Here is a 72,089-nt window from a genome sequence, read left to right as displayed (position 1 = left end):
CTTACCTTCATAGCCATGAACACATTTTTAAAATCCTATACAATTTTAAAGCCTTTATTTCTCAACTCTGTACAGTAAAATTCACTTTATTAAATGCTCACTTTTCATTCATGAGGACGACATGAAGAAATGTGCCAAAAACGTGTCTTAGGGAAAAATAAAGACTTTAAGATGAACTGGAATTACCATTATAACCAGCAGAGGATCACGCACTGGCTGAAGCTGCCATTTAAACTCCCTGGGTTTTTCACGTCTTGCTTTTTGATTTATTATAAACTAAATATTATTACAAATTTAGTACTTTATCACACTGAAGTATAAAGAATAGCAAGTGCAGGAAGTCACAAAGTCACTTAAATAAGGCCAGACAACAGCCTATAATGCTGAATTATTTAAATACCTATATAGTCAAATACAAATTAAATAAGTAGGTATAACAATTAAATAATGCATTCAATATTTTGAAATGTTTAGATTTAAATTAATAACTACATCGTTGAAGTTTTATCCTGTTGTAGTTTTGTTACTCTGAATTTAGTCTGAATCACTTCAAGGTGCAATAGGTGATTGTCTTCAGAAATATTTCTTGTTATGCTGGTTGCAAGTCTCTTCACATCCCGATAGCAATCATTAAGTGAAGTGGTCTAAATGCATTTATCTGTATTTATATATTCTGTGGAAGGCGTAGGATCTTGGTTCAAGTTGCGATCCCGTACGCTGTTACTACTTTAACACTGTTGCTGCGATCGTTGTTTTTCATGTTTGCGGGGGTGACGATAATAACGTGATATTTAGCCCCTGGAATGAACATTTTACCAGGGGAACCCCACCAAAAAAACTGTATTTTTCCCCCTTGAAATGCAATTGGATCTTCCTTCTTGGTACTGTAGTACTTTTACTAACTTTGCTATAGTTTTCTCACCGGTGAATGCACATGATGTATTGTAGTAATGTTGTCTCTGGTCGTCTGGTCTGTGTGTGCATTCATGCGTTCGTGCTTTGGACAGCAATAGAGTGGATCGGATCGGCTGTTAGCATGAAACTGGTTCCTCAACAAAAAGTCAATAGGATTTTTCCATAGGCTTTTGGAATATCGCCAAAAATAAGCTCTGTGTTCAATCATAGTTCATGAAACTTACACGTTTTGCCATCAAGATAATCTTCACAAAATAATGTAACTTTGACAAATTTTGAAGCCTAAATAAAAGCGCCCGAACTGAAAAGATAAACGTAGGCCATAAATGAACTACAGCACCAGGGTCGCTCTCCTTCAGCGTCACCACCACCGCGCTACCGACAATTTATTCAAACTTATTTTTAACGTTGAGTGAAAAGTATTTACTCTGTGTTTGAATTTTAATCCACGCTACATGAAGCTTGTCATATAAACTGGAATAAATACAAAACTAGAGCCAAACTAAAACTGAAATGAGGCATTAGCAATAAATAGTATCGAGAATAAATGAAATAATCTTAACTAAAGGACATTTAAATCCACGTATTTCTGTACATTTCGAAATAAAGTGCATTAAAAGCAGAGGTGTCAAGTAACGAAGTACAAATACTTCGTTACCTTACTTAAGTAGAAATTTTGGTTATCTATACTTTACTGGAGTAATTATTTTTCAGCCGACTTTTTACTTCTACTCCTTACATTTTCACGCAATTATCTGTACTTTCTACTCCTTACATTTTAAAAATAGCCTCGTTACTCCTATTTCATTTCGGCTCGTTTTCATTCCGGCTTGTCATCGTCATGGGCGTTGCTAGGCCATTTTTAGGGGGGCTTTAGCACCCCTACATTTCTGCTCAGCCCCCCTAAAAATCTTGCGATTCTTCCTCCTTTAAATTTCAAACAGCAGCACACTTCGGCTCCTCTCCATCTTTCTGCGCGTTCTTCAATCCACAGACTGCGGTGGCGCAGAGGAGAGGACAAGTGTGTGTTTATCCATAGATTGTTATAACATCTACATCTGTGCAGTTCTTTGTCTTAAATACAGTTTACAGAAAGTCATGGGAGAGCAATCGGTTTCCAATCTTCTGTAAAGTTTTCGCTGCATTCACCACTCATCACACCACAGCTGTTTCCTTCAGCGAAAGCCCTTAACACATTATACGCATACTTTATAAAACCATCACGTTATTGCTATTTTCATTTGAAAATTTAGCTTTCAATATAGAGCTTAATATTACAGTGCATGTGGCATTAACTACCATACAGTTCTGCATAGAAGTGATTAAAGACAGTGACAGACAGCACTCAGTCAGTGCACTCATTTTAATATCAGAGTGATTGACAGATTGAAACATTGTGTGTCCTTCTCACAGACTGCTTCAGTTTTGCTGTTTTTTTATTTTTTATTTTTTTACTTTTAAAAGTTAATCACAGCACCCACATAGTTTAATCCATTGTCCAGCCTTATAGCTGTGTTGTTTATATTGCTAATATGGATAGTCAGTGTAAGTTTAAAGTGATATGATGTTTTATGTTTACAATTTTCTGTTTGTACTTGAGCATAGAAAAAGATTTGTACTAGTAATGCAAACAGTAACATTTTTGGTTTGTACAGTAACCAGGTGTGTGTGTGTGTGTGTGTGTGTGTGTGTGTGTGTGTGTGAGATCAGGTAGACTTGTATTTGGCTTGTACTCGGATGTTATACCCATCTATGCAATACAGTGGAATACTGCAATACGTTTAGTATACCATCCTACCCTATTAATACATTTTTTTGTAAATATTTATTTATTTTTTATTATTATACCATCATTGGGGGCTGAGCCCCCCTAAAATGAAAATCCTAGCATCGCCCTTGGTCATCGCTGAAAAAAAAAATATAAATAATAAAAACCTATCCAGATAAATGGCGCCATCCGGATAGAGAGAATTGTGGTTGGATGAGAATATAAACCTATGCCATTCCGACACCCTATTGGTTTGTACGTGATCCATCGCACCTGCACATGACACAAATCCCGTCACACTCAAAAAAGATTATTTCTTAAGTTATTATTTCTCCACTACTGGCTCATTTATCAAACGGGTGCTTTCTCTTCGTCCGTTGCCCTCACAGATTCCTGCAGCTAAGCTTGGATGTACATTTACATTCCAATAAAGGTTATTGATGACATGCCTCTGAAGTTTGGCTTTTTGCACCATTACAATACTTACAGGCAACTAGTCATCATATCTTCCGCTCCATGAAACACGTTAATGCTCAGTAGTACACATATATGGTTTTTTAATGTATTTGCATTGTACTAAAATGCGTTCATTTTCAGTGGGCACATATCCGGCTGAAACAGGTAGCCTAGTGCATCCCACATTTTTCAACATTAACATTTTAATATAACATTATAGTCATTATGGCCTTTAGAAAAATGTTTTTTTGAGGAGGTGGGGTAGTGCACAATAGGCCCCTGTGCCGCGGCCTAAGCTTTTGTCCTTAATGGCATTTATTTTCCTTCCATTACTTTTACTTTTATACTTTAAGTAGTTTTGAAACCAGTACTTTTACACTTTTACTTGAGTAAAAAACTTGAGTTGATACTTCAACTTCTACAGAAGTCTTTTTAAACCCTAGTATCTATACTTCTACTTGAGTAATGAATGTGAATACTTTTGACACCACTGATTAAAAGTCAATAAATCCTTGATTAAAATGAATATTTTAATTAAAAACGTATCCCCGTGTATTTAATCTATTAAATAACAGCAGAGTGCGCGAGTTTTTGGATATTGTAAGATTAAACTTATTTTAGTGAACAAAGTACCATATTTCAGCTCTCATTTTGTTACACAAAATGTTATTTTATCCTTGCTTCTAGGAAATCCTCAATCTATATGCTTTCTAACAGCTTCATGTGGCCGTAAACATTTAATTTTAACATGGCTTTAAGCACTGTGCATCATTAAAGTTTCACTTTCACCACGTAAAGCCGGTAAATGTGGTGTTTACATGTAATAATCGTAATATGAGTTTACCTTATGAACCCAGAGTCTCCGCATCAGTAGGAAAGTGATAAACTCCAGTGTCTTCCCTCCGAAGACATTTCGGGGCAAAGCAAAAAAACATTGTTGAACAACAATATAAAATTGCCGGAGACTATTCGTTGGTTATTCTACAATTAATTGTATTACAAAGTATACTACAACTGGAAAATACTGTAAATTGATCAACTGTTCGGCGTGATGAGGTTGAATGTCTCTGACAGCACCTGTAGTCCCATTTAGCAACTTGTTAGTGCTGTCTTTTTAAAGAAACGTAACAGTTTAAAAAAATCACGAGTGTAGTGTAACTGGTGTGTTTTATGTCGTAGAATAAAACGTGAAAGTATCTTGAGCTTGTGTGAACCACGGACCTTATTTAAGGGATTTAACCAAAATCCCATTAAAAAATCCCATTGACTCTAAAATGCTAAAATGCTAACTCGCTTCCGGGTTTTGCCTACAAAGTGACATCATAGTTCCACCACTCTATTTGCAGGGAGGGTTCAGTGCTATCAGGCTAAAGTTAGCATTTTCCCAGATCTCCTACTGCACCTTTAATGCACAGCTCTATTTTGACACCAGCTCATCAGACGCTTCGTTCCGTTGCCACTGTCATCGTGTTTGTCATTCCTGAAACTGTATACGTGGACATTTGGTCCTCTTAGACAAACAAAACTTTTCTCCAAATTGAGAATGGATTATGTTGCGAAACCGAGCAAAGGCTCTCTTACAGCACAGTCCAGCTGACCGGAAATGACTGAGCTGGCTTATCTAAAGCCAGGAATTAATCCTGCATATGGTCAATTGTGCATTTTATTTTTTAGGATTCACGGATGAATAAAAAGTTCAAAAGAACAGAATTTATTTAACCCTCTATCGCATGGTGTGCCCACATGGCAACATACACTTTGTGTTCATTTCCTTGCCACTGTCTTTTTAAGAGAACATTCTCATTTTTTTTGTTGGAAAGAGAAGACCTTAGTTAAGCCAATGATGTGCTTTGGTTAAGTCACATGACATTTCTGATAGACTGCAGTTGTTGCTGAAAGCAAACTGAAACGTCAGTAACAAACAAGGACCAACCCGTGCACAAAAAAATCGTAAAGATCACATAAGTTATAGACATATTCACTACTCAGAAAAGTTATGAAATTAGTTTTTGGTAAATCAATCAAATGTATGTGTTGCCAAGCGGCAACACTGTGCAATAGTGGAATGATATCAATGCAATAGTTTAGCTTGCTAGTAAGGTCAGCTGCAATCTGTTAAGCTGTAACAATAACGTCATTAATGCTAGTGATGTTGATTAGTAGTATGTTAATGGCATGTGTATAATGGATAAAATCACATTTAAATGGTAATTTTACTTTTGATTGCATGAATACAGGAAACATTACATCAGTGAGCCACTGGCCTACCATGGCGTCTCAAAAAGGCAGATGCAAGTATCCTGGCTGTAAGGGTATTGTTAGGATGAAGTGCACCAAGTGTGAGGTGTACCTGTGTCTCACCTGTTCAAAACTGTTTTGTGAAGTTTCATACATAAAGCTTCAAGGATTATGGGGGAATCATAAGATGTTGAATTTTCATGAACTGCAGTGTTTTTGGTTTTATGTCAGTGTTTTACGATGCATGATATACAGTATTATATTTGTTTTAACTGTATAAATTTGAAATTTAAATAATATTCATGAAAAATGTAATAAAATTCAAAGAATATAAAGCATTATCCTGCTAAAAAGAATGGAATAAATAAAAGCAGAAGTTGTTGGAAAGTATGTACAAGGTTATAAGTACTGTGTTAAAGCTTATAATAGCACCAATTGAATCACCACAAACATTTCTGAGGAAAAATATGAACTATAAGTAAACTTACACTTATTCTAAGTTAGATCCACTATTGTACTGTGGTGCACACAACGGGGAGGAGCGAGGCACACGAGACGAGGATAAACTCAAAATAACAGTCTTTAATAAATCCAAACAGGGCAAGACAAGGCAGGACACACACACTGGAACACCGGGAGCAGTAGACCAGACGAAAACTAGGGTAAAGGGACACATTAACACTTCCATTTTTGAGATCAGATTATAAAAACAAACAATTATTTATTATCCTGCTTGGTGTCTTAACCAATTGATGTGTTTGATACTATATACCTCCTATAATTTGAAGTCAATCAGATCATTGAACACTGAGATAGGGGAGAGTGGGGTAAAGTGAGACATTTTTTACATTTGCTTCCCTCTAAGCGAGCTAAAATGATATATCAGTAAAATTTACACATTTCCCATTAATTCAGGATGTTTCCTAGCAATGGAAATTATCAGAATGTATTCAGGACGAAGGTCAGTGAAAATATGACTGTTTTTAAAAAAGTCGTCTTGTGTCTCACTTTACCCCAGCTTAGGGGTAAACTGAGGCACACCAGAGAAATCAAGGGGGTAAACTGATCCACTTACAATTTCCACTCTGAAGCTACCATAACAACACATGTTGTAACAGTTAGAATCCTGACAGCAAGCTTGACAACCACACATTCCAGAACTAATGTCGGACTAGTAACAGAATCATGGGGATTGGTCAATTAAGCAATTTTTTTTTTCTTAACACTTGAAAGTAACTCTGAACAAAATCAAATACAACAGAATATCATTCAAAATGTTTTAATTAACATTCAAATGACAGATAGAACCAGTTAGATTAGAACACAGTCTGAGGGTCAGAACACAGGACCCTTAGAGCCAGCTAGTGTCTGGGGGTCAGAGCAAAGGACAATCAGAACCAGCTAGAACAGCCTGGGACTCACTCTCTTAGACCCACCTGGATTAGAACATCAGCCTACTGTCATATTCTGAATGAATGAATGATGCATTTATATAGCACTTTATATTCTTTATATTTATATTCTACAACTAGGCCTACTCTACATGCCAGCCCTGAAGGTTACAGGGAAAGATGAGGAGTTGCTCTCTCCGTGTGGTTCCTCCAGGCCTTTTAGGTTGAGGCAGCGTCTTCACCACATCACTTTTATGAACATGTGCCACATCATTTTCCTTTATAGCAAATGTGGGTCTCTCCCACTCTTTCGTGTTTCCCTGGATTCTTCTGAGAAATTGTGCAAGTATTTCGTCATCCTCAATTTTCTTAACCATGCCAATGTAACGGACGCTCCTGTGTTTGGTTGCAAAGTTAACTATGACAAAGTCACCCATGGACAGATCTGTGTTTCCTTGATCACTTCTCTCATCCTCTTCGTCAGACACATTATCAATTGAGACAGGGACATCACTCTCCTCAGAGCTGCTAACTATGATATTCTTTTTGGTTGCCTTCTTTTCCGGTTTTCCCTTTCCTTTGCTATTTTTTTGCTTTTTCCCTGCCAGTTTCTTTTGTCTTTCTTTATAAGCCTTTTCAATTGCCTGCTTCTCAGGGGTATCAGTTAGGATGGCTGTCTTCACACGCTTTCGTTTGGTTTGTGTTCTGGGGGGACATTTGGGAAGTGGTAGGATTTCACGAAGAGACACATATCCAGGTCGGCTGGGAACACGTGGCACATCTGAGTCAGCTGGCGAGGCACATCCATGTGGACCATGCGCAGTGGATGGATTAGCATCAGCGAGTGCATTATCTGCTGCGGGTGGTTCATCTGCAGTGGGTGGACCATCCGGATCATCTGCAGTGGCAGGCTGCAGCTCAGGGTTTGGCCGGTCAGACACAATGGATGGTGCAAACGCTTCATCAGGGAAAATTTCTCGGTTATATGGGAAAATCCCAGAGGACCTAAATCCAGAAGTGATGTTGCGTGGTGTCATTTTGCTGACATGAAGGCCTCATTCACAAGTCCTGCAATCTGGTAGATCGAGACTCTTTTGCCAGGATTGGATCTCATCCACCCACCAAGAGCTCGGCTGTATTGGGTCTTGAACGGGCCAAACACGGTCACGTCGAGAGGCTGCATATGATGGGATGTGTGGGGTGGGAGGGTGAGCAGAACAATACCGTTGCTGTTCACTATTTCTACTGCCTTGAGTGAGATGTGAGCCTTAAGATTATCCAGAATTAGCAGCATGGGACGGTCAGGGGTGCAGTTAGTGTGCTGTATCAGGTGATCAAGGAACTCAGCCCAGGTGTCTTCATTCATCCATCCCGTTCTGGTGGAGGTACCTTTGGCTCCTGGAGGTGCTCCTATCATGAAGCAGTCCTTAAACTTGGCAGGGACAGGGATATTGTTTTTCTCTGCGTATTCAAATGCCAGTTGACGGCACTTAACTGGAGGAAGGCCATGGAACTGTTCAGCTAGTTGTTTCAAGTGTTTGGCAAGCTCCTCCTCCATCTTGTCTGTGAATATTCTCTTTGCCTCAGCTACTGCACCCCAGGCTACTGATGTTACTGATTTAAAAATAAAACTTATGTAATGTAATATTACATTAAAATATGTTTAAGACTAAACTTAACTTGTGCCTCATGTCTCACTTTACCCCATAGCATTTGTCTCACTTTACCCCACCGCCACATTTTAGAAAAAAACGATCTCTCTTACCAATTTAGGGTAATCTTCAGCTAGCATCATCACATGGTTTTATATGTTGGTAGTTCATCAACATGTATGATATAAGTTTTTCTACCTGAATCAATTTGCTTTGGCACAACAGTTGATTAAGTTGACAGCAAGAACATTTACTTTTACATGAAAAAAAAATATTTGTGTGAAAAAAACATGCTTACCACAGCACCATGAGGTCCACTCCTTCATGGCCAAGGTGAAATGGGAGGGGCTTGAAAACATAATGGTCACATGACCACAAATGTGTTCCGTTGCCTAGATGCAGGGGGTGTCTCACATTACCCCACTCTCCCCTACGGGTCTCCATGGCTGTGTTTAAATTCAGGGTCTGCATCCTCCTTAGGATCCTTCCTACCCGGTTGAAGGAGGAGGGATCCTCCGACGTCCGCAAAACCCGGAAGTCGGTGTTTGTGAATTTGGACAGCCTACCCTTCTTTCAGTTCCCTCCCTTACCCGTTGCTCATATCCTGTCGCCTAGCAACCGTGACAGCGCCAAGCAAGAAGCGGGAAAATGGACAAACAAAGAGTTATTCTCATTTTAATTATTTTGGAAGAAATAAAGCAATTAAATAAATTAAATACTTTCTTTGCTCGTTGTCGGAGAGTTTTTTATATCAGACTACAAGACAGTCACATCCAGGTAAGCCATTATAGCCTATTTTTATTTGTTTTTAAGTATTCTACTAATTTCTCCTACAAATTCATTGAGCCGAAGCATAAACTTTAGCTTGTTTTGTCAGAGAAACTCCTCTCCCACTCCGCTACCGCTCGTTTCGTCCGCCATTACGCTCTGCCGAAAAGAATTATGGGATAGGTAGGACGGGAAAGGATCCACCACACCCATCCTTCCAATTCGGGGAAAAGGAGGACGTATTTGTGGGCCGCATTTGAAGGATCCTACGAATTTGGACAGCCTTCGTCGCGGCGCTGTGACGTAACATCCTTCAAATGAGTACTCCGAAGGATGCAGACCCTGAATTTGGACACAGCCCATGTGTTCACTCTGTCTGGCGGCCATTTTGAAAGCTGTCTAAAAACTTTCACCAAAAGAGGAGACCCTTAAATGTGTGTTTTTTAGATGTTTAAGCCTTTATTTTGGGTAAGTTTCACTACTTGTTGTAAAATTAAGAGATTAATGTTCAGACTTTTGCATATTATAACCTGGAGCTTGGATGAGTGAAATAATTACATTAGATCCAAAAGATAGTTTTAGCAACATAGCGCAGATGCTACAGAACACAGTTAGCTGACTAGTTGGATAAGATTGTGTGCTACGCTAATATATTACTGCACAGGCATTACTGGCTTGTACTTTAACATCCATAATATTATACATTGAGAGTTTATTGCTGATCTCTGGTTTTACAGTGCTGTAATTTTGAAAGATTTCATATTATTTTAAGGTGAGTTTAAAGGACACAACTATGAAAATCACACAGCTTCAGTGTGACATCAGTAAGAAAAAGGATAATTTCATAGATATTGTTAATAATAGTTGTTCATATTAAAATATGTGTGAACTTAATACATGACCTGTTCCTAGGGACCCACTATCCTGAAGAGTTTAGCTACAACCCTAATCAAGCACACCTGAAGCGGCCAATCAGCTCCTCAAGACTGCTTGAAAACTGCAGGCAGATGTGCTGAAGCCGCTTGGAAATGAACTTTCCAGTAGAGTGGGTCCCCAGGAGCAGAGTTGAAGACCTCTGACCTAGACTATTCATTTAGCAAAAATCCTGTAATTTTAATAAATATTACATGGAATTTATTAAATGTTGCTGCTCCCATTAATCTCAGTGCTCTCTTTAAGCTCTACCACATTGAACGTTTATATAAATACTTCATAAACAGACTTTAAATATTAACTGATGGTTGTCACTTTAAGTTAATCGATTTTCTATTTTCAATCAGTCGACTCAAATCTGCAGACTGGCTCTGATCTTTGGTAACTAGCATCATCTTCTCCAGACTGTAAATCTGTGGAAAATCAGGGCAGAATCATGTGTATTCCAGTCTTAAGAGACTATAGATAAGTTTACATCCATTTAATCTGTGTTCATCCCCATGAATTAAATGTTTAATTGGTCTGTTTTATCTGATTTTTGAATGTGTTATTTAGCTGAACGAGGACTAATATAGATGTTGATATGTGCTTAGATGACACTTCATTATGAATATATAACTGATAGACTTGAGTGCCTTGTTGCTTGATTTTAGTGTTCTGTTTTTTTGTGATTGAATTTGTACCTTCAAAACATATATTTTTACAATTATTCTTAAAACATGTTCCTTAAAATAAGCAAGAATTTTTAATAAAACCTGATGTGAGCTTAATGGGAACAGGGGTGTGCTTAAAGAACACAGAAATGTACACATTAAGCATAGCCAGTCTTTTTGAATTTAATTATGTATATCTTAATTGAAATGCTTTTGTCATTTAAAATGAAATATTTTTGTGTGAGAGATTAATATTTTATTTTAAAATAAGTTTTTGTACCGAAACTAAGCTCTTGTGCACTACAAATGTCTCAATGTAGATTTTGGTGCGCTTAATAGGTACATTTACCCTAACTGAACAGACAGGAACTTAAATACACAGGATAATTACAAAACACAGCTGGACAAGAATTAACTAATAATCACACACAACGAGGACCGGAAACAAACCAAATAAAGACACAAGAGGTGGGAACACATGGCACATGACACAGGACTGACATGTATGTTGTTACCGTATGGCAACATATCATAAAATACCTTAAAATAATATTTTTTCCCCTATTTTTTTATTTATGTTTTTATAGCACTTAAAGTTAAGCCATTCCAAGAAAAGAAAAAGAGTCAAGTATTTTTTTTCTATAGGTCTATCATAATGTGTGCGGTAGAGGGTTAAATATTTAGTAACATTACACTTGTCTTTATTGTAATTTTTTTTTACTTACCACAAACTTTTGAATGGCAGTTAATCGCAGTTTCCACAAAAGTGTAAATGTTTTCAACATTTATAATAATCAGAAATCTTTCTCAAGCAGCAAATCAGCATATTAGAATGATTTCTGAAGAATTATGTGACACTGGAGAAATGATGCTGAAAATTCAGCGCTGCGTCACAGAAATAAATTACAGTTTAAAATATATTACAATAGAAAACAGCTGTTTTAAATTGCAATAATATTTAATGATCAAATGAATGCAGTCTTGGTGAGCAGAAGAGACTTCTTTTGAGCAAATTTTTGGTTGTCTTGTATGGATCAGGGTTTTTTAGTATCTTGGTGATGATATTCATAAATATCATAATTGGATATCAAATATGTCGGCCATGTACTGTACTTGTCGCCATCTACGACGCACATATATGTCCTCCTTCTGAAATAAACCGGGGGGTAAAGATGGTTGGGTTTCCAGTAGTAGCAGATGGTTGGGTGTTAGAGGCTCTAGATTGTTGGGATCCGTAGATGATCTAGTTACAGGACGACCATTGATAATTGACTGACACAGAAGCGTATGAAGACCCTCTTCATCTATACTCTGCCCTCTCAAGATTGAATTCATAATCTTCCTCACTGATCGAATCATCCTCTCCCAAACACCTCCATGATGAGATGCCGTAGGAGGATTAAATATCCATTTGATTCTCTTCTGGTTTAGAACATCACTAATCTTATCATGGTTCCAGTTTTTTATGGCTTCTCTCGATTCTCGTTCGGCTCCAACAAAATTGGTTCCATTATCTGAACGTAACTCTAATACTTGACAATGTCTTGCCATGAACCGTCATAAAGCATGAATGAAAGAATCTGTATCTAATGATGCAGCCACTTCGATATGTATGGCTCTTATTGACAAACAGGCAAAAATCACTCCATATCGCTTCACAGTGCCTCGTCCTCGTTTGATCTCAAATGGACCAAAACAATTAACTCCAACTCGAGTAAATGGTGGTTCATCTGGTGAGACTCTACTTGAAGGTAAATTTGCCATGTGCTGGGATCCTGTTGTTCAATGAAATCGTTTGCAAATTACACATCTGGACAGAACTCTACGTATGGCTGGACTTGCTCCTGGTATCCAAAATCGTTGACGCAGCCTAGCCAACATGTAATTTCGTCCACTATGTCCGACCTCATCGTGAATATTCCTGAAGAGTAGCTCATAAATATGCAGATCCTTTGACAGTATTATTGGATGCTTTCATTCTTCAGGCATGACTGCATTATCCAGACGTCCATACATTCTTATTACACCTGCCTCAAGTACTGGATTGAGACGATACAGAGGACTGCTCCGCTTGACTTCTTTACCTCTTTGTAAAGATATCAATTCCTCTGGGAACCTCATCCTTTGGGAAAAACGCACAACCTCCATTTCACTTTCGTCCAGCTCATCCACTGAAAGATAGCCTTCAACCATGCTAGATGGTAGTTTACACATGTTTTCATCAATGATAACCTTCAGTGGTTGATTAGATTCAGTACAATCGAGAGTTTTTAATCGCTTTCTCCTTTTACTTAGATCTAGAAGAATTCTCTTCAGCCTAAGGATCCAAGCCACAGCTTTCCTCAGACGTATCCATGACGAATAACGATTGATAAGCCTCACTACAGCATCATATCTCTCCTCAACTTGAACCATTAGTGTATTAACCACAAATTATTTATTTATTTCTGGCTCTTGTACCAAACTCCTTTCCAAATGAATTGGGTTATTTGGCCACTCTTCCTGTGATCTAATAAGGAAGGGAGGGCCGAACTTCCACATCTGCTCCTTAAGTAAAAGATCCACCTTTAGCCCCCTTGAGGCAAAGTCAGCAGGATTGTTGGCAGAATCTATTTATCTCCACTGAGCTGTGCAGGATGCTTTTAAGAGCTCAGACACTCTGTTAGCAACAAAACACTTAAATCTAGAGGACACATTTTGACTATATTTTAACACAGCAGTGCTATCAGACCAAAACACTGAGTCTTGTAGCTTCATCCTTAGATCCCTTTTCCATAGCCTGACCATTCGGCTGGCAAGAGTGGTGGCTGTAAGTTCCATGCGGGAATGGTGGTAGATTTCACTGGTGCCACTCGAGCCTTACCCATCAAGAAAGCAGGATGTACAGTGCTCTGACTATTACGTAGAAGCAGGTAGGACACAACCCCATAGCCTTCCTCACTAGCATCAGAGAAATTATGTAATTGAGCCGACGTGACTTCTCCCAATTCTACAGGTTTCAGACATCTTTTTGTCTCAAATTTCTCCAAGCCATGAAGATTGTAGCAAACTAGCTCAAAGTGAGATGAACATAATTAATCATAACGGGGAGTCGCGAGGTTTCCACAGTGATGTGTGTCTCTAGGGCACCGAAGGTAAAGAGAAGAACCTTCATTTTGGGTGTGGGAGAAGTTTTATCTGGATCCTGCAAAACCCATTTTTGGTCAGTTTGACCAATAGTAAGGCACATAGTTTCAGCGGGAAAGTGTTTCTTTGTCTCACTTGACACCTCATTTGCATGTTTTATGACTGTTCTGCTCAATCGGTGTAATTCTTCCCACAGTACCGTAAGAATAGTATGATGCATTTCACGAGGTCACAATCTACCCCATTGTTTGAGAAATAAAGAGCAGATCATTTTAGTAAAGTAAAGTAAAGTAAAGTAAAGAGACTTTATTGTCATTGTAGTTATACAACGAAATTTGTTTGGTAGCTCACAGAGGCCAGCAGCAGTAAAACAAGAAAGCAGCACACAGAACATAGTAAATGTAGTAAAAGTATAAAATTACTGTATAAAATAAAAAGGCACTTAGTATAATAATAGACAAGATAAATTTAAGGATAGAAATGTAACAGTATTTACAGTATAGTAGTTGAGTGCAGACATGAATGTCCCATAGAGTGTCTAGATAATAAAATATAACACTATTTACAATGTGGTAATTTAGTGCAAACATTAATGTCCAATAGTGTCTTTGTGCATTAGCAGCAAACATGAGGAAGGGAGAAGAGAGGAAGGGTTAACTATTTGTGTGTTGGGGGGGGGGGGGGGTGGCACAGGCTACAGCTCTGGGGAAAAAGCTGTTCTTTAGTCTGTTTGTGCGGGTTCTGATTGTCCTATATCTTTTCCCTGATGGGAGGGGTACAAAAAGTCTGTGTCCTGGATGAGTTGGGTCCTTGATGATGTTGCTAGCTCGCTTCTGTAGACGGCTAGCATAGATCATGTCAAGGTTCGGGAGTTTGATTCCTATGATCCTCTGAGCAGTTTTGACGGTCCGGGTCAAAGCTCGGCGGTTTTCTGCAGTGCAGCTGGAGTACCACACTGTGATGCAGTGACAGAGGATGCTCTCTATTGTGCTCCTGTAAAAGTTTACTAAGAGCTGGGTTGGCACTTTTGTTTTTTTTAGTTTTCTTAGGAAAAAAAGTCTCTGTTGAGCTTTCTTCACTAAGTGGGATGTGTTAATGGTCCATGTGAGATCTTTTGTTATGTGTAGACCCAGGAATTTGATGTCATTCACCCTCTCAACTTCCTCACCATTTATGTAGAGGGGGTGGTGGTGTTGTTTTCTTGACTCTCCTGTAGTCTACAACGATCTCCTTTGTTTTGGCAGTGTTCAGAACCAGACCGTTGTTCACACACCATTTGATTAGGTGTTGGACGTCCTCTCTGTAGTGAGACTCATTGTTTTCTGATATCCTTCCCACTATAGTGGTGTCATCAGCAAACTTCACTATGGTGTTAGAAGAGGAGTGGATGGGTTTGCAGTCGTGTGTGAATAGGGTGAAGAGAGCTGGACTAAGAACGCATCCCTGCGGTGCTCCTGTGTTAATGGTGATAACAGATGATGTATGGTTGCCCACCCTGACATTCTGTGGTCTGTTAGTGAGGAAATCCAAAATCCATGAACAGAGTGTGGTGGTTAGTCCCAGGTCATTCAGCTTGTTTACAAGTTTGTATGGCACAATGGTATTATATGCCGAGCTGAAATCTACAAATAGCATCCTAACATATGTATTGGGATGCTCCAGATGAGTAAGGGTGGTGTGAAGTGCGATTGAGATTGCATCCTCTGTTGATCTGTTCCTACAGTAAGCAAACTGTAGGCTGTCCAGGTCAGCAGGGATGTTGGCTTTGATGTGTGAAAGAACAAGTCTCTCAAAGCACTTCATGATAATTGGTGTCAGAGCGACTGGGCGATAGTCATTCAGACATTTTACTGACTGTTTTTTGGGCACAGGAATAATGGTAGTTGATTTAAGGCATGTTGGGACTACAGCCTGCTGCAGAGACAGATTGAAGATGCTGGTGAACACCCCCGCCAGTTGGTCAGCACATGACTTCAGCGTGCGACCTGGAACTTTGTCTGGTCCTGCTGCTTTATTGACATTGATCCTCCTTAGCGTGGATCTCACCTGATGGCGTTCGAAGACAGGTACCGGCTCCTCTATGGGTGATGGTGCTGTCTGGATTTCCATGCTGCTGGAGTGACCGTCAAAGCGTGCAAAGAACTGGTTCAGGGTGTCAGGAAGCGTGGCATCATGGCTGGACAACGAGGGGCTGTTCTTATAGTCCGTTAGGGCTTTAATGCCTGTCCACATGCTGCGGGGGTTGTTATCTTTAAAATGGCCCTCGATGCGTTGTTGATACCTGTGTTTTGCTGCTTTAATGCCCTTCTTGAGATCTTTCCGAGCATTACTGTAAGCCAGCCTGTCCCCTGACCTGTAGGCAGCGTTCCTCACTTTCAGTAATGAGCGTACATTCCCATCAAGCCATGGTTTTTGATTTGGGTACACCATGCTGGTCTTGGTCGTTAACACAGTGTCAGTGCAGAAGGCTATGTATCCTAAAACAGATGAGCTATATTCTTCCAGATCTGTGCTCGCAAACAAATCCCAGTCTGTATTTCCAAAACAGTCCTGCAGGCATGAAGTAGATTCCTCATTCCAGACTTGGACCGTTTTGACAGTTGGTCTTGTTCTGCAGATCAGAGGTCTGTAGGATGGAATCAGGTCTATAGAGATGTGATCTGACAAGCCTAGGTGTGGAGATGAGGCTGCTTTATAAGCTCTTGGGATGTTGGTGTATACTTGATCCTATATATTATTGTCTCTGGTCGGAAAGTGTATGCTGGTGTGTAGTTTGGGCATCACCGTTTTTAAATCCACATGATTGAAGTCCCCTGCTACAATCACACCTCCCTCCGGGTATGCATTCAGCTGGCTGTTGATAGCTTCATGCAGCTCTTCTAGCGCTAGCTTAGCATTAGCCCGTGGTGGTATATAAACAGCTGTGATAACAATAGCAGTAACCTCTCTCGGGGTGTAAAAAGGTCTGCATTTTAATGACAAATATTCGATGTCCGAAGAGCAATGTGACTTAATAATGTCCGCCGATGTACACCAGGCATTATTAATGTATATACACACTCCGCCGCCTTTGTTCTTACCAGAGTCGGCCGTTCTGTCTGCTCTGTATACGGAGCGGCCCGCTAGCTCGATAGCCGCATCGGGAACAGCGTTATCCAGCCAAGTCTCTGTGATTACCATAACACAGTTAAGGCGATGTGAAATAATCCTGAGTCTTATTTCGTCCATCTTGTTCACGAGTGACCTGGCGTTTGTAAGAAAGATACTCGGAAGCGCTGGTCTGTGTGGGTTAGCTTGTAGCCTAGCCCGTATTTTGATATCAAGAAAGAGACATCTAAAACATATTAAACCAGAGATACAATCATACACCTGAATATGAGTGTTTAGAGCTTACTAATACAAATAATGAGGGGTCACTAGGCTAATATAATAATGAAACATACAAACAACACATGCCTATACCAGATACCTTTGTAACTGATTAATTATAGTCTAAATAAAGGAAATGTCTCTATGCATGTGTGTTATGTGTGTTGTACTCGTGGAGGTAGTCCACTGGTCAGCCAGGCCGTTGGTGTCTGGTATCAAGGGTCATTTAGTTCTCTGGAATGTGTTTGAAGTCCGATGGAGAGAACAGATAGTCAATTCTGTCTAGCATCTTTTTGACAGTGGGGGGACAACCACTGGCAATTTAGCACCCATATAAAGGTAGAATGCCAGGCTGTGAATTATATGCAAATGTCTTAAGGCTAAAAGGGTCTCTTAAGACATGAAGTCCCAATGACCATCAAGGATCATAAGCAGATGCTACAGAATATCCCCCCTTTTGGCTGAAGTTGTTCACCCGGAGACATCTCCAGGCAACAGTGGATCCTGATGGTCAAATGGCAGGTGGATCATGAAGGTCAGATGGCAGGTGGATCACAAAGGACGGATGACAGGTGGTTTCTAATTTTCCTCAGCCTTTGGATCCTCAGCTTGGATGTTAACAGCTTTGAAAACGGTGCACACAGACGCAGCGGCTTCTCTCTCTCCGTCAGAACGGTGTTTTCGTGTTTTTTGTCTTGTAAGTCGCAATGTTTTTGTACATTTTCGTCACGTCTACCTGTCTTTAAGCGTGCATACATCGTGAGTGTCTGCTCGATGTCGGCAGAATCACATTTTTAGAGTTAAACTCAGCGCACGCCGAAGAGCTGCGGGACCTCGGTCTGCTCCGAAAGCCTACTCCATCACCGACCCCCACTACTGCATCTCGCCCACAGCGGAGGCGCTACAAGTGGCGTGAGAGGAAGCAGAAGAGGGGTAAGCGCAGAGGTATCCGAGCTAGGCTAGCGGCCAACCCACACAAGCCAGCTATCCCCATCATCATACTGGCGAACGTACGCTCTTTGGACAATAAACTGGACTACATCCGACTACTTCGTTCGACTCAGAGGACTGTAAGAAACTGTTGTGTTTTTGTGTTTACGGAAACATGGCTTAACAACAGCGTACCGGACTGCGCCATACAGCTCGACCAGCTAACATGCTATCTGACAGAGCTCTCGTCGAGGGAGGTAAGATCCGTGTCGGCGGGCTTTGGGTTTACAGCAATGATGCATGGTGCCGCTACGCTGTTGTGGTCTGCAAACACTGCTCACCCTTGGTGGAGTTTATGATTATTAAGTGCCAGCCGTTCTATCTACAGAGGGAATATACAGCTATACTGCTCGTTGCTGTATACATCCCTCCCAGCTCCAACAACAACATCAGGAGTGAGGCACTAAATGATCTGTACATCACACCACAGCACACCAGTGAGCAGCAGACAGCCCATCCAGATGCTTTTCTCATCCTGGCTGGGGATTTCAACCACACAGACTTAAAGAGTGTGTTCCCAAAAATACATCAACACATAGACTTTCCAACAAGGGGAAAAAACACTCTGGACTTTGTTTACACCACTCAGAGAGGAGCTTACAAGGCCCTCCCCCTCCCCCACCTCGGAGCCTCAGACCACATCACCATCCCCTCAGCATGTATGTGACAAATAAAAATCTTGAATCTTGAATCTTGAATTTGAACGGCTAGTCATGCACCACATCAAGTCTGCCCCCCCCCCCCCCCCCCCCGGACCCCTTCCAGTTTGCATATAGGTCCAACCGCTCGACCGATGATGCCATTGCCACTGCCCTCCACCCAGCCCTCACACATCTGGACAAAAAAGACTCATATGTCAGGATGCTGTTCATAGACTTCAGTTCAGCATTCAACACAATCATCCCTCAACAGCTCACTCACAAACTGGTCCAGCTGGGGCTCAACACCTCTCTGTGCAACTGGCTGTTGGACTTCCTGACCGGGAGACCTCAAGCAGTACGGGTTGGCAGTAACACATCCAGCACCATCACACTGAACACTGCGGCCCCCCAAGGATCTGTGCTGAGCCCCCTCCTCTTCACTCTGCTGACCCACGACTGCACACCGTCACACAACTCCAACCTTTTCATTAAGTTTGCGGATGACACGACTGTGGTGGGTCTCATTAACAACAGAGATGAGACAAACTACAGGAGCGAGGTGAGCCGCCTGGCCGGGTGGTGCAGTGACAACAATCTCTCTCTGAATGTGGAGAAGACGAAGGAGATTGTTGTTGACTTCAGGAGAGTACACACTCAGCATGCCCCTCTGACCATCAACGGTGCGACTGTGGAGAGAGTGAGCAGCACCAAGTTCCTGGGTGTGCACATCACAGAGGACCTCTCCTGGACTAACAACACTGTAGCACTGGCCAAGAAAGCACAGCAGCGTCTCTACTTCCTCCGCAAACTCAGAAGAGCCAGAGCCCCGACCCCCATCATGTGCACCTTCTACAGAGGCACCATCGAGAACATCCTAACCAGCTGTATCACTGTGTGGTATGGCGCTTGCAACGCATCCTGCCGCAAGTCACTTCAACGCATAGTGAGAGCAGCTGAGAAGATCGTTGGTGTCTCTCTCCCCTCCCTCCAGGACATCTACAGCACCCATCTCACCCATAAAGCCCTCCGCATTGCAGGTGATCCCACCCACCCGACACACAGCTTCTTCAGTCTGCTGCTATCAGGGAGGAGACTGTGGAGTCTCCAGGCGAGGACCAGCAGACTGAAGGACAGCTTCATACATCAGGCTGTCAGGAAGCTGAACTCCCTCCCGTCCTTGCCCCCCCTCCCCTCTTTAACCCCAGCACCTGTCACTTGTGCAGCATTGGACTGATCACTACCTCATCCAGCATTGACTGCAAACTAAAAAAAGTCTGATAAAAAGACTGTTCTCTTGTCACTTTAACAGACTGATAAGCTCTTCTTGCACTATATATCTGCACAGCTTTGTTTTATTTAACTGGTTTGCACTATCTATCCTGCATGTGCCTTATGCCACTTTATTATCTCTTTTTTTATTTTTCTACAATGTCCTCAGACTGATAAGCTCCTGCTGCACTATATATATACACTCTATACATATACACATATATCTGCACAGTTTTGTTTTATATAACTGGTTTGCACTCTATCTGTCATGTGCCTTATGCCACTTTATCTATCTCTTTCTTTATTTTTCTTCAATGTCCTCATCTGTATATCTGTATACTGTATTTATCTGTATTTGAACGTCTACTGTCAGTGTTTAATGTTAACTGTATGCACCAAGGGTCTGAGAGTAACGCAATTTCAATTCTCTGTATGTACATGTGGAAGAATTGACAATAAAGCAGACTTGACTTGACTTGACTTGACTTAACCTTAGTCAGGTTCAGCATTGTCTCTGCCTGGGTTGCTCTTCTCCGGTGGTTCCGTTCGAAGGTCTGAGGAAGTGCAGCCGTGCACCTGTTCATGGACCTTTGCACCACGTTGACTCTCAGGACTGTATGTGCGGTCTGAGGTGGTGTTACCTGTCTCTGTCAGTCTCGTGAGCTTCCACTTCTGTATATCTTGGCCTTCTGCAGCGTTCGGTCAAACTGGGTGACGTTTTAGCCAGTTTGTCAAGGTCTTTAAGAGTCGTCTCGTGTGCAGTTTCACGGTCTGCATGGAGGGACTTTCTTCTTTTGCTAGAAGGGAAGAGTTCTGTGGTGAGGGCTGGTGATGCCTTTGTTTGTGGCCATTCACTTCATCCATTGTGTAGCAATTCTTGGATGGGGGACTTCATTCTGCTCAGCATTTATTTTAGAGTCTTTGTTTTAAGGTCAGTTTTGGCTTTCTCTAGTAGCTGTTCTGCAGACTGTAGATGTCTTCTCATGTCTTTCTGGGAAGCTTTTAGTTCTTGTTGGTCATGTTCAGTAACTGCAAGGGCTTCTTGGAGCTGTTCAACTTTTTCCTTTGTTTCCTGCTTCACTCCGACTGGCACCTTGAGTTTATCACTTCCAGATTAATTATAAGTATCTTTTTTTTAAACGCGTATTAACAAATCTCTTGAACACGGAAGTCCGAAAAGATCGGGCAGAGATTACGAGGTGGTTTCGGAGGACCCTGCTGTCCAATATCAATTTACAAACTCAAATAGGGAACAATAAAATGCCTATTACAAAATATATACTTTTCCAATCATATCACCATCATACATAAATGTCCATGTGTATATATCTCTGCATACAATAACAACAAACAAAACAAAACATTCTTTAAACCTTACAGGGGGGTTGCAAGGAGAGAAACAAAATAAAGAAATAAATACAGGTGCAAAGTCTTACCAAACTTTAAACGGAAAGAGACTCATACATAGTTTTGTACAATTCCTCAAGGGATTGATTATCTTTCTTAGGCTGTGTTAAATACATTTTAATCCAATTCAGTTTAAGTACTCCAACCATTGATTCAAATTCAGAGGCTTTCAGACCTACATTTTTATATTCTTTAATCATCTGAGATTTTTTTATATAATGAGTTTTGTTTTTCCATATAAAATTAAACAAAATAGAGTTGACCTTTTTTATCAGCTGAGGAGAAACATACAGAGAGTAACATGGGTAAATAAGTTTAGATATGCCTTCTGCTTTGGTCAAGAGTATTCTGCCCATAATAGACAGATCTCTCATAAGACAATGATTAAGGGATGTTTTCATACTATCAATTCTCTCTTCTATATTTACTAATTCTCTCGTATGTATTTCTTTAAACATTCTTAGACATGAAAACAGAGGCAAAAGTTCACATTTTTGTAAATTTAGGCATAAGCCTGATGCTCCAGAAAAAAACTGAAATAATATTCAGAGCTTTTTTAACTATAGATTTATCTTTTAAAAATATTACTGTATCATCAGCAAATTGACTAATTCGATATTCATAATCAGAAATGGTAATTCCTTTTAATTGAGGATGGTTGACAACTAAATAAGCTAACATTTGAGTACATAATATAAACAGTTTTGGAGAGATTGGACAACCTTGTCTAATTCCACGCAAAATTTCCATTCTAGGAGTCATACCTGGATTAAGGGATATATAACTATAGATGTTGTTATAGAACACTTTAATAACCTTACAAAACCCTTCCCCAAAACCAAACATTCTAAGCGTCGTAAATATAAATTCATGTTCAACAGTGTCGAATGCTTTGAAAAAATCAATAAACAAAATTAGGCTTTCTGATTGTATCAATGACTGATAGTCAATCATATCCAAGATTAATCTAATATGGTTTTGAATATATCTTCCCTTGATGAATGCTGACTGATATTCCTCTACAAGTTTCCCAAGTACCAATTTAAGACGATTAGCATACACCAGGGCAAGTCATTTATAATCTGTACATAACACAGTTATTGGTCTCCAATTATCTAATAATAACAATTGTTTTTTAGGTTTAGGTAGCAAGGTTATTAAACCTGTTTTCATAGGTGATAAACTTCTTTCCTGAATGCATTCTAAAAATGCATTATATAATAATTTCCGAATATCTTTCCAAAAATGTTTTAAAAATTCAGTAGTTAAACCATCAATACCTGGTGATTTACCATTACTCATTTGTGTTAAAGCTATATCCATTTCCAAGTCAACTCATCATCAATTAAGATTTTGTCTTCCTCATTCAGTTTATGTATTTTATCTCTTATAATCCCAAATAAAGAATCACACTCAGCTTTATTATAATTGGATTGATAAAGATTAGAATAGAAGAGCAAAATTTCATTTAGAATTACATCTTGATCATCTATTATATTTTCATTAATCTTAAGCTTATTAATCTTTTTCTTTGTTTGCCTTTGTTTTTCAAGACCAAAAAAATATGATGAACTTTTCTCTCCCCTTTCAATCCATCGCGCTCTCGATCGAATATATGCTCCTTTTGCTTTTTCTGAATACAATTCATCTAGTTGAGATTGCAGTGACTGTAATTTTGCTGAATTTTCTGGTGATTCTTGTGTATTTACAACCAACGAGTTTATTTCTCCAATCAATTCCCTTTGTTTCTGTTTTCTCCTCACTGATAAAAAATTACCTGTATCAATTGCTATTTGTTTAACCCTAAATTTAAACCATTCCCATTTATTTAAGTTAGACATATCTAGTTTATCAATCTATTCAATGAGAGCCAACACTTGTTGGTAAAATCTATCATTCTTTAACAAGTAATTATTAAACTTCCAAATATTAGGAGAAATCTGAGATTTCTTAAGGACTGGTAAAGACAGGGTAACCATACAGTGATCTGTAAGTGGAGCTGCTGCAATTTTACATTCCGAGACAATTTTACATAGTTCACAAGAAATAAGCCAATAATCTAATCTTGAACATTGTCCATTTCCTGAGGGGTTAAACCATGTATACTGAACGCTGTTTGGGTTGGAAACCCTCCAGTAATCAACCACATTTACAGTTTTACAGAAATTCAATATAGTATCATTATACACATAATGTGAAGCTTTTTGAGGGCTCCTGTCTAGCCATGAATCAGGGACAATATTAAAGTCACCATCTATTATCACATTTTCTGCATTATACTTTTTTTCCCATTCATTAACCAATTTCCCAAGTTTCTCAAATATTTCTCTATTAGCCACTTTGCTATTATAACCATAAACACAGAGTAATATGTAACATTTGTCATGTATTTCTACTGCTAACATTAGCCAATGGCCTTCTGTATCCCCTTCATGAAAAATTACAGTGCCTTCAAATCTGTTAAATAATACCATCACTCCAGCCGAATGCGAAGATCCATGCGCAAACAATACTAAATCACCCCACTGAACTTTCCAAAATCTTTCATCATTTAACACAGAATGAGTCTCTTGTAAGAAAACACAGTTTGCTTTTTGTTCCTTGCAAAATAAAAAAATAGCTTTCCGCTTAACACTGTTTTTTAACCCCCTAGCATTCAAAGATAGAAAAGAAATAGACATAAATTAAATTAACGTATAACTATCTCAGCACACACTCAACTTTAAATGCAGGAGTGAACATGTTGTCCTTAATTACTCTACAAAACCATACCAACTAGAACATATAGTTCTACCCTTAGGTATACCTCTTTTCTTAAACAGATTTTTTTATTTTTTTTTCAGATTATTTCCATCTGATCTGATTGCGGCAACCTTGAATACTTTAACAAGAGTCTACCTGTTACCTTGTGATCAGTCACGGGTCAACTCTAAGTCCATCAATAAGTGCATATCCTTCTTTTAGGAACGCTCTCTTCCCGCTTTTTCTGGCTTCTTGCACTTTTGGCCACAACTTAGCACGAGCTTCGCGGTCTTCCTTTGAAAAGTCTTCTTTGAAATGAATGTTCATCTCTTTACACACTCTTGCCTCTCTTGATTTTTTCCACACTTCATCACGCACAGTCCGCATCGCAAACTGATTGATCACAGGCCTGGGTAACTTGTTGGTAGCCGCGTCGTTTTTTCTTCCTAACCGATGCACTGTATCCACCGACTGCCGGAGCTTCTCCACTGACCAAGGAACCACCCGGGTAAGAATTCCGATCACGGTATCTCTTGTGTCTTCTTTTTCCTTTTCTGGAAGACCGATCAGTCTGAGATCCCATCTTCTCTTGTATCTGGCATGCTCCAAACACTGCTGTCTCAGTGAGATATTCTCTTTCCTCAATTCTGCTACTTCCTTTTTCAGTTCGCCGATGTCTTCTTTATTCTCTTTAACTGCGTGTGCATTTTCCTCCATTGTCTTTTCAATTATTTTCAGTTGTTGATCTTGCTCGTCAAATCTCTTGATTAGCGTTTGAATTGCATCGAAAATCACTTCATTTGTTATTTCGTCTGTTTGTTTATTTTTAATTTTGTCTTTTGCCTTTGTTCTTATTTTCTTGGGATTCGGGCTGGGCAGAGGTGCATGGTCATATCTTGTTTTAGCAGTTTCTACCATCATATCTTCAATTTCTTCTTCATCACATGCCTCTGCAAGAGCGGTCAAGTTATAATCATGGTCATGATCAACTAGCCCGGTATCTGCTTGATTGGTGTTTGCCATCGTTTTTCTTTAAAGAGAGGGAGAAACTTGCGCAACAAGTCCACAAGTTGAATCAAACTTGAAAATAACTAACTTCAGGTTGTTGTTTTTTTTTCAGAGGTATCAATTTTAGGACGTTTTCAAACTATTTTCCTCAGAGCCTGCATAAACGCGACCGCTCACTCCGCCATCTTGGAATTCCCCCGGACTGGCAAACGGCTGGATTGTGACTGGTGTACGGATGGTAGGAACTGACGTAGATTCCGGAAGCGATCCGGAAATGGAGGATCATAGGATTGAGGAAGATAGTGGGGGAAATTCAAGTTTAGGGTGGAACATAGTTAAAACAAAGAAAAGGAAGAAAAGTCGTGATTTAATTTCAGACTCGGAAAGCGACAAGGGAAGTCAACTGGCACAAAGAAAGAAGAAGGAGTATAAAGTAATGGTAAAGTTTGCTACCGAATCCGTGAGTAACATCAACCCTTTGAAAATTACAAAAGCAATTAAAGAAAGTGTAGGGATTGTAGAGAATATAAAAACTATGAAGGATTGAAGACTGTTGTTATTTTGTAAAGATAGTAGGCAACAAAAAGCAACTTTGGGAATTAAATCATTGATCGGACATACAATAGAATGCTCAATTCCAGAAGAGAGAAACTGGATTAGAGGTGTAATATCTGGAATTCCTTTGGATGTTTCAGATGAGATGATTAAAAGAAATGTAAAGGGAGCAGCAGTTAAGGAAGTAAGACGCTTGAAATGTTTCAGAAACAATGAGAAAACGGATAGTCTTTCAGTTATGTTGGTCTTTGATGAGATCAAATTACCAGAAAGAGTATTTTTGGGATTTGTCAGCTATGGAGTTAGATTATACATTCCTCCTCCAATAAGGTGTTTCAAATGCCAAAAATACGGACATGTGGCTGCTGTATGTAGAGGCAAACAAAGATGTGCAAGATGTGGAGGAGATCATGAGTATGGTAAATGCGGACAAGGTAAAACCCCAAAATGCTGTAATTGTGGGGGCGAGCACAGTGCAGCTTATGGAGGTTGTGAAGTAAGGAAAGATGCAATTAAGGTTCAAAACGTGAGAATGGAAGAAGGAATATCATATGCTGAAGCACTTAAAAAAGTAAAACAAACCCCCAAAGTAAGCATAGTAGAGGAGGCCCCTGTTAGGATACAACCACAACCTAGTAAGATGCCAACACCAAGAAAAAGAATTGAATTGATTGAAGACAAAGTTTCATTTATAGCTTTTGTGGCAGAAGTGGTGAATTGTTCAGCGCAGACTGAAAGTAGATCTGAAAGGATTAAGATAATCATTAGAGCTGCAGAAAAATATTTGGAACTAAAGAACATATCAGTTGACATGATAAATGAAAGACTCGTGGTACAAACAACAAACAGTCAGACATCATGTGGGGGCTCATAATGGCTTTTGTAATCCTGCAGTGGAACGCAAGAAGTTTAATTGCAAATGGGCAAGAATTTAAGCATTTTATAGCAAATTGTGATGTGAACCCAGATATTATTTGTGTTCAGGAAACGTGGCTTAAACCACAGTTAAATTTTCTGATTAGTGGGTATGAGACAATTAGGAAAGACAGGAATAAAGGGAATGGTGGTGGAGTAGCAACTTTTATTAAGCAAGGTGTAGGGTTTAGGAAAGTTGAAGATAACAATGAGTATGAGGCTGTGGTAGTGGAGGTATGGGAAGGAAATCAGAGTATTAGGGTAATCAATTTTTATAATCCATGTGACAAGCTAACTAAGGATATGATGGAAAATATTGGAGGAATTGGGGATTTTAAAATGGTGTGGTGTGGTGATTTTAATGCACACAGTACTTTATGGGGGAGTTCTAATACTGATTATAATGGATTGATCATAGAAGATATGCTGGACTGGGGAGAGCTAGTATGCATTAATGATGGAAGCTACACAAGAGTTAATCTTTCTCAATGCAAATATTCTGTGTTAGATTTGACAATAGTGTCAGAACATTTAGCTCAAAGATGTGATTGGAAAGTATTTAATGAAAGTACTATTGGTAGTGATCATTTTCCTGTTTGTAGTACAGTTGGAGTTGACTTAATAAAAACAGGTATGGAAAGAATTTTAAATCAGGGGATTGGGAGTTGTACCGAGAGATATGCCATAACAAAATTGCTGAAATTAATGATGATGTTGTGGAAGATATTGATGTTTTAAATTCAAAAATCAGTGAGGTTCTTAGGAGCACAGCAGAAGAAGTATTTGGTAGAAAGAAGGCATGTAGTAGGAGGAAAATTGTTCCGTGGTGGAATGAAGAATGCAATGTGGCAATTAAAGAAAGAAACAAAATGCTTAAAAAAGTAAGAAGATCTTTTAGCTATGATGATTTTGTTGTTTATAAAAAAGCTCAGGCAATTGTGAGGAGGGTTAACAGGACAGCACAAAGAAATTATTGGAGAGAGTACTGCAATAATATTGGGGGAAACATTGAAATCAATGAGGTTTGGAATATGATTAGAAAGATGGGAGGAAAACAAAGAAATAATAGTATTCCGACGATAATTCATAATGAGGAAGTAGTTGTCTCTGATAGCAGGAAGGCAGAGATACTAGCACAAGTACATAGTAATGAAAATGTATCAAATGCATGATGAAGATAAGGGAACAGAGTGTGAGGAAGAATCCACATATATTGGAAGTTAAGGAGTCAACTGGAGATTCACTGGATTATGAATTAACTTTGTATGAGTTAAAAAGAGCAATGGCAGGGACCAAACAATCTTCTCCAGGTAGGGATGAGATATGCTATGAAATGATTAAGCATTTATCAGATTCTTCATTAAATGTCATTTTAAATCTTTATAATAAGGTATGGAATTCAGGAAAGCTTCCAATGGAATGGAAACATGGAGTAATTATCCCAGTAGCAAAACCAGGAAAAGATCATACGCAACCCATTAATTATAGGCCGATAGCTCTAACCTCAAATATATGTAAGATTATGGAGCGTATGGTAATGAGCAGGCTGGTTTATGTTATCGAGAGGAGGGATATCTTCTCCCCTTATCAAAGTGGCTTTAGAAAAGGGAGAAACACTATGGATTCTGTGCTGTGTTTGGAAGCTGACATAAGAAAGGCTCAGATTAATAAAGAAGTCAAATGCATAACTGGGTTATGAACTTTCTGTTAAATAGAACTATTCAAGTCAGAGTGGGATGTGAGTACTCTCCGATTATATAATGAGATGTCTTGCTGGAGCTGAATGGGGAGCAAATCGGCACTAATAAACTATAGATTATGGTAGCATGGTGTATAGTTCTGCCTCAAAAACTCAGCTTGCTAGGATTGAGGCCATTCAGAATCAAGCATTAAGGATATGTTGTGGAGCAATAAGATCTTCACCAGTGTCGTCACTTAATTTACATTTATTCATTTAGCTGACGCTTTTATCCAAAGCGACTTACAATTGCTATATATGTCAGAGGTCGCACGCCTCTGGAGCAACTAGGGGTTAAGTGTCTTGCTCAGGGACACATTGGTGTGTCACAGTGGATTCGAACCCGGGTCTCTCACACCAAAGGCATGTGTCTTATCCACTGCACCATCACCACCCAGATTACCACTTAATGTTGAGACGGGAGTAATGCCACTAGGAATGAGAAGGATTAAGTTAAGAATGAGGTACTGGGCAAACATAGAAGGTCAATTGGAAAATCATCCAGTTAAGAATGTTTTAAGAGACTGTTGGGAATATAACTATAAAAAACTAACAAGTTTTGGATGGTTTATTAATGAGGAGGCAAGAGAAATAATTAATATTGCTACATGTGTGGTTCTGCCAGCAATTCCTCCTTGGTTTTTTCCAATGCCTTTTGTAGATATCCAGTTACACAAAGATAAACAAAATGAGGAGAATATCCTGGATAGCGTAAAGGTACAAGATTACATAGATCATGTTTATTATAGTGCCATCCAGATATATACTGATGGCTCAAAAGATCCAGATTCTGGTACAACATCTGCAGCAGTATTTATACCTCAATTTAAAGTCAACATTTTGAAAAGAACATCAGATCACATTTCAGTATTTACATCAGAATTAATAGCAATTATATTAGCATTACAGTGGGTCGAAGAAGTTCAGCCAATCAGATCAGACTCTTTATCTGCAATTGAAAGTCTAGCAAGTGGTATTTCTACAGCTAGACAGGACTTAATTTATGAAATATTACAAAGTCTTTTTAGAATCAGACAATTGGGTATCAATATTTATTTTCTTTGGATACCAGCTCATATGGGGGTGGCAGGAAATGAAGAGGTGGATAGTTTAGCCAAACAGGCCATAAAATTTCAAGAAGTTTATATTAAAATTGCATTGAGTAAGACTGAGATAAAAAGTATAATAGCAAAGGAAATTAGGAAGAAATGGCAGAAGGAGTGGGACAGTGGAAATAAGGGTCGACATTTATACAAAATTCAAGGAACAGTTGGTTTTGAAAGAAGAAACTTTGGAAATAGGAGGAAGGATGTTATAATTTCAAGAATGCGCATTGGCCATTGTCTACTAAATCAAAGTATGGTCAGGATTGGGAAACACCAGACTGGGTATTGTGACAAATGTAGTTCTGAAAATATGGAAACAGTAGAACATGTATTATTACAATGTGAGGCTTATGCAAGAGAAAGATTTAAATTATTTCAAGCATTAAGAGAAATGGAAATGGAAGATATTTCTATCAAAGCATTATTAGGTAATGGCCCAAAGCAATTTAAAGTATATGAAGAAGTATTTAATTTCTTAAAAGACACTCATTTAAGTAACAGGATTTAGGTCACTACTACCATAACGTTATCCACACTCCAATCCAGTAGGTGGCGGGAATGCACCATTTAAGTTTGGTTTGCCAACCGCCATTAAACTTGAGAAGAAGAAGAAGAAGAAGAAGGAAGTCCGAAAGTGCGAATACGAAACCAACTTCGGCGTCGTCCACGACTCGAGACATTGACGAACCGATTCTTCAGAACGATTCAGAGTCGAGCATCGGTATGATTCAGCGGAGCGTGATGGCGGACTCACACAGCAGCGGTAGCCACGTCCCTGTGTTACTGTCCTTCTCTGTGTTCTCGAGGCCCTCGTCCGTGGCCCTGGGCTCTGGACATGAAGTGCTCCTGCAGAAGTTTGTGTCCGTGTTCGGGCAGCAGGTCGATGTTCAGCGGAAGCCGGTGCTGCAGTGTTTCTCGGAGGAGTGGCAGCAGTATGTTGATGTACCGAAGAGCTTCTCTGTATCAGACAGATGTCGGCTGAGATTAGTGCCTCTGCACATGGATGTAAGACCGTATTACTCTGAGCCTGGCTCTGGATATAGACTTATACATATATAGATGTATAATAATAATGTCTGCTTTCTCTCACAGATCAAATCTTGAGGTTTTGTGGTGCTCAGATTATTCCACATATCCCAGAATTGATTATGGTTCAGTAATCATAACATATTAACTCGTGGGCGTGTGATAATATGTTGGGGCCACCATATATATATATATATATATATATATATGTATGTGTGTGTATATGTGTGTATATGTGTGTATATGGAGGGAACAACCATAGATATACTAAATGCCTCATTAGCGACGGTTTCTGAAAGTGATAGATTCTGTCATTTCGATCATTTTGTTACAGCATATTGGCCAGACATAACACACTCCCACGAGTTAATATGTGGTGTCCAGGACAAAACTAGCCTAAGTGAACCGAACATGTCCTCCCGGTCGACTTCTCGTTCATCCTCTACTCTTCCCTGTGGATGACCTCTGACCTACTTTCTGTACGAGCTGAAGCTCTGCGCTTTGAATTGAAATATTGAAAACTTGAAGCTGTATTTTTGAAAACGGGATATTTCCATTCAAAGAATTCAGAACAAAAAACCCGCTGTTTGAAAATACATGTCTATTAAAAAACTGCCATTAAAAATTCAGTTATTTAATTTAAAATGTTCATTATTCAAGTTTTAAAAAATTCTAATTCAGAACTATGTTAAATGCCACATTATATTCAGTTTTGTTAAATGACACTGTCAATAATTCAAATTCAAATAGTTTTGTCATATTGTAAGCTCCATATAAATCTTATTGCTCAATTACGAGAATGAAAATACTATAATACAAAGATTTTATTAAATGATTTGATACTATGCAAACATCTATTGCTTTGCTGTTGTTTGCATTACAGTAACGAGAGATGTGCATTTTCTGAAGAATCCATATCTTCTATAGATCTAATATTGATAGTATGAATCTTCTATAGATATATTATGTTATATGAGAGAGCTCTGATGATGCTCAGTGTTACTGCTGCTGACTGAGAAGTGTGTGTGTGTGTGTGTGTGTGTCTCAGATCACCACGCTGGGAAACCTCTCTCCGGCCTCCACGGTCTTCTTCTGCTGTGACATGCAGGAGAGGTTCAGACCTGCCATCAAATACTTCGGAGACATCATCAGTGTGAGCCAGAGGCTGGTAATAATGCTGATCTTTCTGTCTGTTTGGATATTATTCCTGATGTGCTGCAGGTGTTAGAGATGAGTGTGTGTGTGTGTGTGTGTGTGTCTGTGTGTGTGTGTCTGTGAGTGTGTGTGTCTGTGTGTGTGTCTGTGAGTGTGTCTGTGTGTGTGTGTGTGTGTCTGTGTGTGTGTGTCTCTGTGTGTGTGTCTGTGAGTGTGTCTGTGAGTGTGTGTGTCTGTGTGTCTGTGAGTGTGTGTGTCTGTGTGTGTGTGTCTGTGAGTGTGTGTGTCTGTGAGTGTGTGTGTCTGTGTGTCTGTGAGTGTGTGTGTCTGTGTGTGTGTGTGTCTCTGTGTGTCTGTGAGTGTGTGTGTGTGTCTGTGAGTGTGTGTGTCTCTGTGAGTGTGTGTGTGTGTCTGTGTACGTGTTTAGCTATACTTGTGAGGACCAGATGTCCCCACAAGGATAGTAAAGCCTGAGATTTTTGACTTTGTGAGGACATTTGGCTGGTCCTCACAAGGAAAATAAATTATTAAAAATACTAAATGAAGTTTATCTTAAAATGTAAAAATGCACAAAGTCTCCTGTGAGGGCTAAGTTTAGGTGTAGGGTAGGTGTAGGGCAATAGCACACACAGTTTGTTCAGTATAAAAACCATTACGCCTATGGAGAGTCCCCATAAACCACAAAAACCAACGTGTGTGTGTGTGTGTGTGTGTGTGTGAGTGAGTGAGTGTTTGTGTGCATGTTTATGTGGTTTATGAGGACACAAATTTGTATAATGACATGGGTATGACAGAGGTATTACAATATGAAGGTGGTTTATGAGGACACTGCCTATGTCCCCGTAATTCAAAAGGCTTAAAAAACATACTAAATGGTGTTTTTTTGAAAATCTAAAAATGCACAAAGTCTCCTGTGAGGGCTAAGTACAAAGTGTGTACTAACCCTAACCCTAAGAACCGAGGGATAGTTGACAAAAGCATGTTTTTTAAATAATCTCAAATATTTAAAGAACAGTTTTATTAACAGCAGTGATTGTAGAGGCAAAGTTGATCAGAATGAGAAGATCTATCGTTTGATATGAAGATATAGTGTATAAGTGAATATTATGAACATTTTATTGCAATTTGAGGTCATTTACTATAGAAATACTGTGTTTTTGAGGCCGTTCTCACTGTTATAGCGCCACCTATGGTCCAATATGCTTGTTAAGAGACATCAGGCACGTTTTCAACAAGTTTAGTAAAGTTTTGAGTTTTCGTTTAGGTTTTATAGGTGTTTGGGTATATGTGGCCACACCCCCTTATTAAATGAGCCCATTGTAGCTAAGCAAAGGACAACATTTGATTGATAATTATTGATCTAGAGAGTCCAGAGAATATTACTACTGTGGTTTGATCGAGATTGAGCAAAAAACCTAGGACTAGTTTGCAAAAGTAGATTTTTCACATATTTGCGATTATTTAATGAACGATTTGATTGACAGCAATGGTTCTTGAGCCAAAGTTGTTCATTATGTGGAGACCTATCAAATGATATGCATATTGTGTGGATGGGTGAAACACCTCGTGATTACAGAACCAAAAAATCTTGTTAGCGCCAACTAGTGGCTGATTTCTTTCAAAATTCTTACAGACCTTTAGGGCCATGGATCAAACATGCCCACCAAGTTTCGTTCCGACCAGCCACCGTTAACCTTGTCTAATAGGTGCTCAAACTTCATTGGCCGATGGCGGCCATGTTTTTTGAGATACACCAATGTCCTCATAGACACTTATGGCACATGGGACAGAGACACTGCATAGCAATTTTCAGGTCAATTGGACTAACGCTTGCATAGTTATAGCCATTTCTATGTTTGATCTTATAGCGCCACCAAGTGGCAGCGCTTCACAGTTTTTTTTATTTGACCGAAGATTGAGCTCTTACACATGTGTACCGAGTTTGGTGAAGATATCTCATTTTGTTCACGAGTTATAGCCTTTTCCGTAAAATTGGCCCTCCGCTTGCAAACGTTTTGGCGTCCCATTGTGACAGTGAGTCGAAATTTCAACTTTTGTTTTTGATAATTATTGATATTCACTGTCCAGAGAATTTTTCTGAACTGGTTTGGTTCAGATTGGGCGAAAAACCTAGGACTAGTTCGCAAAAGTAGGTTTTGGACAAAAACCGTACCTCGCAGCGCAAATCTGATAAGGCTTTTGACCGCCTTGACCCAAGGATTCCAAAAATGTAATTATTTTTGAGTCTACGACAAGCGGTTTAGGGACTATGAGCGATTTCACATTTTTGTTCGCTGTAGCGCAATCGTTTGCAATCGAATGACTTTTTGAGGCGATCTGGCGTCATAAAATTTGTTAGAATGTTAGGTAAAAAGTTAATTGATCAAAACTGGTCATCTTTCTAAGATGTTCAGCGATCAAAGGACATCGGTATTCACCATTTTATGAAGTGCACCTGTGCGCGTGAACTCTGTTGAAGGGTCAAAGGATGTGTGCCCTATTGAACATCTTTATAACACATATCTGGTGAAGTTAAATGTTAGGTATAGTTGAGAATTGAGTATTTATAATCTATTCGAATGTGGTTTCAAACTGATGTTCAGGATGAGATGAGATAGATAAAGAAGTCGTCGATAACAACAAACTACAACAAACAAATAGAGGTCATAAGATGGTTTATGGCAGGGGTTCTCAAAGTCTACATTCGAAGGTCCAAATCTGAATTTTCATCAGTGTCAAAGGTCCGGAACAATTGGTTATTACAAAATGAGTTTTTAATAAACATACATAACATATTTGTTATGCATTCAAAATACTTTAATAACAAGTGCAAAAGTGGCAAAACAATTAATTTAAGTGTCAGCAGTAGAAGTCGACCTATAATGTTTTTTCTCTGGCCAATGCCGATATTTAGAAATCAGGGCAGCCTATGGCCGATATATGATGCTAATTTTTTGGGCCGATTTTCTCTTTTTTTCCCTTTATATCAAAAGAGAGTTTGTGTAAATGGTTATTGCAGGGCACAAGATAGTAATAGTAGTAGTAGTAGCCTAATTCATAGTAATAATACATGGCTCAAAACTTAAGCACCTTCTCAAAACAGTTCTGAAGCATGCTTTTTTGTTTGTTTGCTGACAGACACCAGTGTTTCCCGCAGACTAGCAAATGCAAGTTGATTCTCTGCCAGCAGGAGGCGCTGTTGGAGCGTGATATATAGCTGTTTCCCCGGTAACGACTGTAATCAAATAAGCGCTACTTTATCAGCCATTACAGGAAAGACCAAATGAAAATTGACATCAAAGCTTTTCTGAAGAAAACGGACGGTTCTTTTAAAAGATACATTCATATAAAAACACCCGCGCAGCATTTTATTTTTGAAACGCGCAGTGCTCAGTTTATTCAACGAAGTATAAGCCTTTTGGAAAATCTATTTGTAGCGGTCAGTTTTGATATTGTGACAAGCCGCCACAAATAAATGTATACACTGGGCACTGCTATAAGACAAATTGCCATAATATAAGTGATAGCAAAACAAAACAAAACAAAAAAATAAAAATATTAGCGGGAAATGTCGCCCAATTACGTCAAACGTCATACGCTCACTGGATGTTATGATGACAACAAATGTCATGAAGGAAACGTTTCAATATCTCGCCTGCAATTTCGGACCTTCTCCAAAAGACACAAAAAAATAAGAATAAATAAACAAATGATTTACAAGTTTAACGTGCGTTAATCAAAGTAGGAAATATAATTAGTGTTCTTGAAATATGAAATAGAAGCGGGTCCGGATTGAATTCCCTCCGGGTCCGGACTTTGAGAAGCACTGGTTTATGGTTATAAGGTTAATAAGATGGTCTACGCTGTAGGAAAACGTTGTTTAATTTAGTTAATTTTACTTTATTTCTTTATCCGATCTTTGAATGTTGCTTTGCTTAAAACATATTTCTTTCCGACGTAAGAATTAAATCAGACCTACTGCAAATGTACATTTGAAGGGATGGTTTTACATGAAGTGAAGTGACATACTGCCAAGTATGGTGACCCATACTCGGAATTCATGCTCTGCATTTAACCCATCCAACGTGCACACACACACACACACACACACAGCAGTGAACACACACACAGCAGTGAACACACACACAGCAGTGAACACACACACACACACACCGTGAACACACACCCGGAGCAGTGGGCAGCATTTATGCTGCGGCGCCCGGGGAGCAGTTGGGGGTTCGGTGTCTTGCTCAAGGGCACCTCAGTCGTGGTATTGAGGGTGGAGAGAGCGCTGGACATTCACTCCCCCCACCTACAATCCCTGCCGGCCGGGGACTCGAACATCATGTGAGATCAATAAACAGATATACCGAGCTTTGATTTTTTTTGGCAGTTAAAAGCTTCCGTTGAGTTCAAACACATGTAGATAAGGGGAAAACGGCGTCTACACGCAAGGGGGGCTACGCTAACATCGAACCAATTAAGTTGTAAAAGAAAAAAGAAAGATCTAAAAGACATTTGATCCCGTCGGTGAAACACCTCCAGCTGCATTAAGTAAACTGATGAAGATGCGCGGGGAGGTTCTGATGAGAGTCCGAATCTGAATAAATATATGGTGGATGTGTACGATAACAAGTACTAAATATAAAATGTATTCATAGTATTTGTTGTAAAAAATGTTGTAAATCTATATCGTACTGTCAGGTAATTTATGTAAACAGGTGCGATACTGATATTTAAATAATAATAAGTGTTCGTTTACGCAATCATTCACGAGCGATCGTATTATTTATAGAACGCTTAAGGTTATGGTTTAAACACGACTTTCACAATAGTTGACCGCACTATTTCACAAATGAACGTTACACATTATTACAGACTTGTGGTATCAGACCACCCCCTGCAGGCAGTTATCGCATTTAACCACACTCTGAAGCTTTAAGCTGAAGTTAGAACATCTTCATTACCTGTATTCTCGCTTTAAAAGTGTTTTTATTAACCGTGAGGGGTTTAAATGTAGCATTTTTTCACAGTATAATGTTTTATTTTATTCTAGGTCTATATAGGTTTCTTTGACTAAGATTTGATCAAATAACCGATATAAAAACATGCAATCACTTAAAACTTCACAGTAAAATCATTACACCTACAGTTTTAAACATGTTTAAAAAGTTTTAAACACATTGTGTGTTTAAAGTAAGTCATGATGTCTATCGTCTTTAAATTAAACTTTAGTTTTATTCTTCAATTTCTTTAAAATAGCCTGATGATAATGCATCCAAGCGTGTGTTTTTTCACTGACTGTGCATGTTTGTTTTGTGTGAGCACATGGCTGGTCTTGTTTGGTTCTATGTGCCATGTGCTCTCATGCAAATTGTCTTGACTCCACTCACCTTGTTTCCTGATTATTGGTTAATTTGCCCCACCTGTGTTTTCTCGTTACCCTCCTCATTTGCTCCCTTTATAATCTCCTTGTGTTTGCAGTCCTGTGCCAGTTTGTCGTCGTCTTTACCCGGTGTGAAGACCTGTCCTGTCCTGCCTTGCCAGTCTGTTTTCCCCTACGGGGTAGTTTTTGTTGTTTATTTTATTTTATTTTATTTTATTATTAATAAAGCCCTTTCCTCCTGCAAGTGAGTCCTCGCTCTCATCCCTTCTCCCCACAACCCTGACAGGTCTTCTGTGTAAAATATGATGTTTCTGACCTCTCCGTTCTTATATAAACCCGAGTACAGTGTTTCTGGTCTGTCCTTGAGGAGCTTTTCTTTGTTTTTTTCATTAAGATCTCATTTGTGGCTTTGTATGGGTAAGTTATGGGTATCGACTCAGTCATTGTTCAAATATTCTCACAGTTGCTGGCAGTTTGTTGTTGTTTTTTGAATATGCAGATATCCACTATAGTATACTGTTTGTTTGTTGTTTTTTTTCAAATCTTTCCCCAAAATAAAGGTATTTGACTGCAGACCTCAGTATATCTGTACTCTCTGTACTCAGAGTTTTCTTTCTTCTCTTTCTTTTGAGGCAGTTGTATGAGCTTTTGGGCCACTCTCAGCTAGCTGTCCTTTTCCTGTTTTTCTTGGTTAATTTAAAATCTTCTTTCAAGTAATATAGGTTGTAGGACGTCTTTCTACTCTTCAATTCATCAAAACTGAATGTCTGTCTTATCTTAAAACAGCATTAAAGATACAACAATCAGGAGCTCATTTTCTGTCTCTCTCTCAATTCAATTCAATTCATTTGCTTTATTGGCATGACATACTTAGATACATATTGCCAAAGTATTGTACATAGCAGAATAAAAACAAAAATATATAATATATATTCATAAATAAACAAAACAAAACAAATGTAAAATACATCCATATATATATTTATATAAACATTAATGGTACTACTAATGCAGATGTGTTCACTCTGTACTTCTTAGTTTGTGGCATTTATAAATATGTTGTGCTACCAAAGAGGAAGCAGGTCCTTCAGCGAGTAATATTCTTAATTTGAACTCAGGAATAATCTGCTGTATTTGACTGTACAGTGCGTCTCTTAAGGACGTGTATTTGTCACAGTGGAGGAGAAAGTGTTCCTCCGTCTCAACTGATCCAGATCTACATTCCTTACAGATTCGCTCTTCTTTAGGTAACCACGTCTTTCTATGTGGTCCTCTTTCTATGGCCAGCTGGTGGTCACTCAGTCTGTACTTCGTCAGTAAATGTCTGAGTTATATTCCTGACTGAGATCAGATAATCAGCCAGACTCTCTCTCTCTCTCTCTCTCTCACACACACACACACACACACACACACACACTCTGTCTGTCTCTCTCTCTCACACACACTCTAGGCATATAGTGAGTGTGTTGGTAGTTCTGTCCCGCTGGAGGCTCTCTGGTCGTGACAGGACCTCACACACCTGCCGGCCAGGTTTCAGCTTGCTGGGCTTTCTCCTAACAGGTATGGGAGTTTGTCCATATTTGGTTTCTGAAGGAAGTCTTTGTGGTGAGTTGTGAAATGGGGATAGAAAGTGTCCCTAATTAGTGCATATTTAGGGCAGGATGTCAGGAAGTGCAGTTCTGTTTCTGTTTCTGTGCAGTGGGGACACAGCCGGTCTTCTTCTGGTAGCCAGGTCTGTCTGTGTCTGCCGGTCTCTATGGTGAGATTGTGTTGACTGAGTCTGGACATGCTCAGGACTTTCCTCAGTTTAGGGTCACTCACTGTACTCAGGTATCCTGCCAATTCATATTCTCTATTTAGGGCCAAATAGCATTCCAGTTTACTTTGTAGGGCTGTTGCGTCTCTCCAATGCTGTAGGTATTTTTCTTTGTGTTTTAATTATTTGGTTTGGTCTGGCTAAGTTTTTATTCTCAGTCAGACATGTTGTGGTTTGTGTAGTCAGCTCTAAGACCGATTGGCTGAGGGCGTTTCTCTCTGGTGTCAGCTCTTGGTAGTTCAGGGCTTTGTGATGGAGGGTCTGTTTATCACTATTTTTTAGGTGAGCATGGAATTTAATGGCCCTTTTTTGAATTGTGATTATAAGTGGGTATAATCCTAATTCTGCTCTGCAGGCATTATTTGGGGTTTTGCGCTGTACTCAGAGCAAAACTTTGCATAGTTGGGTCTGCAGAGTGTCTATTGGGTGTTTGTCCCATTCAGTGAACTCTTGGTTTGTGAGCGGCCCCAGACTTCACACCCGTAGAGTGCCATGGGTTCTATTACTGATTTGATTATTGTTATCCAGATTCTGATTGGGATGTCAATTTTGATATTTCTCTTAATAGCGTAAAAAGCTCCCCGTGCCTTGTCTCTCAGGTCGTTCCCAGCTTTGTTCAAATTCCCTGTGTTGGTAATATTTATGCCAAGATCAGTGCAGTTCTGCGTGTGCTCGAGGAGCATGTTGTCTAATTTAAAACTATGATGTTGGTCTTGGTTGCTGGGTCTTTTTGGGGTTAACTGACAGAAGCTGTGCAGGAGGTCTAGATGCTGCTGTGGACCCTCTTTAGTGGATCATCAGCAAACAGGAGGCATTTGACTTCAGTGTCTAGTAGAGAGCCCTGGCTAACTCATTTATGTATATATTGAACCGTGTAGGACTTCAGCTGCAGCCCTGTCTCACTCCACGACACTGAGGGAGGAATTCTGTGTGTTTGTTACCAATCTTAACAGCAAATTTGTTGTTTTTGTACATTGATTTGATGATGTCATATGTTTTTCCTCCGATGCCGCACTGAATTAATTGAAGAAAAAGACCTTCATGCCAAATGGAGTCAAAAGCTTTTTTGAAGTCAATAAAGCATGAGGAAATTGTGCTTTTGTTTTGGTTGATTTGCTTATGGATTAAGGTATGGAGAGTGTATATATGGTCTGATGTGCAACACTTGCTCAGGACATTTCTGTCTCTAAGAATATGGGCTAGTCTGCTGTTTAGGATGTTGCAGAAAAGTTTACCTAGGTTGCTGTTTACACATATGCCATGGTAGTTATTGGGGTCAAATCTGCCTCTGTTTTTATGGATTGGGGTGATTAGTAGGGATGCACCGATACCGATACTGGTATCGAGTCGATACTGAGCTCATGTACTCGTATTCGTATTCGTTCAAATGCCCCGATACTAAACGCCGATACCACGCATGTGATCAGTGCCATATTCAGACAAAGAAATACCAACAACAGAAAAACAGACAGCAGAATGTAGTTATTAGAGATTGAGGATGTCTAAAAATGTACATGCAATGAATATAATGTTAAACATTCAGTATTAATGCCTGTATAGCTGATGTGAGCAAGCTGATAAGCGAAACACGCTGAGTGGATCCAGCGCGCGGCGGCGCAGATGCGCGAGCTTGTCGAGTGAATATCCCTTTCTCACAGATATCACTGGAAAGTTTGTACTTCGGTCAGAAATGTCAAAAACGAGTAAGTAAAACAATGCACAAGTTACTTAGCAGTAGGGAGAGAGAGATAGAGAGAGCGCGCGCGCACTTCTGTGGTGTGATCTTTATTGATGTTCGCTCAGCGCACATCATTTGAATTAAAACTAAATCGTAAATATATGACAACATATAGGGGCATTCATTCACTTTAAACATCATTTATTTTTAACCTTAAGCATTGAACACGAGTGAAACACAAGTGAAACTATCAGCCTGTGTGAAATGCGCTAGGCTGTTCTGTACTTGTCCCTGTCATCTGCTCCGGTACACATAAGTGCGCGCGCTGTGCGTGTTTTCCTTGCTTCATGCGTGTTTCTGCAATTATATGGCTTTGAAATCTAAATGTTTCAGATGAAAAAAAATAATAATAATTCTATATCTGAAAATGATTGATTTATAACGAGTGGTTCCCTGCATAATTACAGCAAAAAGCGTGTTTACAGCGCTGAGCCGCTGCAATGGAGCAGCTCTAATGCTATTTAAGATGATGTACCATAGAGCAAATAAATTAATAAAAAATTAACAGTGAAAGTAACAAAACATTGTAAATTACATTTTAATGGGCATAATTAAGTGTGAAAAATAACCGAAGGATATACAGTCAAACCAAAAATTATTCAGACCAGATATAATTTATTTATTTTTACTAGTGGGTGCAGGACACTATAGTTAATTTAAGTAACTGAGGATAGCAAAATAAAGTAAGCTGTGACAAATTATACCCAAAGATTCTTCATACAGTGGACTACCAGTAAAATTGATGCTAAAGTGAGACCAAAAATTATTCAGACCAAGTAATGGAAAAAATGTAAATTCAGGCTTTCATGAAGCTGGTTGACAGCATGCCCAGGAGACTACAGGCTGCCATTAAGGCTAAGGGTGGCCCCACAAAGTATTGATAGTTGTGTAAATATTGTCATACCAACAGCTGTCTGAATAATTTTGATTGATTGATAGAAAGGTATTATCAAGCTATATTTGTTCTGACACAGTTTAACTTGGAGTTCTTGTAATATTTTATTAGCATTTTCTAAACTAGCGAATAAAATGTGAGAAATGTTGAAGGTGTCTGAATAAATTTTGGTTTGACAGTATCTATTTGATAAATGAAGTTAATCAACTAACATTTTACATACTCATTTGTTTTCTTTACCCAATATTTAAAAAATGTAAAAATACAATAAAAATATCGGTATCGGTACTCGGTATCGGCAAGTACCAAAACATTAAAGTATCGGTATCGGGCGAGTACTGGAAAAAGTGGTATCGGTGCATCCCTAGTGATTAGGCCTTTGTTCCAAATGTTGGGGAATAAACCTGAACTAAGGATGATGTTGAAGAGCTTGAGGATGGCTAATCTGAGTTTGTGCTCCGTGTATTTGATCATTTCCTTTAGGATGCCATCGACACCACAGGCGTTTTGGGTTTCCAGGGTTTGTATTTTGTCTAATAGTTCAGCTCGTGTAATTGGAGAGTCTAAAGGCTTCTGGTAGTCTTTGATGGTCGACTCTAAAACCCTTAGTTTTTCACACATGGCATTTTGTTCCTGGTTGTTTTCTATATTACTAAAAAGGTTGGAGAAGTGGTTTATCCAAACATCTCCATTCTGGATGGCTAGTTCTTGATGGTAAGATGTGTTTAGTGTGTTCCAATGTTTCCAGAAGTGGTTGGATTCTAAGGATTCTAAGGATTGACTTTTTGTGTTTTGCTCTTTTTTTCTTTCTTACAGTATTCCTATATTGTTTCAGTTTCTCATGATAGAGATGACGGATGTTCTCATTGTCAGCATCTCTGTGTTTCTGGTTTGATAGGATTCTTACTTCTTTCCTAAGTCTTTTGCAGTCATTGTCAAACCATTTCTCAGTGGCATGTGCTCTTTTTGTGGATTTTAAATGTGATAATGTTTCTGAGACCTCAAATATTCTGTTCAGCTTGTCTACTGCTAGGTTTGTACCTTCACTGTTGTGCGGGAAAGGAGTGGAGAGGAATTGATCTAATAGGACTTGAATTTTAGTTTGACCAGTTGTACTTAGATATGTATCTTTACTGTTTTGTTTCCATCGATACGTGTTTCTCAGTGAGTGGAGCTGGGTTTGTTTAGATGTTTCTCTGGTTAAGTAGAGGGTTATTATGGTCTGATAGTGGGTTTAGTTGGCTGGCTGTGAACGCTCTGAGGGAATTTGGGTTAAGGTCTGTAAGAAAGTAGTGGACTGTACTGCTACCAAAAGGAGAGCTGTAGGTGTATCTACCGTAGGAATCTCCTCTTAGTCTGCCATTGACTACATACCTAGTGTGCGACACAGATGAAGAAGATGTGTGCCGCTTTTGTTTGTTGTTTTATCATGAGTGTGTCTTCGTCCTCCCCCCACCAAATGCATAGGTGGGGGGAGGACGTGACCTCCAGGCAGGTGTTTGTCCCCCTGAGAGTTAAGTGTGTCCAGTTCTTCACCTGTTCTCTCTCTCTCTCTCTCTCTCTGTGTTTATGTGTATGTTTGTGTGGGCTCAGCTGCAGGGGGCTCGTATTCTGGGGATTCCTGTGGTTGTGTCGGAGCAATATCCTAAAGGTCTGGGCAGCACAGTGCAGGAACTGGATCTGACTGGGGCCAAGTTAGTTTTCCCCAAAACCAAGTTCTCCATGGTGCTTCCGGAGGTGGAGGCCGCTCTGGCTGAGATCCCAGGAGTCCGCAGCGTGGTGCTCTTCGGCGTCGAGGTCAGTACCTGCCATACTGATCGTGAGATTATTCAGGGTGCTCACACTTAAGTGTATTTGGAATTATTAAGCCTTCAAGAACAAGCAGGAGGAGGTTTCTTCGGTAGTGGGCGGAGCTAATGCTCAAACAGCAGTCTCATTGGCTAGCACTGACCTATTACTGTCCTTGTTTTGATTTCAGCGAATCAGTTCGAGCAAATGCATGCAATGTGATTAATATTCATGAACCCAGCATCTCAGTAGACATGAGCTCATTTGATATTGTTATTGACAGTAGAAATAGTAATGTTATTACCTTATCAGTGTTATTGTTAGGTTTTTTTACAGAAGCACTGAATGTCCAACAATGTCTAAAGCATCACCAGCAGCCCAGCGTTCTGTTAAAATGACAAACTTGCATTCATACACTGTTACTGCATTTTAGTTCTAATTTCTGAAGTTCTGTCAGACAAAACATTTTGATTGGCTTATGAATTTCATTCAAAATACGTCACATTTCCTGAATTTCACATTTTACAGTTAATTCCACTTTTGAGTGCATTCCCAATGACTCAGCTATTTCTAGTCCTATGAAACGTCTCTTTTTTTACTTTTAAGAGTGTTTTTCACAATACTGTTGACCTGAAAATGATCATTTTTAACCAATAAGTTTTCTGTTGGGCTTACAGGAAAAGTTATGTTGATTTATGTATTATTGTCATCAAGCATTCATGAATACCACTTATACTGGAACGTAGTTTCGATAGGAAATGGAAAGTACTTGAAACATGTATTGAAAGTCCTGATTAATGGACTGTTTTGGAGTTCTTCAGATCGGGTGCCGTTCCTTGGGGAAAGCTTGAGCGAGTGTTTGTCTCCTGCAGACGCATGTGTGCATTCAGCAGACCGCTCTGGATCTGATCGGAAGAGGGTTTGAGGTGCACATTGTTGCTGATGCCACGTCCTCCAGAAGCATGATGGACAGGATGTTTGCTCTAGAGGTGAGGATGAAGATGAGACAGTGGAGTCTCTTAACTAATATTGTTCTGATTCTGGAAAGTGAAGGTCGTCTGTTGCTGTGTAATCTTTAAACACCATTAGAAAATTAGAAAACAAAGGAGAGAGGAAAGGTTATTTATTCATCTCTGAACACCCACAGAACATCTGTATTCCAGCGATGCACCAGAATCAGTTTTGGAATATCACAAAAGAGTGATGTTTAATCAGCCCTTCTGCGATGGTGCGCTGTGAAAACTTCACTAAACATGATTAATAGCGCCTGCCATCTAATAATCACAATGATCTGTGCTTTGTTACTTTTGATGTGAAACTAAATCTTAGCTTTTAGGTTAGGTTCTGTTGATTTTATAACAGAAATCAAACAATAAATGTGGTTTTGATGCTTTTTAATGTGGCGTGACAGATCGTTGTATGGCGAGTGTGAGACAATCTCGTGGAGAAATCAAAACAAATGATCACAACTGCACACAGAAGAAACATACTGTGGTAAAGACTGAGTTTTTATATTAACAAATGACACAGCCTAGTTAAAGGAACACTCCACTTTTTTTGGAAATAGGCTCATTTTCCAACATCCCTAGAGTAATACAGATGTGTTTTACCGTTTTTGAATCCATTCAGCCGATCGCGGGGTCTGGCGATCCCAAAATTAGCATAGCTTAGCATAAATCATTGAATCCGATTAGACCATTAGCATCTCATTATAAAATGACTAAAGAGTTTCGATATTTTTCCTATTTAAAACTCGACTCTTCTGTAGTTGCATCGTGTACTAAGACTGGCGGAAAATGAAAAGTTGTGATTTTCTAGGCTGATATGTCTAGGAACTATACTGTCATTCCGGCGTAATAATCAAGGAATTTTGCTGCCGTACCAATGATATTACGCAGCGCCTGAAAGAAGTCCCCATCTAGGTAACTTCCAAAGTGACCGGCACTATGCTTGTGTAGTTGCTGAGTTACAGCCGGTGAGTTTAGTGGCTGGATTTACCTGTGTGTGATTAGCCATGGTTATGTGCGTTGTAAAGGGCTGTAATAGTAAGTCGAAGGTGTATTCCACCGTCATGTTTCATAGAATTCCAACGAAAAACAAGCAACAAAAGAATCAATGGCTAGCTGCTCTGAACATAGATTTGAAAACACCGGTAGAATCAATCAAGAAATGGCGTGTTTGCTCCGATCATTTTGGACCAGATGACTATTTGGAAAACATGGAAAGTGTTACCCATACTATGGTACGGCATCTAAAGAATACGGCTATCCCAACAATCTTCAGAGTACAGACAGGACCAAGTGGATCATCACCCATGGCTGTAAGTGTAACATTATTATCACTTTTGACCACATTGAAAAAGCACTGCTGTTGTCATTAGCTGCCTGTGTAATGCTATCAGATCGAATTCGATTAATTGCACAGCCCTACTATCAGATTTGCTCGACCATTTGTCTTATACAGTATATATTAGTTCTGTTGTACAGTTCTAGAGAGGTAGTGCATGGTTTGATTAAAAGAAACGTGTGTAATTGTCAGTATTGCTTATCGGAATTTTCTGTGGTACAAAATACAGCCCTATCACCAAAACTGATCCGATTTTTTTTTTTCAGAGTAACAAATTAGCACTGCTCAAGACTGTAGGCCTACTATGCTATATTGATTGACTGTAGAAGGGGGGAGTGGCATTTGAATCATTGAAAGTGCTCTGTCCGTGCTTTCACAATCAGCTTTACAAGCAGCCTTTTGCCAAAATGTATGTAAAAGTTCGTCTTCTGTGTATTCAGGTTCAAACAGATATGGTTCAGGTTCTGTACCAAAGGAAATGTTTTCTAAATCGTCTCTTACTAATGTCTCCATGGTTGCAAGGCACGCTCCCTGTGCAAACAGGTGGTCACGTTATACTATTAGCAGGCGCTGCGTAATATCATTGGTACGGCAGCAAAATTCCTTGATTATTACGCCGGAGTGACAGTATAGTTCCTAGACATATAAGCCTAGAAAATCACAACTTTGCATTTTCCGCCAGTCTTGCTGCCATCTACTGGCCATTTACTTTCATAATTTAAAGTAGCCTATCATTGCATTTTTCACAACATTTCATATTTGTATATTAAAAAAACTGATCTAAAACAATAAGCTCATAGCATTTGTATGCTGTTGTAATTTTGCAGTGTAAATGCATTCATACTACATTTCAGCTTCATTAAACTGTCTGTGAAAACATCTCATTCAGATGCTTCTGTTTCTTCTGCAGTGGAAAGATCGGTTTTGTTCAAACAGATTTTATTTGATTGACAACAGCCCATAGTGCCTTATTATATTAACGGAAATGATGAATAAAATGTAAGAATTTGATATAAAAGATACATTTAATAAGATTCGGAAAGAAAACTGCTGTTTATATAGGCAAACATGGCATGGAAATCGATTTAATTAAGTTTTAGTAGGTGGTAGTCAACTTAAATCATATAAAACATAATTTCCAAATGCTGAGTAGCTATTAATTTTGGAAAACCACTTGCCACAGTGACTGGTGAGCAAAAAAGTTAACGTTAAGCCCTGTGTTCAACCTATAGAGTCATATACAGCAGAAAAGAAAACTAAAAGACCATTGAAACATTTGTCTCGTCTCCGTATCCTCCACAAATGATATTTGGCCTGTCAAACACTAGCTAATGTTTGTGTCTGTCTCTCAGAGGCTGGCGCGCACAGGAATCATCGTCACCACCAGCGAGTCTGTTCTGCTGCAGCTCGTGGCTGATAAAGAGCATCCCAAGTTCAAAGAGATCCAGAACATCATTAAAGCCAGCGCTCCAGAGTCAGGCCTGTTGTCCAAAGTCTGATCAGCCCAGCATTTCCCTCAGCACACACACACACACACACACTGAAACCCCCACCAGCACACACTGTAGTAGTGAAAAAGGTATAAGGTGCATAGTTTATGGTCATATAATCCAAAATGTATATGTCAGTGTCTGTTGTATCAGAGCAGATGATCTGAAGAGCTGGATCCATCATTATTAATCGTCTCTATCCAGACCAAATCAAGAGTTCCCACTCAAACACAGCAGTGTTCATCTTACTGAAACACACTCTGAATGTAGAGTTATGCTCTCTCATGTCATTAGAGGCAACTGACAGCGTTTCTTCTGGAGCTTTAGTTTGAATGTTTTTCTTGTTTTGTAGATATTTGAGCCCATGGATGAGCGTTGTCCCTGACTCTGTAACGCAGTGGAAAACATTAGTTTAGAAAGTTTCTCTTCCCTTCCTGTTTATTAATAGATGTTTGTTGTTCTTCTGTACTCAGTTACTGTATTTTAAAGCTGTATTTTTCACAAGTGTGGTATGAACATCAAGCTACCTCTCATCTAAACCTGCTGATTCATGCTTACAGTTCAGCCAAGTTACTGAAATCAATTGAGATTCTCTTTAAACCGTCAAATATTCATACATGTCACAAGATCAACACCTTTACCAAAAAGTTGAAGCTTCTTCAGTGGAAGCAGAATATAATTTTTTAAGAGTCATTTTCAGGGGTGAGAGCATCAGATTTGGTTCTACATACTTCCTGAAAGTGGCATGTTTGTATAGACCATTGTGCATGACCATTTTATTCACAGGCAGATTCAGGGGATTTATTTTATTATAGCTTGAATGTTTCTGGAGTCAGTTGTGAAAAACGAAGTTAGCTTATAATGCTGCCTTGTGGCTGATTTTATCTGTCTGTCTGTCTGTGTGCTGTCAATCGATTGAACAATGTTTTTACTAATTAATCGCAAATTTTTCTGAAATTAATTGCGATTAATCCCCCCTAACATTAAAGTATTTAATTATACTTTTATATTGCAATAATTTCACATTAAATCTTCAAATTAATGTATCAGAATCAGTGTGTGCTGGATGTGAGGGGTCCAGAGTGATTTTACCAGCCCTTTTGCTCACTCTGGATGAGTACAGTTCTTGGAGAGTGGGGAGGGTTGTACCAATGATTCGCTCAGCAGTCCGGACTACCCTCCGTAGTCTTCTGAGGTCAGATTTGGTAGCTGAGCTGAACCAGACAGTTATTGAGGTGCAGAGGATGGATTCAATGATGGCAGAGTAGAACCGTTTCAGTAAGTCCTGTGGCAGGTTGAACTTCCTCAGCTGGCGAAGAAAGTACAACCTCTGCTGGGCCTTCCTGACAATGGAGTCAATGTGAATATCCCACTTCAGGTCCTGAGAGATGGTGGTGCCCAGGAATCTGAATGACTCCACTGCAGTCACAGTGCTGTTCATGATGGTGAGTGGGGGGAGAGCAGGGGGGTTTCTCCTGAAGTCCACGATCATCTCCACAGTTTTGAGCGTGTTAAGCTCCAGGTTGTTGAGACTGCACCAGACAGCCAGCTCCTTAACCTCCTGTCTGTAAGCAGACTCGTCACCGTCCTGGATGAGGCCGATCAGTGAGGTGTCGTCTGCAAACTTCAGGAGCTTGACAGAGGGGTCTTTAGATGTGCAGTCGTTGGTGTAGAGGGAGAAGAGCAGTGGGGAGAGTACGCAGCCCTGAGGAGCTCCAGTGCTGATGGTACGAGTGCTGGATGTGTATCTTCCCAGCCTCACTAGCTGCTTCTTGTCTATCAGGAAGCTGGTGATCCACTGACAGACGGAGGTGGGGACAGAGAGCTGAGTTAGTTTGGACAGGTGGAGGTCTGTGATGATAGTGTTAAAAGCGGAGCAAACAGGATCCTCACATAAGTCCCTGGTCTGTCCAGATGCTGCAGAACATAATGCAGTCCGATGTTGACGGCATCATCCACATTTCTAATGTAGAAACAACATAAAGTATTTTTAATATTTGTTTAATGCCATCTTTTTTTATGACTGAAGGCACGTCTCACTGATACCAACTGATGTCTCTATGAATTTTTTCCCCCTAATATTTAACCATTGACTATAGCCATTCAACATGCAGTGAGAGTGAGAGCTATCATTTTAACATTTATTAGACAAATACTAAATTCTAAATTAAATAAAGATAAAGTTAAACTAAAAAAAGTTATTGATTTCCTCTTTTTAATTTTGTTCTTTGATGAACAGACATCACAGCAGCTGGTTATTAAGCTATTTTGGCTGCTACATTAAAAACTCGCTGCTGAACTTGATGCGTATCTGACACCGCTTTGAATGTGACCCATAAATAATAAATACTTGCACGCACAGTTTTAAGGCAGCTTTAATGGCCTTCTTTTGTAACTTCATGACTTAACTGACGACTTATCTACAACATTGCATACTCGTAGTGTCATTTGGGTTTGAGTATGATACAGCGCTTTAATATAGCATAATAGAGCGCGCTGGCACGTTTGTGTGCACTATGAGCACAGTATAATGGCTGATAGGACAGGAAGATTCGTTTATATGGCCTGACAACATCTCATCTGACCGCAGTTCTCTGATGTTCTACTGAAGCTCCTGGTCTCTGGTAACAGTTGTAGCGCGCATCTGAAAACTGTCCCATTTAATGTGCTGTAAAGACGTTCTTTAGGTCTTCCACGCAGAGTTCAAGGACAGCAGAGGTGTGGGCTTTACAGCAGCTTAAACAGCACACACACACATCTCAGTGGTTACTACTGACTTCTCTAATCCCAGAGCTCTCCACTCCACTCCTGGAGACCTGCCTTCCTGTAGACTTCAGCTCCAGCCCATCTTTAGATCCAACACACTGTCTGTAATTAGAAGTAGCCCTGAACACTGATGATCGGTTCAGGTGTTTTCAATGGGGTCGGAGCTCTGCGGGACAGTCTATAGCTCAACATTAGAGAGGCCTGGCAGTGCGGATGGATGATAAACTACAGATGTCCACAGCAGTCCACATGTTGGGAAACTAATCCTGTCTACATGGGGCTGAAGTCTTCCTCACGCAGACTGTGGGACTAAAAGGAGATTCTGATCGCTGGATCTTAAGCTCGAAACACTGCACGATTTTCGGCTGTCCCATGAAAGACTGGCATTGTGATGCAATTGCGGCGATGTCTGATTGGCCACGATTGTTTCACGATGCCAGTCTTTCGCCTGGAACAGCCGAAAACCGTGTAGTGTGTTTAAAGGGCACCTATTATGCCCCTTTTTACAAGATGTAATATTAATCTTATGGCTCTCCTGAATGTGATTGTGAAGTTTAAGATCCCAATGACATACAGATCGTTTATTATAACGTGTTAAAAAGTGTCATTTTTGGGGTGGGTCTAAAAAGTGCTGTTTCAGGGGTGTGTCCCCTTACATGAAAATGAGCTGCAACTTCCTGCCCAACTCCAGAAGGGGGCGGAGCCTAGACATCTGTGTTTTGCATATGGCAATAAACAGAGAGGACAAGCAACATGAGCGAGACTAGTGAGAGGACCGGTATTCAGCCCTACATGTACGAACTGGACTCGGACCCAGAACAAGAAGAGACTACAGCAGAAGAAACAATAATGAGAATGAACCAGATTGTCACGGAATGGTAGTTTGAATCATTTATGTACTTGTACAGTTTTTCACTGCCTCTTTGTAACGATGGATGCGATATCCAAAAAGTATTTGATAAAGTTCAGTAACGTTATGCGCTTTAACAAAACAACATAAACAAATACTGTTAAGACATTAAGAAAAAACTCATGCAACATTACATTTGTGTGAAAAGTACGTAATGTTCGAATATTACTCCTCGTACAGGTGCTTGTGTGGCAAGTGTGAGAGAATGTCAATTGAAGCGGAAATGTGTGTTGCAGGGAGATAGAGCAGGTATTTCTCCAGTACAGTTGTAAGTGGTGTAAACAGAGTGAATGACATAAAAACAAACAGCATAAGTCTGTGTACTGTAATAAGGTTAGAAGACGGATGGATCAACTTGAGGTTACTCCCTCGTGCATGGTGGAACATCCCGGAATGGATCCAGTTTGTTTGAATGTGTATTCCCTACAGAATGCATCTAACATTTACAATGCTTACTACGGTCCCCTGCGAATTCATGGAGTGCAACAGTGAGTGCCCATGAATAGAGAATATAAGTACAGTTGTATGGAGCGATTTTTGTGCCAATATTCATCAAACAAATCCAGTGTTTTGCAAATAAACACAATCTGCTTTGCAAAGAAAAACTCGACTTTCAAACAAACGCAAAGTGATTTTCAAATACAAAACTCTTTGAGAGAAAATGCAGAGGTATGGACAAATATATGTATTGTGTAACAACTGTGAGACTCATTTGCCTTTTTATGAGGAAACTTGGCTTGATTTTCTCACACGAGTGCAACTGAGCAACTTTCTTTTCCAAAACAGCATATGGCGCTGTTGGTCAATTTACGCTAGTCTCCCGAGACCTGAAACACCTCTTTACCTTTTCAGACCAATATGAGTTTCTGTCTTACTAGATCTATAATTAACCATTTAGATGTTTTCACAAAGCGACCCTACTACAGTGTCAGTGAAATTCACAACAAGTCTGTAAAGTTGTTAACATGATTGATTAGCTCAAAAATCAGAGGTGACCTGGCTAAACATTTAACTAGTCTTTCCCTATAAAATCTGATCCATTCTCCGTACCTCTTATCCTCTGTTGGATCACGGGATATAGAATATACATATATACTGATACAATTGTTCAACATTCAAAACAATGCAAATATATAATAGATAGCAACAATGTTGTGTACCAAAAAAGAAAGCTTAGACAATTTAATTTTGTATCAGATATAGTAATATCACCCAAGAGGTCATTAATTATTAATAAAAAAATGAAACAAATCACATTATCTAGTGCAATATCTAAAACTTTTTTTTTTTAAATGACGTAATTGTGCAGTCATTTGTCTAAAATAATTACGTATTTTTTAGCTTGGCAAAATGATGAATATTTATTTTCTGGTGTCACTGTCAATTGGGGAGAAGGATCAAGTGATAGGATCACGCTGATGTAATACTAAATTCATCATTTTAATAAGCAGTGGTTTAATAAACAGCGTGCTACGCGGGTGAAGACACACTCTGGACAGCCAGGACTCTTCTAGCAGCGACTCAGATGATGAACGTTTGCATTTTAAAGAGCCACTAATATAATTCCTGACCGTAGCCTTTTATTCTTAACTTCATGAGTTAAAATGTTGCTCGGCCATATATAAAAAGCTACATCATTTTAGTTGAAGTTTTCCAAACAGGCTATTGTCAGACTAAAATCTGCTGGTATATTGGTTGAAATAGGAAATATCTCCTTACAGGCCACTTTCAGTTTTAAATGTTATACAAGGCATGTATATTACTATATATAAACATAAATATGATAAACTATGATATCCCTTATGAAAATTAAAATAGTTTTTACTATTGCAAAAATGTGGTAACCATGTTTTTTTGCAGGTTACCATTTCAATATAGACAGCTTTACTACAAATACCATGGTATTTATTTAGTAAAACCATGGCTAATTTTCATAAGGGATATTAATGTTTAGATTATATTTTGGTACATTTATATAGCTGAATCACAATAAAGCTCACCTGAACTTAAACTAGTTTGATTATAGTAGTATAATTAGATTAGCCTACTCCTTTCAGGAGGTTGTCTGTGTGTAGTTTTATACTTGTTTAAACTTTTACTGCAGAGGTAGCTACAGCATTTCTCTCCACTGTAGGCTATGTTTCAACATATATACTGTAGAAGACAGACAATAAATCTTACCTAACGTAAAAATAAAATTCAAAATGCTTTAATTTTTGGTACACAATATTGTCGCTATCCACTATACATTTGCATTTTAGTATTACAATATATTGTGTCACGATATTGTTATACCCCTGCATTGTTTTGAACGTTGAACAATTGTATCAATATATATGTATATTCTATATCCCGTGATCCAACAGAGGATAAGAGGTACGGAGAATGGATCAGATTTTATAGGGAAAGACTAGTTAAATGTTTAGCCAGGTCACCTCTGATTTTTGAGCTAATCAATCATGTTAACAACTTTACAGACTTGTTGTGAATTTCACTGACACTGTAGTAGGGTCGCTTTGTGAACACATCTAAATGGTTAATTATAGATCTAGTAAGACAGAAACTCATATTGGTCTGAAAAGGTAAAGAGGTGTTTCAGGTCTCGGGAGACTAGCGTAAATTGACCAGCAGCGCCATCTGCTGTTTTGGAAAAGAAAGTTGCTCAATTGCTCATGTGAGAAAATCAGCCTGTCGCATTTGTGAGAAAATCAAGCCAAGTTTCCTCATAAAAAGGCAAATGAGTCTCACAGTTGTAACACACTATACATATATTTGTCCATACCTCTGCATTTTCTCTCAAACAGTTTTGTATTTGAAAATCACTTCGCGTTTGTTTGAAAGTCGAGTTTTTCTTTGCAAAGCAGATTGTGTTTATTTGCAAAACACTGGATTTGTTTGATGAATATTGGCACAAAAATCGCTCCATACAGTTGCCTGTTAGATGATCTTACAAACCTTTTAGCTTCACGTTTAGTTAAATCCATACCACTGTATAAAGAGTCAATGAACAAGATAAACTCTGTACCTTACTGTTTTTGTTATATTCGTCAAGTAATCCATGAGGAATTGCATAATGTAATTACTTTCCTTTATTTACTAGTATAAAAAATGTCAATTTTCAAAATTATATTTAAATAAACTCTTACAAACGTTTGTAAAACCAAATCGTAGTTGTGCATAGACTTATAGAAAATTTAGTACATCTCCTAAAAAGCCTCAATAGACATTTACAGCAGAAACACTAACATCCTTGAATGTTTTATGATCATGTCTCACTGTGTTAGACGTTGCAGATTTCTGGCTTATAGGAGCTTTGTGAGCTGGTGCTGGGGTTTCCTTGGACGGAGAGTCCGTAATGTGATTCCAGCCTGTGTGGTGCTGAGGATTCGCAGGGAGTTTCCTGATGAGCAGGGCAGCTATGTTGGTTTTAGACCCCCAACTGATTAAAACGAGTCACCCTGCTGGAGATGGCCTCCTCCTTCTCAGGCCGGTCATAGTCTGCACATAGAGAGGGTGGTATGGGAATTCTTAACACCTCATCAAAATATGGTGCAGGGTCCACCAAGACTTGGCTAAATATGAGGTCCAGCAGCTCTTCCACATAACCTGTGCAATGTAACATTTATTTTATTTGTATATATTTTATACAGAGTTTTTCCACCTAGCTTGTAAGGAAAAGTGCAACAACGTTGTGTGTAATTATATAAGTGAAGTGACATACTGCCAAGTATGGTGACCCATACTCGGAATTCGTGCTCTGCATTTAACCCATCCAACGTGCACACACACACACACAGCAGTGAACACACACACACGCACACACACACACAGCAGTGAACACACACACACACACACACACACACACACACAGCAGTGAACACACACACACACACAGAGCAGTGAACACACACACACACACACACAGCAGTGAACACACACACACACACACACAGCAGTGAACACACACACACAGCAGTGAACACACACACACACACACACAGCAGTGAACACACACACACACACACACAGCAGTGAACACACACACACACACACACACAGCAGTGAACACACACACACACACACACAGCAGTGAACACACACAGCAGTGAACACACACACACACCGTGAACACACACACAGCAGTGAACACACACACACACACACAGCAGTGAACACACACACACACACAGCAGTGAACACACACACACAGCAGTGAACACACACACACAGCAGTGAACACACACACACAGCAGTGAACACACACACACAGCAGTGAACTATGGGATGATATTAGACTCAAAATGATTAATAGATGCACGCACAATTCTCCATGTACTGCATACATTTTATGCATGTATCTTACTAACCACAAACAAATGTCTTTCAATTTGAGTCTGTGGAATTCAGGATTAAATGATTGTGCAGCGACTTGAACAAATAAAGACATGTTCACGTATAAAAATGTTCTGATCTGTATTAATACATCATAAATTGCTCATGCAAAAAGGAATCTGTGCATATGTGGATCAGGTGACACGCGTGCATTTATTGACATCTTGTTCATGTTAATCTTGTTCGGTTCATTTGGATTTTGAGACTTCATTTTCGCAGTTTGCAGTATTTCACGACGCACACAAACACAGCTACCAATGAACAAAGCCCAGTGCAATTCATTAACGTGTACACGATTTGAAAAATTCTCAAATGTGCGTCACTACACTGAAACAAATGCTTTTCAATCAGTGTCTGCAGTTCAGTTAAGAATTACATTAATATGCAGCATTTTGTTCAAATAGAGACTTGTTTTTGAATACAAATGTTAGTTTGTATTAAACTATCATAATTTGTTCATGCAGCGATTAAAATGTGCATTTGTGGATCAGGCGACGCACTTGCATTCATTCACATCTCTTCTGAGTCGATTCTATTTGATTCATTTAATTTTGAGACTTTTGTTCCGCCCGTTTAGTCTTGTCCAATCCACACACACGCAGCTCGCGATCCACACGCAGCTGAGCCGAAGAACATCAGCGACCACTAGATGGCACTAGCCCCAGTCACATGTGTGCATTCCATTCTGTACGCTTTTATGAATGTTACATTGTGTTTTCTTTGTTTCCTTTTGGTTTGGCTATTAAAATAATAATTATATAAAACTGGTTTTGTGGTCCAGGGTCACATATTTTATTTACTTATTACTAAACTGTTTTCTGAGTCAGTGTTGGCTGCAAAGATGAAGTTGACGATGCTGATTTGTCATCTGTTTATAAGTAGCCTATAAATAGCGTCTAATTAAACTTATTGCAAAGATCTGCTACTTTTACAGCATGTATAGAATGGTTATTTTCACTAAGTATAAACAACAAATCTCTAAAAATGCTGCTTTTGTTACTTAGTGTAAATAGAATATATCATATTTTCACTTAGTGTAAAGCATCTATGGATATTTGCACTTATAATAGTGTAAACAGCATCTATTGCTATTTTCACTTAGTACAAATAGCTGCTGTCATAAACTAAAACCATACGGCATTAACGGCTGCACAGTTACAGTCCTTTCTATGGATGGAGGCGTACACAACCATCAATGATCCTAAAGTAGCCAGTTTTTCTCGAAATACAACGGCTTTATTCTCGAAATTGAATTTTTATTCTCAGCATTTTATTTCAACATTTTTCTGGATATTTAATGAGTTTAATCTTATATTAAATTAAATTATTATAATGACTTTATTCTGGAGATGTGTTGTTTTTTATTGTTTGGCCCTACACTCCTCTTTCTTACTCCCTCATTTGTCAAAAATTGGAAAAATCATCCTTTTAACATGATGCTTGGCCCGAGCTCAGGCTTATCAGCATGGATTGCACTATGAACTATTTTAGTTAACCAGTGTATCTAGACTCTAGTGTATCTATATGACTGTGCGCAATCGAACATCAGAAATAAAATACGCCAACATTTTTGGTCATACAAACCATTCAAACTGTATAGTCTGCTTTTATTTGTGTGCACTTACAATATCAAAAAATGTGTGCTTTTGTAAAATAAAGAAAACAGGCTGCGTTTTCTGCTGTCTCAGTCGAACTGGAGCGTGGAACAAAAATGAAGAGAAACTCAAGCTATCTTACCTCAAAGACAAGAGAAATATAGCCTTGTAGAAATGTATACTTTAAAAGAACTGATTCAAATCGAAAACAAACACTCTCTCATTATATATGCTACTGTAAGTGTATGAAAGGTGCGTTTCTCTCCTACTGCGGAGATGGCAAATCAGCATCGTCAACTTCATCTTTGCAGCCAACACTGACTCAGAAAACAGTTTAGTAATAAGTAAATAAAATATGTGACCCTGGACCACAAAACCAGTTTTATATAATTATTATTTTAATAGCCAAACCAAAAGGAAACAAAGAAAACACAATGTAACATTCATAAAAGCGTACAGAATGGAATGCACACATGTGACTGGGGCTAGTGCCATCTAGTGGTCGCTGATGTTCTTCGGCTCAGCTGCGTGTGGATCGCGAGCTGCGTGTGTGTGGATTGGACAAGACTAAACGGGCGGAACAAAAGTCTCAAAATTAAATGAATCAAATAGAATCGACTCAGAAGAGATGTGAATGAATGCAAGTGCGTCGCCTGATCCACAAATGCACATTTTAATCGCTGCATGAACAAATTATGATAGTTTAATACAAACTAACATTTGTATTCAAAAACAAGTCTCTATTTGAACAAAATGCTGCATATTAATGTAATTCTTAACTGAACTGCAGACACTGATTGAAAAGCATTTGTTTCAGTGTAGTGACGCACATTTGAGAATTTTTCAAATCGTGTACACGTTAATGAATTGCACTGGGCTTTGTTCATTGGTAGCTGTGTTTGTGTGCGTCGTGAAATACTGCAAACTGCGAAAATGAAGTCTCAAAATCCAAATGAACCGAACAAGATTAACATGAACAAGATGTCAATAAATGCACGCGTGTCACCTGATCCACATATGCACAGATTCCTTTTTGCATGAGCAATTTATGATGTATTAATACAGATCAGAACATTTTTATACGTGAACATGTCTTTATTTGTTCAAATCGCTGCACAATCATTTAATCCTGAATTCCACAGACTCAAATTGAAATACATTTGTTTGTGGTTAGTAAGATACATGCATAAAATGTATGCAGTACATGGATAATTGTGCGTGCATCTATTAATCATTTTGAGTCTAATATCATCCCATAGTGAACACACACACACAGCAGTGAACACACACACACCATGAACACACACCCGGAGCAGTGGGCAGCATTTATGCTGCGGCGCCCGGGGAGCAGTTGGGGGTTCGGTGTCTTGCTCAAGGGCACCTCAGTCGTGGTATTGAGGGTGGAGAGAGCGCTGGACATTCACTCCCCCCACCTACAATCCCTGCCGGCCCGAGACTCAAACCCGCAACCTTTGGATTACGAGTCCGACTCTCTAACCATTAGGCCACGACTTCCCCAATTATTGTATTATAAGTAAACTTAGGCTTATACAATATTTAAAAAAAAAAAAACATACTGAAAGTTGGTACTGTCTTCACTTCTCTGACCCTATACTCTCAATCACATTGAGTCTATTGTGAAAAAGGCCCAGCAGAGGTTGTACTTTCTTCGCCAGCTGAGGAAGTTCAACCTGCCACAGGAGCTGCTGAAACAGTTCTACTCTGCCATCATTGAATCCATCCTCTGCACTTCAATAACTGTCTGGTTCAGCTTAGCTACCAAATCTGACCTCAGAAGACTACGGAGGGTAGTCCGGACTGCTGAGCGAATCATTGGTACAACCCTCCCCACTCTCCAAGAACTGTACTTATCCAGAGTGAGCAAAAGGGCTGGCAAAATCACTCTGGACCCCTCACATCCAGCACACAACCTCTTTGAACTGTTACTGTCTGGTCGACGCTACAGAGCTCTGAGCACCAGAACGACCAGACACAGGAACAGTTTCTTCCCTCAGTCAATACATCTCATGAACACTCAACAATAAACGTGGAACACACAACTCTATCATACATTATTTATTCACCACACATGCATATTTTTTTATTTCAAATTTGCACATATCAGACCTGTACACACATGATTGTCTATTATATATTGTGTTTTTGCTGTTTTGTACATTGCCTGTTTGTATAGTATTCTTTTATTACCTGTGTCCTGTCCTGTTGCTGTGTCTCTGTTGCACTGTGGAGCTTCTGTCACTATAATAAATTCCTCGTATGTGTAAACATACCTGACCAATAAAGCTCATTCTGATTTTTCTTGGCCTTTGGAAAGGTCACTTTGAATAGCGGTTCACCAACCGCTGATGTGGCCTGGGAACGACCTGCATTTTCATTATAATGTAGTGCAGCCAGGTACAGCCTGAAAGCAAGAAAAACAACGTGACAAACTATGACAGGAGGGTATGACATTGTGAATTTATAGTTCACAACAATTACTTTACCTGCACAACATTCCCAGAAATGGAAAGACCACATTTTTGGGTGCGAACCGCAGTATGACACTGGAAAGCTTCTACGTTAGAGATCTGGTGGTGAGGACTTAGCTTGGCCACATCCTTCAAGATTCTCTTGTTGCAGAGAACTTTCTCCAACTTGTAGAATGGAGTTCCTAAAGATGTGAAAATGTTCTTTTTTTATAATAGCCGTAAGTTGAAAAGGCATTTAATTTTGACCAAAGAAAGACAAGCTCTATGTTTTGTATACATTTTTTAAAATGAATAATTTATGTGTCTGTAGACAACTTACCAGCAGCCAGCCATTTGTTCTTGTCTCTGCTTCTCCGGGGTGGATGTAGACATGCTGGAAAATTGTGGTCTTCGTGCATATGTTTATCCTGGACATGGTTCAAGATAGAAGTCCACTTCGCCCACTCTTTCAGCACCATTTGTTGATGATGCAGCAGTCCAGTAGATGTGATTTTTGATACTACGCAACATCTACGTAATTTTTCACACCCCTTCAGCTGGCATATTTTGGCCATTTTTTGGAAATTCCTGGAGATTACAATAAAATACAAGCATTACAACATTGAATACAACTGGAAATATTTACAATGGATAGTGTATGTAAAAAACACAAAGGAAAAAAATCTATTACATTTATTGACAATGGAGACGTAGAACCATCCATTGTTACAGTATTATCACACATATTAGTTAAAGTTGTGAAAATCACATGGATGACTGCTAAGTTTTTCGATGTGCCAGACATCATAGAATTGAGGGACATTGCGCTCCCTGAGAAAGTTCTGTATTTGCGGATGCTAGTCAGTGATTATGCATTCCAGAGTTACACCACGAGCATCCAAAAAGTCAAGGCTTCTCTTCAGACCTTCTTTATCATGTGGTAGCTCCCTCCCACTTCGTTACTCTGCCAAATAAATTTTGTACAATGACATGTTTTTTTACACAAAAAAAAAAGAAGGTTTTTCACTTACCTGGACCAATTGTAGGTCAACAATGGTGTTCATCTCAAGGTTCATCATGGTGTTACTGCCATACTTGGCAGAGTGGCCTTCAAAAACAATGGCACAATTAATTTTAACACACTGTGGCATTCATTGTAAGAATAGAAACATATCATTCATTTGGCTTTTCAACAGCAAGTATAAGTTTTCCTTCTATGTACCTGGTGAGTCAGCCCTCATATCTCCTCCAACAATGACTGCTGCTGTAGCATCTCATCCTGCCAGTTTCTCCATTTTTGTAAATAGCTGGTTCAATGCACATTCGTGCATGTCGACGAAAGGTATCATATTTGAATAGATGTATCTTCATAGCTGCAAATACCTGACAACAGAGAGAAGTAAAGTTGAAAAACAATACAATTGTAAGTGCTATAACCTATGACATTATAGATTTTTAGTCTTTGTAACAGTGTTGATAAATTATTTGACATTCAATTACCTTTTTAACTGTGAAGAATGAGGCACCACACAGATAGATAGCAGCAGAAAGGTGTAGGTTGCCGACTGGAGTACTACCAACAATTGGCTGACTGTTCCATTTTCATAAAAACTGACAGTGCTGGCAGAGTTGTTCCACCCATGGAAATGTCCCAAGCCTTTGTGATCTTACACAACATCTTCGCTGGCATAAAGGCACACATCAAATAGCTCCATGAGGCATGTTTCATAAACAATGTACTTGCATATGCTTTAGACAGGACTGTTTGCTTGATGTCTGAGAGAAATATGTGACCCTGGACCACAGAACCAGTCTTAAGTCGCTGGGATATATTTGTAGCAATAGCCAAAAATGGGTCAAAATTATAGATTTTTATTTTATGCCAAAAATCATTAGGATATTAAGTAAAGATCTTATTCCATGAAGATATTTTGTAAATTTCCTACTGAAAATATATAAAAACTTTTTGATTAGTAATATGCATTGCTAAGAACTTCATTTGAACAACTTTAAAGGTGATTTTCTCAATATTTTGATTTTTTTTTGCACCCTCAGATTCCAGATTTTCAAATATTTGTATATCGGCCAAATATTGTCCTATCCTAACAAACCATACATCAATGGAAAGACTATTTATTCAGCTTTCAGATGATTTAGAAATCTCAATTTCGAAAAATTTACACTTAAGGCTGGTTTTGTCGTCCAGGGTCACATATACATACATATAAGCAAACCATAAAGATGAGGGTTGTTATGATTAAAGCAAACAAAATTGTAAACAATTTGAACATTGTAGAAACTTATGACAAGTCTTTTGCCTCTGTTACTGATGTGCCTCCCTCTGCAGGGTCAAACGTTACATCAGAGTCTTGGGCTGTAAATGTTGACTCTGTTAGGGTATCTTCTTCTTCTTTCTCAAGCTCCAGGCGAGGTCTTTTTAACGGAGTTTTGAGGGGTGTTGAAGTCATTACTTTTGTAGCAGCAGGATGGGAAACTGATGGCATGCTCAACTCAAAACTGGACACAGTTGTCTGGACACCTGGAGTGTATGATGTTGCCACATTTCTGTTTTATGGCACATCATTATAAACAGTGCCAACAGTAAATCGATTGCTGCTACTGTTGAAAACATATAACGTTAAAAATAACAACAAACCTGTACTCCTGTATTTAGGTTGAAGCATTGTGAATGACAGCGGTGTACCAACAATGCGTAGCTACGATGGGTCTGTCTGGCAACCAACATCCATCGTGCTACAGGTTTGTGTCGATGTGCTGGCTTTTGCAAGCAAACATAGCATTTTTACTGTCTTTTCTTTATGAAAAACATACACCGTTTTCAAAACAATGTAATTTTCTAAGATTTTTGACAAAGTGCAATTACAGTAAACACATGACAACAAATATTTGATCTGCAAGACAATATTAGCATTAGACACCTTTGCTGTGGAACTGGCACATTGGTTTACATGACGACTTGTTCAAAATGCTATAAAAATCCAAAGTGTAACACTTCTTGAAGTGAAGCTGGATCATTGGAACAGATTCATTCTTTAATTTCAGTTTCTTTGCAAATCCTGCCTTGTATTTGTACTTTAAACGAGTCTACCCCCCAAGATTACAGTTACAAACATGAACTGCATCCAAAGGGTAAAGGGGGAGGTGTTGCCACAATTTATAGCAATATTCTCAGTATTTCTCAGAGGTCGGGTTTCAAGTATAATTCGTTCGAAGTAATGGTGCTTCATAAAACTTTATCCAAAGAAACAAGTGTTAATGATAAATCCCCTGTGATGTTTGTACTGGCTACTGTATACAGGCCACCAGGGCACCATACAGACTTTATTAAAGAATTTGCTGATTTTCTATCTGAGGTAGTGCTGGCTGCAGATAAAGTCAAGTCAAGTCAGCTTTATTTATATAGCGCTTTTAACAATACAGATTGTGTCAAAGCACTTAACAGTATCAGATTAGAGGATAGAGTGTCAGTAATGAATAATAATATTAAACATTCAATTTTCTGTTAAAGGCATTTCATTATTGAATTCAGAGATGTCATTGTCTAGATCAGTTTAGTTTAAATAGTATCTGTGAAATCAAATTGATGATAATCACTAGAAATTAAGTGTCCCCAACTGAGCAAGCCAGAGGCGAGAGCGGCAAGGACCCAAAACTCCCTCTGTGACAGAGTGGAGAAAAACCCTTGGAGAAACCAGACTCAGTCGGGGGCAGTTCTCCTCTGGCCAGGATATTATTGTTAATTTATTATTTACTTATTGTTTTAATTACAATTTTAAATGTATAATTATATTTCTATTTTATATTGTTGCAATTTCTAACAATAATAGTATTATGTAGTTCGGTATTTTATTATATTTTTAGTTATTTGTTTTATTTTAAGTTTTATTGTATTTTAAGTTGAGGTCTTCACTGCGGATATGTCCCCGGGGCTCATCCAGGTGTCCGTCCTCCACCGACGATCAGGGCCACATACATCATCTCCCTGCGCCGATCCACCTTCTGACCCGGACATGGATGGACTGAGAAACAGAATAGAAACAGACAAATATTAGCGTAGATGCCATTCTTCTTATGATGTAACGAGTACATCATGTGTTATGGGGAGTGTCCCCGGTTCCGGTTGATCTAATTAATGCAGCCTAACAATCCTTTAATGGATTTGAATAATAGAAGTGTATTTGATGGAGTTGAATAATAGAAGTGTATTAGTGTGTTAAGTGTAAGCCAGTTTAAAGAAATGTGTCTTTAATCTAGATTTAAACTGACAGAGTGTGTCTGCTTCCCGAACAGTGTTAGGTAGATTGTTCCAGAGTTTGGGAGCTAAATAGGAAAAGGATCTGCCACCCGCAGTTGATTTTGATATTCTAGGTATTATCAAATGGCCAGAGTTTTGAGAACGCAGCAGACGTGGAGGACTATAATGTGATAAGAGCTTGCTCAAGTACTGAGGAGCTAAGCCATTCAGGGCTTTATAAGTAATTAACAAGATTTTAAAATCTATACGATGTTTGATAGGGAGCCAGTGTAGTGTTGACAGAACCGGGCTAATATGGTCATACTTCCTAGTAAGAACTCTAGCTGCTGCATTTTGGACCAACTGTAATTTGTTGATCAAGCATGCAGAACAACCACCCAATAAAGCATTACAATAGTCTAACATTGAGGTCATAAACAAATGAATTAGTATTTCTGCATTTGACGTTGAGAGCATAGGTCGCAATTTAAATATGTTTTTGAGATGGAAAAACACAGTTTTACAGATGGTAGAAACATGGCTTTCAAATGAAAAATTGTTATCAAACAGCACAGCTAGGTTCCTAACTGATGAAGAAGAATTGACAGAGCAGCCGTCAAGTGTTAGATAGTGTTCTAGATTATTATATGTGGGGTTTTTAGATCTGATAATTAACACCTCTATTTTTTCAGAATTTAGCAGTAAGAAGTTACTTGTAATCCAGTTTTTTATATCGACTATGGATACCGTTAGTTTCTCAATTTGGTGTGTTTCCCCGGGCCGCGAAGAAATATAGAGCTGAGTATCATCAGCATAACAGTGAAAGCTAACAACATGTCTCCTGATAATATCTCCCAAGGGTAACATGTAAAGCATGAAAATTAACGGCCCTAGTACTGAGCCTTGAGGTACTCCGTACTGCACTTGTGATCGATATGATACCTCTTCATTCACTGCTACGAACTGATGGCGTTCAGATAAGTACGATTTGAACCATGCTAAGGCACTTCTACTAATGCCAACAAAGTGTTCTAGTCTATTTAAAAGAATGTTGTGGTCGATAGTGTCGAACGCAGTGCTAAGATCCAGTAGAACTAATAAAGAGATACAACCACGATCAGATGATAGAAGCAGGTCATTTGTAACTCTAATGAGAGCAGCAGAGGTGGGTAGAGTACCCAAAAATTGTACTCAAGTAAAAGTACTTCTAGAAATATTTACTCAAGTAAAAGTAAAAGTAATAGTCTGAATAGTTACTTGAGTAAGAGTAAAAAAGTATCGGATAAAAAAACGACTCAAGTAGTTAGTTACTAGTTACTTTGGATCATATAGGTACTGAATATAGTCTATTTTTATTTAGATATATAGATTACATTTATGTAATGTGTATACACACACACACACACACACTGCCGTTCAAAATATATATATATATATTTTAATGTAATTTATTTCAGTGATGCAAATCAGAATTTTGATCAGCCTTTACCCCAGTCTTCAGAGTCACATAATCCTTCAGAAATCATGTTGATTTATTATCAGTGCTGCTCTTTTTAGCTTTCTATTCATCAAAGAATACTGAACAAAATGTCACAGGTTCCAAAAAATATTAAGCAGCAAAACTGTTTCCAACACTGGTAATAAATCGATATATTATAATGATTTCTGAAGGACCATATGTTACAACTCTGCCCGGGAGCACGGAGACACGGAGACCAGGAGACGAGGAATTCACAAACACGAGAATCTTTAATCCAACTAGGAGCATGGGAGGCACAGGAAACACATCACGGACAGGAAAGACAATTCAACGACCGACAAAACTAACTGAAAGGACTGGGGCTTATAAACACAGGATAACGAGGGACCTAAGGAGACACACCTGGGATCAAATTAACAATTAACATGAGGGAGAAACTGGGTCACAGAACACATGGGGAGCAAAACACAACAAAAACAGGTCCAAGATCCTGACATATCGCCCCCCTCCCGGAAGGTGCGTCCTCGCACCATAGAAACATCCAAAGGGGAGGGGCGGGTGGGAACTTGGGAGGCGGTTCAGGAGGAGGACGGATACCCGGGAGGGGGCCGGCAGACAGAGGCCAAGGCGGTGACGAAGGAGGGAGGAGCCAGGGAAGAGACAGGAGGGACCCGGAGCAGGAGGCGCTCAGCTGGACCCAGACCACAGCCGTGAAAATGGCCCAAGGTGGAGCCGACGGAGGGAGGAGCCATGGAGGAGGGATGGCCGCCGACTCCAGGGGGCCGACCAACGGCGGCGGAGCAGGTGGTAGAGGAGCCCGAGGCGGAGACGGAGAGCCAACGAGCCAGGGTGATGCCGAGGATCCGGGGGGACAGGGTGGAGCCGAGGGCTCTGGTGACCGAGGTGGAGGCGGAGACCCGGAGATCCGCGGCGGAGCCGGAGCGACTGAGGACCAAGGTGGAGCTGGAGGGAGGAAGGAGCCCAACGGAGCCGGTGGGACGGAGCGACGAGGCGCAGCCAGAGGAGAGGAGTCCAGAGGCGAAGGCGGGTCGACGCCCGACCAAGGCGGAGCCGGAGGGACGAGGGAGCCCGGTGGAGCTGGTGGATCGAGGAGTGACGGTGGAGGCGAGGGAGCTAGGAGCCGAGGTGGAGCCACTGGGTCTACGGACCGAGGCAGAGTCCGGGCCTCGGAGGCTGGAGGCGGAGGTAAGGGATACTCCAGCCCCGGCAACGCTGGAGGATGGCAGACCCACGGGGCTCGCACCGTACCGATAGAGGGCTGAGGGCGAGCGGGGGGGCTGCCAGACGACAGCGGTGGAGGAGGCAGGAGTGGGTGGGAGGGTGGGGATCTTCGAGGAGCAGGCACTGGAGGGCACGTGCGTGGAGCCGGCACGGGAGGGCACGTGCGTGGAGCCGGCACTGGAGGGCACGTGCGTGGAGCCGGCACTGGAGGGCGCTCTGGAAGCGCGGACACTTGGGGGCGCTCGGGAAGAGCTGAGCTGGACGGGACCAGTGGAGACGCAGGAGAGCTGGGCGGGACCAGCGGGGACGCAGGAGAGCTGGGCGGGACCAGCGGGAACTCAGGAGAGCTGGGCGGGACCAGCGGGAACTCAGGAGGGCTGGACGGAACCAGCGGGAACTCAGGAGGGCTGGACGGAACCAGCGGGAACTCAGGAGGGCTGGACGGAACCAGCGGGAACTCAGGAGGGCTGGACGGAACCAGCGGGAACTCAGGAGGGCTGGACGGAACCAGCGGGACTTCAGGACGGCTGGGCGGAACCAGCGGGATTTCAGGACGGCTGGGCGGAACCAGCGGGAACTCAGGAGGGCTGGAGGGAGCCGGCACGGGAAAGTCGGACGCCCCCTCTCTGTCCAGCAGTCCCAGATTTCTCCTCAGCTCACCCTCAGCCGCGGTGCAGGGGGCGGAGCTCCACTCCGCGCTCACACCGTCCACGGCTTGCTCCCTCGTGATGAACACTGACGCCGGCTCTCGCACCTGGTCTGACGGGTTGGGCTCTACTTCCGGGACGATCATCCGCTCAGTCGCTCGGCTTCGCGCTGGCTCGCAGATCGCGGCGGGAAATGGCTCTCCGTCATCGGTGGGCTCGGGCTGGTGCTCCGCACCGTGGGGAGATGGTGGGCTGGGCTCTGGGTCTGGAGTGGTTCTGGCGAGATCATCCTCTGAGGAGACTGTGAGAGGCGATCCGTTTCTCACCAGAATCCACTCCACAAAAGCGGCGAAATCCTCTCGAGGACCATCTTCGGACGACAGCGCTCTGCACGCGGTGTTCAGGCTTCCATAATAGAAAGAGCAGAGCACGTCGTCCGGGTAGCTGGTGGCGTTAGCTAACATGAGGAACAGTCTTGTATGGTCCTCGAGAGATCGGTCCCCCTGCTCCAGCAGGAGGAGGAGGAATTCGGGCCAGACATAGGGATCCATGGGTCACAACGGAAAGAAAAACACTGGGTAAGACGGAAAACAAAACGGAAGGTAAAAGTAGAGGTATCTGTATTTGGTCGGTCGTTCTGTTACAACTCTGCCCGGGAGCACGGAGACACGGAGACCAGGAGACGAGGAATTCACAAACACAAGAATCTTTAATCCAACTAGGAGCATGGGAGGCACAGGAAACACATCACGGACAGGGAAGACAATTCAACGACCGACAAAACTAACTGAAAGGACTGGGGCTTATAAACACAGGATAACGAGGGACCTAAGGAGACACACCTGGGATCAAATTAACAATTAACATGAGGGAGAAACTGGGTCACAGAACACATGGGGAGCAAAACACAACAAAAACAGGTCCAAGATCCTGACACCATATGACTCCGAAAACTGGAGTAACAGCTGATGAAAATTCTGATTTGCATCACTGAATTAAATTATATTTTAAAGTAAATTAATTATGTATTATCCTATAACCTCTGACACTGAAACCTCTGAAAACGCCTCACATGACTGCTCTGAACATAACAAAACAAATGCATATTGACGGATCTTCTGTTCTGCAAAATGTAAACAAATGTAGCCTATATTTTTGCAAGCGTAAATATTGTAAAAATATGAATATTAATTGTGTCTAGAACAGGCCGCGCGCCGCTGCGCAGAGCTAACGCGGGTGTTCATTTCATACTCTGTGACAGCTTATTTAATGTATAAATTATACATTGTATTTAATGTAAGGTACATGTACAACAAACTGGTAATGTCATAGTGGTATCGTGGCCTATACCTGTGGAACAGTAGACAGCACACGCGGTGTTCATCTAATAAAAGATCTTCATATAGCTCTAGCAAACAAGCCTTTGCAGATTTGCTTTCAACTGACTGTAGATCCAAAGCCACGTCTTCAGCGCTCTTGATGTTCTTAAACTCTCTGTTATCTGAGCGAGAACCGCTTTAGAGACTCAGCGCGTGCGGCAGGGAACTGAACGAATCATTCAAACTGATTCGCGAACCGATTCACTGGTTTGCCGACTGGTTTGATAAAGCCTTTAAACAGAATCGACTCAAAAGAATGAATCATTCGCGAATGGGCATCGTTCATTGCCCAGAGAAAGGTAGACGGCGCGTTTGGAATAAACCGAAGCATTTTTAACTTGTATTGCATTAAGATACAGTAACGAGAGGAGAGTCGCTCACAGTAACGAAGTAAAAGTACCTTTTTTTCTCTAAAAATATGCTTGAGTAAGAGTAAAAGTACCCATTTTAAAATATACTCTAAAAGTATTAGTTACCCAAAAAATGTACTCAAGTAAATGTAACGAAGTAAATGTAACTCGTTACTACCCACCTCTGGAGAGCAGTCTCAGTACTATGATACGGTCTAAATCCTGACTGGAATTCCTCACAAATACAATTTTTCTCTAAGAAGCAATATAATTGCGAGGATACTACCTTTTCTAGTATCTTTGACAGAAAAGGGAGATTTGAGATCGGTCTGTAATTAACTAGATCTTTGGGGTCAAGTTGTGTTTTTTTAATCAGAGGCTTAACCTGTTAACCTTCACCCCCATTTTGGGCCTCACAGGTGAAAATAACCTACCTAAATTAAAATGGTAACAGTTTGTGACAAAGTGTGTTACACAAACAAATTAGGTATCTTTGGAAAGAAGACACTCTAGGCTTTACTATTCATCATCCAGAGTTGATAATGCTCAAAAAGATAAAAAGTTATAGACACTGACATGCCTTGAAAAATATTTTTCCACACTGAATGTTTTTTTATTTCATATACAAATACATGAAATAAGTCCTGGAGCAATCCAGAAAAGTAATGGGTTGAAAGCCATGTGTCTCATGAGTTTATATTTCAAATTTGAAGACGATACTATGAAAAATGAGATTCCTGCAATATTTTTTCTGAAAATATTTATAGTCCCCCCAGCCCCTCTGTTTGAGGAAAAATAACCACCAGAATTGCAGTATTGTAGAATTATACAAACTATTTTAGTCATTATACATATTCATGAGTAATCGCACGCTGATGTGCTTCCATTCAGATGATAATCATTCAGATGGGCCATATAATCAATAATAGCTGATCATTGAATCACAATGATAGCCGTCATAAAGTCGGTAATAAACACGCTGATGTGCATCCATACATATGATAATCATGCAGATACGGCCACATTCCCCACACAATACACACACACACATATAAAAAATGTAGAAAAAAAAAAAAAACTTTTTTATGGAAAAGGCAGATCACTAAGTTACGCCCCGCTCAGATGACAGCGTGCGTCACGCTTTCAGGAGAGAGCGCCAAATTCAAATAAACTATATTCCGCTTTTCTAAGACTTTTTTTTCTGTGGACGGTCTCATTCTGTTTGTAAAACTGTATGCTGCAACACCGTGTTGTTTTTTTAGACAGCTGTTTTTGAGCGTAATTTATTCCATAATGGACGCGAACAATAACTCTCTGAAGAAATGAAATGTAAACAAAGGAATATTCATCCTTATTACAACGTTATTGTTTCGCTGGACTAAAAGTGCTCGCTGGGATGTTGTTCTGTGGACCCTTACCTCTCTAACTAAACTGGGATTTCAGCAGTGGACGCGTTTGTGGCTCGTTATTACAATGATAATGGTACGTACTGCTTTTTTATTCTGCATGTTTTGATGTGTACTGCTTACACAAATGTAGCAAATACATTCCTTATAAGCTTTCCATCGGAAAACAGCAATCCGTCGTCGATGCTTGAGGCATAGACCTTCAGAATGATATATAGTTTGTCAAGTTTAGTGATATTCTTTCACGTTAAATTCATTCATAAACATTAAACTAATGGGGAAAAAACGCTTCAGTGTGCCGTCGCTCTGGCAAACGTTAACAAGTTAATAAAAGCCAATTTGAAGGTTTTGGGACATATCCTAATGACAGTGATGAATTAATAATAGCCAAAAGAGGATCTATGACTTCTGGAAGCAGCTCTTTTAGTAGTTTAGATGGAATAGGGTCTAACATACATGTTGTTGGTTTACATGATTGAACAAGTTTATACAATTCTCCCTCTCCTATAATAGAGAATGAGTGAAATTGTTCCTCAGGGGATCTATAGCGTACTATCTGATGCGATACTGTAGCTGATGGCTGCATGGTTACAATTTTATCTCTGATAGAATCGATCTTGGAAGTAAAGTAGTTCATAAAGTCATTACTGCTGTGCTTTTGGGAAATGCCAACACCTGTTGATGCTTTATTTTTCGTTAATTTGGTGACTGTATTGAATAAATACCAGGGGTTATGTTTGTTTTCTTCTAGAATAGACAAAAAGTAATCAGATCTAGCAGTTTTTAATGCTTTTCTGTAGGATAGGGTATTTTCGGGGCCGAGAGCCGTGGGAACGGAGCGAAGCCGGTGGAGTTAATGATAATGAGCGACACCTGCACCACTCACCGGTCTCGAGTCCCACGGAGGAGCTCCGGAAGGATAAAAGGAGGAGTGACGACAGTGCAAGACGAGAGAGGACCAGGCCTGGACTTTATTTTGTGTTTTGTGTGCGGCAGTCGTCCGTGAGGGGCTACCACTTTACTTTTGTGTTTGTTTATTTTGATTATTAAATTCTTTAAATGTTTGCCGGTTCCCACCTCCTTGCTCTGCGTTTAACCCATCCAAGTGCACACACACAGCAGTGAGTAGTGAACAAATGCACACACACACACACACACACCGTGAACACACACCCGGGAGCAGTGGGCAGCCATTTTATGCTGCAGCGCCCGGGGAGCAGTTGGGGGTTCGGTGTCTTGCTCAAGGGCACCTCAGTCGTGGTATTGAGGGTGGAGAGAGCGCTGGACATTCACTCCCCCCACCTACAATCCCTGCCGGCCGGGGACTCGAACCCGCAACCTTTGGATTACGAGTCCGACTCTCTAACCATTAGGCCACAACTTCCCGAATTAATACTGTCATATGAAATTGATGTTAGTGGCATTGAAATATTGCAGCAGAGCGACGATATCTCAGATTATTATATAGTTTTGTGTATATATCATATAGCTAAAGCTGTAAAGCCAACTCCTTGTTACAAATATCCAAGATGGCGCCTGTGTATTTGGCATGCCGTCTGCTGCTCTCGTGTTTGCTTGTCTGGTTGTCTGCTCTGTCTCTAAACTGCTGCACGCTTTTAATCTATGACCGCCAAGCACTCTTGGATATCCGCAACTCTGTTGTTGACACACTCACAAACTCTTACACTTTGGATGTGGACTGCTCCTTTGACAATACAAATGAGTCGTTCCGAATGGTTATCCCAGACTTTTATTCGCTGGTGGCCCCTCAACATCCCTGCGGAGAAAGCTAAGGAGGAAACGAGGCAACCGTGGAGAATACATTGTGAAGCTGAAAGCTCATCTGCGGGCTGGCTTTCTCAGATCCTTCCTATGAATCGTTTTACGGCGGCTCTGCTACTTGGCGCCCGCTGGACTTG

General features: G+C 39.9%; 1 protein-coding gene across 4 annotated transcripts; it reads left to right on the top strand.

The window, feature by feature from the left end:
- Positions 1-30,245: 30,245 nt before the first annotated feature.
- Positions 30,246-59,250, top strand: isoc1 (isochorismatase domain containing 1). Of its 4 annotated transcripts, none has more exons than XR_013783734.1 (6): positions 30,246-30,645; positions 31,715-31,834; positions 43,250-43,453; positions 44,317-44,433; positions 47,143-48,397; positions 58,804-59,250. XR_013783734.1 is itself a non-coding variant. In XM_079407748.1 (5 exons), exons 1-5 carry the CDS (start codon positions 30,364-30,366, stop codon positions 47,287-47,289), a joined length of 870 nt encoding a protein of 289 aa, XP_079263874.1. In that variant the 5' UTR covers positions 30,246-30,363; the 3' UTR covers positions 47,290-49,656. The 4 variants fall into 4 exon arrangements, 1 of the variants encoding a protein (XP_079263874.1); XR_013783736.1 differs by having other exon boundaries at positions 47,143-48,335; positions 58,867-59,240; XR_013783735.1 differs by having other exon boundaries at positions 30,247-30,645; positions 47,143-48,304; positions 58,861-59,250.
- Positions 59,251-72,089: the final 12,839 nt, after the last annotated feature.

This window comes from Barbus barbus (assembly GCF_936440315.1).
Source record: "Barbus barbus genome assembly, chromosome: 45".
NCBI lineage: Eukaryota > Metazoa > Chordata > Actinopteri > Cypriniformes > Cyprinidae > Barbus > Barbus barbus.
Note: the sequence above shows the minus strand (reverse complement) of the source record. Positions and strands in the feature narration are given on the sequence as shown.

Bases quoted from the DNA above. Each gene is read 5' to 3' on its own strand.
- isoc1 (XM_079407748.1), top strand. From the start codon at position 30,364: ATGATTCAGCGGAGCGTGATGGCGGACTCACACAGCAGCGGTAGCCAC. The intron at 43,454-44,316 runs GTCAGTACCTGC...TGTCTCCTGCAG, and splicing joins TGGTGCTCTTCGGCGTCGAG to ACGCATGTGTGCATTCAGCA. The intron at 44,434-47,142 runs GTGAGGATGAAG...TCTGTCTCTCAG, and splicing joins ACAGGATGTTTGCTCTAGAG to AGGCTGGCGCGCACAGGAAT.